We start from the raw sequence: 72,089 nt of genomic DNA on the forward strand, positions 1-72,089 counted from the left end.
GTAGCACCTAAGAAGGTATCAACTCCTGGTCTACCCAAGAAAAAAAGAAGGATGTCGACAAGTGAAGTGGATGAGATTGTTGCAAGTGGTAAACTTGGTTCAGAATGTATGATTACAATTTAGTTACTTTGAATATCTTAAGCTTTATAGTTACTATTAAAACATTTATTTTGTTAATTGTAAACAATAGTTAAGCTAAAGAAATGTGGAAAATGTGGTATTTATGGACACAATAAAAGAAGATGCAAGAATGGTGCTTTTACAAGTGGTTGTGAAAGTGAGAAAAAAGGGAAAGAGACAAAAGGAAAATGTTCAAAAGATTTAATAAAAGATCAAACTTCTCCGGTGAAGAAAAGAAAGGCTGGTCGAAAAGGGAAGGAAAAGATTTGAATGATGGTTCTAGAATGTTATGTTTGTAGTTCAATGTATTTTAAGTTAAACTTGTTATGGTACTTTGTGTTTTGGTAACTTTTAAACCTAGTTAAACTTGTTATGCCAATTTGTATGAATGATGACACTATGTATTCCGGTATTTTGCTTCAGACAGTTTGTATGAATGATGGCACTAATGTTTCTTTATGGTAATTTGCTTCAGCTTACTAGTTTTTGTTGAATATGTTGTGAAATCTTGTTCAAATTACAGTCAACATAGTGGGTTAATTTGGGTTCAAAATCAATTGCAAACAAATGGTATGAATGTTATAAAACTTACTAGTAAACAAACAAGTACAAAACAAATTTCATTTTAATAACATTCAACTGTCATGCATTACATCATTCCAAAAAGACTAGTCTTTCAAAAAACAAACCAAGTACAAAACACATTTCAATTACTAAAAAAATACATAGCAAAGATAACATAGCTAACAATCAACATGATCTTTAGGTTCGTCTTTCTTTTTTCGAAATTTCTAAGCTTTTCATCAAAAACATTTTGGCATACATAAGTACAACTATGCCATTTACTGTATTCGGAGGATCATACCAAGAAGAACGGACAACTTGTGGTCTGAACCAAAAGAAAAACATGAATTCGTAATTAAATCGATCAATAATGCACGAATCTGAGTCGGATTTGTTACCTTTTTTGCAAGTATAGAAACGACGTCCAGGGTTGGATTCAGTTGTTGAAATTCGAATTACACAAGCTCGACCACACCAGCAATCCATTGCTAACAATTAGGGCTACAATTTTAGATTTTAAGATTTGGGGATAATTCTAGGGTTCATAAGATACAACTTGCGTTTTTTTTTTTTTTGCTTCAGTTTTTGAGTTTTTTTAAAGCAGAAATTTTATTAATATTATTTTAGAATGTACATACACGAGATATACAATATTTTTATAGGCATCGAATACCATGAGAATCACCACACCCTCAATTCTTACTTGCGAAAACAAGCTGGGGAGTTAAAATGGAAACAGTGCTGGAAATTCACAGCGACAAAGTTTTCTTTAACCACCCATTTAAATTCGAAAGCATGGGGTTAACAGGCATTCAGATAGCAGCTCGAAAAAATAAACAGATATGACAACGACATAAATCTACATATTGGTAGTCCTAAACTCGATATATGTTGACTTAAACATGAGTTGATTTAGACGATACCACTCATGCTTGCACTTGGACCGTCCAAAGAGAGTGGATCATTTAGCCAACGAAACCAAGCCATATTCGGTTTACTTGTGCGGTTCGAGATCTAATCGTAGCTTTTCAGTTGTATCTCGTTAGTCAAAACAGCTGCACCCTTATTATTTTTAGAAAACGCAGTGTAGTTTCTGTTTTGCCATAAGTAATAGCAAGTCACCCAAATAGTAGATTGCCATGCATATGAGAAGATTGTAGAGCAGAAAGGACGCATTGCACCCGAAAGGATAAGTTCGAGGGTTAAATTAGAGGGTGGATCGAACTTCCACCATTTGAGTAAATGGATGAACATAAGCACGTGAGGGTTTTAAAGGCTGGAAAATGAGTAAACGAACGAAAATACCCATCATGTGTTAGTCACGCGATGGTACTTACCAGAACTTTTGGACGGCAGGTTGACGGAGGGATGCAGATTGCCAAATTTTGATAAAAATTTGATATTAAATGCAAAAAAATAACCCAATGGACGCTGTTAGCAATATGGGGTACAATAGAGGGACCAACAGAGCAAAAGAGTCCTATTTTTAAAAAGAAATCAAATGTTTTGAATACAATGCTTTAAAGGGTTATATGCATAAATGTTTCCATTGTTTTCCAACTGTTATGTTACATAGATAAGGCAAAACAATATGAGGTGATTATTCGAATGAGTAGTGAGGGAAATGGTGAGTGAAAAAAATTTACTATAGTTAGTTGTACCATTGCATTTTGATGATAAATAGAGATAAATACAGAGTGGTAAAGAGTGGTAAATTCTTGTCGCGAGTAGGGATTGAATCTGCGCCTATTTTAAATCCAAAGCTTTCATATGGCGGGTCTTAGCTTCAAAGGTACTGGGTACCACTGAGCTACTGCTACATTGGTCAGGTTTGAATATTCTAACCAAAACAATATGTCTAACTCTCAACATTAATCTTAATTGACCGAAACGAACTTTCTGGATTGAATCCTAGACTCATGAATAATTTAAAGTGACATATCGAAGAATAGATTTTGGTTGTTCTTAAACCTAGATAGCCGAACTCTTAATGGGATTACCACTAAGTACTTAATTAGAATTAAACATTAACAATCATGCAATCTTAGATTTTCTAAGGTAGCGATAATTAAACTAGAAGTCTCTCCTTTACCGTACAACTACACAACCCCGTATCATTCACAACATGTCAAAGGGTCCTGCTTGTGACGCGGACCATGTTTTTAGGTAAGTTAAATTGTGGATTACTATGAAATCGTAGACACCGTGATTCTTACGTCGACCATAATCTTGAGGAGGAAAATTTACTAAGAGAAATAGATAACTATTATACAATTTACAAAAATGTTATCCACTCATAGCTTTCTAAACCATTTCGGTGTTTAACACATATAACTACTTACCCCTATCAGAAGTGGTTAAGTTTTAATGCTAGGTTATAGCCACATGAGTAATTGGAAAGAGTTATACATAAACTAGACTTCTAATTCGAACAAGGTTTAAGCATAATAAAGTATGAAGTTTTCAGATAATTTTTCAAAATAAGAACAATCATAACAGGCAATTATGGATAAGATGAAAACACTTCAAATAACATAACCAATAAATAAAGGAAAGTGTTCAGCGTATAGAACTGAAGTTGACTATTACAAATGTTTGACATTCCCAAGTCGCACTCCTGCTCAATTACAATCTTCAACGCTAACCTCTAATTGTGTATCTAGCCTAGAGGTGAGAAACATTCGAGAGTAACTAGCTTACTTTTTAGTGACAGGAAGTTTCTAGAGTGAGAAAGAGTGAAATTTGAAGTGTGGGAGTGTGTTTGAAATGATAACAAGGGCATCAATTTTAAGCAAAAAAAGAAAAAGAAAAAAACTTACCAAGAACGTTAACGCAGGCCATTTTTGGGTCCTGATTTGGGCCAAGCCGTTTATATAGTCTGGTTCATAATGGGCCAAGACTTGGTCACGGCCTACGCCATTTTCTAGGTCATGGCTAAGGTTGTGGCCTAGTCGTAACTTCGTGAAGGGGATCGTAACTTGAATTTTACCGTATTCGCTTTAATTTGTTTGTTTTAAGCTTGTTTTCTTCGATTCTTTTTGCATCATCTTTGTATCACTTGATCTAAAATAAAAGGCAAAAAATGCTTAAATCTTCAACAAAGTTTAATCATTGATTATGTTGGGGGAGAATGTGGGTTAACATGAGATTATGCTTAATGACTATACTAATCTTAACTCATAACAATAAGTGTTTTGATGATGACATATGCACATAGCTAAAGATGATGATAGACATCTTGACATAAATAAACAAGTTCACTAATCCACACTTACTCTAGAAAAAGACCAAAACCAAAGAAAGCTTAAAATGAAAACTGAGGTACACGGCTAGAACCACGATCGACTGCAGGTCAGACCGTGCAGACTTGCACCCAGATTTATGAAATCAGGGTTGCACGGTCGACTCCACGGTTGACCGTGGATCGACCGCAGAATCCTACTGTCCGGATTTTGATCGAAAAATGTTTGACCACTTCCGGGCATCTATAATTTATAAAACCTGTTTAAACATGCGTAGGATAGTTAACTCCTTAATTCCCAAAGGAGTTTTGGTCACTAGAACACTAATCTTGGTTAATGACACTTAATGACGATTAAGGCTTGATTAAGGATAACACATAAGTGTTATAGGAAAACATTTACATTTAAAATATATCTAGACATACCTAGGATGGTCACCAAGTCCCAACCAAGAGTTGCTCTTTCCTTTTACATGTGTTGGATATTAATGTATGCTTATACATTGATCTTGCAAATGCCACTTTGCAAGTAAAACTTACATAGCCTTAGTTTAATGCTATGTTATCACTATATGTTTAATTCGAAATAATTTAGTGATCTCTTGCTAGTCATTACATGAATATTACTTGACTACTTGCTATTAGTACATGTGTATTATTGACTATGTGTTAAGTGCTAAATGTTAAGTAGTTAGTTAATATGTATATGTATCAAACTTGTCTTGCTATTTGTTACAAGTTGGAACTAGTATTTGGACTACTTCGATATATGCTTGTGTTACTTGTATAATATTTAGAATGTCATAATCTAGTAAACTTAAAAACAATGAAACATTAACACACATAGGGTTGCTTAAGTCTAAAATTAAGTTTATGAATAAGTTTAAACGTGATTTAACTTGATGTCTTGCAACATGCTTAATTGTTATTACTTGCTTAATTTGTCAAGACATTATTAACACACTTAATTAATTACATGTTTTTTGATTAAAGTGGCTTTGTGTCATCAATGATATGTTGACCAACCAATAGTGATTTAGCAATTGTGTTAATTACAAATAAAGGATTATGACAAAACTGAGTTGCCTCAAATGATTATCATGATTTGTATCCAAGAATGTTAGACTTTCTACTTTGAACATGATAAGTCACTATCAAGGTAACACATCTAAGGTAAAGTGGCTTTAATGCATATAGTACTTGTATAGGATGTTGGGTATTTTTTGCAGGTGTTAAATGAAGTAAAGTGTCTAAAGAGTGATGTCCAAAACTGATTCAAAAGACTATACAACGGATAGGTTTTTTGGACTGGATCACGTGCGGTCGACCCACGATCGACCGTGGTCCAAGCCGCAGAAGTGGCTGACTTTTTTTATCTCTCCATATAAATAACAAGTCTTGGAGAACTTTGAAGGCTTGGACCTCTTGCATGCTACAACTCAAAATCATCAGAGAATCACAAGAACATAACACTTCTACATATGTTTCTGATTAGCAAGAGAAGTTTTATAATCTCATAGATAATAAAAGGGGTCTTTATAAACTTACTTTTAAATTCTTATCTTTGTAAGTTTACATAGTATTGTATTAATCCTTAGAATTGTCTTAGGATTGTCATCACTGAAAAAGGGAGAGTCTTTGTACTTTGTAAATAGAAGCATATGCTAGCTTAACTATCATCTTCCTTAAAGGGAAATAGGGAGTTGATTAATCTCATTGGGGATTAATACTTGTCCAAGGTGAAGACAAGTTGATCTAAGTTGGAGGTAATCCTTTAAAGGGATAGAAGGATTAGGTTTGTTGTCTAAAGAGAAGTACAAGGCTTGTAAATCGGATCTCTACCGGATTTGGAGAAAAGTGCTTAGCGAAGCAAAAATCCCGATTAGTGAATTGGGGACTGAATTAAGGTGGATTAGTTAATATCCACCCGAACCACTATAAATCCTTGTGTTTATGTTCTTTACTTTACATTTCGCATTATTACAAACATAAACACACCACACATTAGTTTAAGTTGATTAAGGTGATCAAGTATTGTTCAAATCTTATTGATCATCGAAGAAGTAACTATTCACCCCCTCTAGTTACTTACATATTATAAATGAGATTGAATCTTCAATCGGTGGTTAGTTCGTTTGTTTTGATTACATTTTTTTATTAAATACTCTATAAGTAGATGTACATGAAATTGTCACTGATAATGGAAATCAATTTACAAACAATCTGTTTCACGACTGGTGCACAGAGCTCAATATGAAGCAAAATTTCACTTCAGTGTATCACCCTCAAGAAAATGGCCAAGTGGATGTAACAAACAGAGACATTGTTGCTGGTTTCAAAGCAAGATTGGGAACAAGCAGAATGGGTTGGGCAGAAGAGGTGGCAAATGTGTTGTGGGCGTTCAGAACAACACCCAAGGGAAGTAACAGGGAGACGCCATTCAGCTTGGTCTATGGTTCAGAAGTCGTCATCCCTGCATAAATAGTCGTTCCAACACAGCGTATAGCGTCTTTCAATGAGGATTCTAACCTGGTCTTACTTCAAGAGAACATCAGTTTTTCTGTAAGAAATAAGAACAATCGCCGCCATTAAGGAAACGTCAAATAAACAAAAATTGCCAAATTACTATAATCAACGTGTTCGCACCCGTTCCTTTCGCCCAGGTGATCTTGTTTGGCGTAACAATAATGTAAGCTGGGTAGAGGACGTTGGCAAGCTCGGACCAAATTGGGAGGGTCCTTATGAAGTGGCTGAGGTACTTGCCGGCGGTTCGTACAACTTGAAGACGCATGACGGAAAGTTTGTGCCATGACTGTGGCACTCAACCAATTTGAAATTTTTTTTATGTTTAAATGTTACAATATGATTGATCACCACAACTTTGTAAGCGATGTGCGCCTTGAAGTTATTTGGTTGCTTTAAGTTTCTAATAAAATTTTAAATTTTATAAATCAATATGTTATGTAACTATGTAAGGCCACACTCAGGTGAATAATTTAGTAAGTCCACATGTGTTACACCTTTCCCAAACGAAGTGCGTTCTAGCCTTCAGACGGCAGAAGCGACGTTTTGCTTTTTTGAGATACGCATACGACACCGAAACAAATCTTGCCTCCGGGTTTCATACGCGTCGCATAAGATTCGGCATGGTCTAGAACACTTGCATGTCATGACAAATACAAGCGTAGCCTTGATTATGGTGCACGCCGTGATGATGGTAGCGCTTAGCGTTTATAACTTCAACACATGGAAAAATTACAAATGAAAATTGAAACGCAGAACAAACTTTATTTATATATATATATATATACATATATATATATATATATATATATATATATATATAATATATATATATATATATATATATATATATATATATATATATATATATATATATATATATATATGTGTGTGTGTGTGTGTGTGTGTGTAAAATAAATTACACGGACACACGGTGGAACCATGAACCCTTACATCGATACTACCTATGGGTTCATGCTCAAAATCTTGTCAGCATCTAAGCCTGGATGACTACCTATAGCGTCTATAAACGGCACCCTCACCGCTCTCACCTCTGCCATGACGGACTCGTACTTTTTGAACGCGTCCGGGTCAACATAGTCCTCAATAGCCTGAGGGAGTGGTTCTGGGAGCGCTAAGTTGGCGTTAAACACGTTATATGCCTCGATACGCTCAACGCCACGGGCGGCGTCGAGAAGCTTGGTAAAAGGCCCTATAACCTGAGGTGAGGCAAGGGCCTTATGGAAAATGGCAGGGATAGCGAATCGTAGCTTTTCAAACTCGTCTACTGCCTTTTTGTTGGCAGCTTCGAGCTCTTGATTCTTTGTAGCTAGAAGCTTCTTAGCAGCTTGCTGCTCCGCCACCTCTTTTTGAGCAACAACTAAGTCACTCAGGGCTTTTTTCTCTTTTTCAGCAATAACGCCCATGTTCTTTATTGCCCTCTGCGCCTCTCGTCGGGCTTGCTTCTCATTTTCTTCAGCAACAGCATCCTATTTTTTGGCTTCTTCCAACACAGCACGGACAGACACAATCTCAGCTGTCTAATCCTTCTTCATGGACTCCGCTCTGCGACACCTTTGGTCCATGGAGTTGGACCGCACAATCTCATCATAGGTCAAGGCGATGCCTTGATTGATGTGAAGGGTCCTGGTGCGACGGGCAGCGCCGTCGGGCATTTTCTTGATCTCCCCAAGCAGGGCAGGGGCACACCTTGGGAGAAATTAAAGTTGCGACATGGCGTCGCTGTGAGGAATGTCCCATATATTATCAAGGTGGTTGAATGTGGGGGGTTTCCCAAAGCTAGGAGAATAAGAAATTTCTTGGGACCTGCTGCTTTCTTCTAACGGACGATGGTCCGAACCGGCTCGCTTGTCAAATGACGAGACCGTCGTGCTGTGAGATTTTTGAAGTGTAGGGCGCGGTTCGTCACTCAAGTTAATCACCGGAGGAACAGTCTGGCCTGAAATAAAAACTTTAATTAATTTTCAGCATTGAGAATCGGGTGACATAGCTTAATTGTTATCAGTTAAAACCCACCCGAACTCGGCACCTTCTCAAAAGTATGGAGGTTACTTTCAACAATCTCCTTCGCGGTCTTTTGTTTTTTACGCCCCGTTAGCGTCACCAAGAAAGTGGCAGGGACGTAGGTAGTCTCCCGTTGTAAAATGGGGGGAGCTGTTGATATATGATCTGGATTCGTCGTTGGAGTGGACATTCCAGTTTGAGTGGCGGTAGTTGGCCCGCCAACAGCTGTAGTAGAGGATGAAAGGCCATGCTCCTCCCCTTTGTGCGGGTCGCCTTCAGGCATAGCGAATGTCTTGATCTGCTTGAACTCCAAGCCTTGGAGGGTAGGACGCTTCAAGGCGTGTGAAAAATCCATCTCTGCAAAACAATATAGCTTAAGTGAGGAAAAAATGGGACGAGGTATCACTTACATAATAAACGCTACGGCACCAAGAGCATACACTCTCCCTTAAACAAAATTAAAAGAACTCTCTTCTCCCATGACAAATAACACTAAACCTTGTCAAGTTTCAGCATAACTTCTCCGTATTGACGCATCTTCAACTCTGCGTCCAGGTCAATAACTGCTAGTTGTCTGCATCCAAAGCTGGCATCTTCGACAGATCGGCAGATCGTGTGAATTGCCATGGAAGTAGGTGGGCATGTCCTTCACCAATAGCGGAACGGTGTACAAAAAAAATAAAGATCTCTCCAATCATGAAGGGAAGGAGATTTCTTTGTGATGAAGTTTCATTTCCTCTCAAAAGTGTACCAACCCTTGCCGGAGGCCGTTAGCATAAAGACGGCACAGAAAACGCTAAGGCGTACCAGCAGGTTAGAAAAACATCTCAAAAATTCTTGCCAACAAGTCCGTGGTAATGGAGCTCGTCTCTTGTTCTACGTTAGCCCATGACATTATGGAATACCAACCTTCAACGAACGTAAACGTAGCGTGATAGCGTATACAGAAGCAGAAGGAAGAAATCTTTTGAAGACGAGAGTAAGCAGAAGTAAAAAATGAAGAGTAAAACCCACATATTTATAGGGGGCGGTCAAATGGGCTTTCACCTTTTGGGCTTGAATCTCGAGCGTATACGTGTAAGGCACTCAGTCGATTCTGACCATCAGATTTCCATCCTAGGAAAAGTTACCGTTGTAATGATTTAAACGGCGCATGAAGGGACGTTTGAAAAGAGTTATGATCAAGATGGGCCCAATTGTCAGCATCATTTAATGCGGGACCTTTTGGATTTCAGAGAAGACAACTTAATAGTTTGGCCACGTACAATGTTAATATTGTACGTAACCAAACTGGGAGACTTAATGATGTACGTCACGCCACCAGGACTCCAGGAGCGTGTGGCGCGTGACGCAAAACATCCCCAAATAGTTGTGAAAATATGGAGAACAAGGAGTAAGTAGTGGATATGAATAGAAGATTTCTAGAAGATTCCAGACAAGGAGGTTCTTGAAGGTTCTTGAATAAGTGGCATTTAATGATGTGGACTCAATTCCCTATAATTGATCAAAGCCCAATAAGAAATGACGCCTTAGCATGTGAGACCCATAAGTAACAAAAATCCTAGTATTTGCCCAACCACCGGCCCCTATTTTCTTAACCGAGGATTACTCAATCTGAGGTTGGGGGACAATTTAGGTCAAGACGACTTTTTGCCTGATCAGTGCCCTCCCAACTCGAGAATGCACGTAACATATATTATATTATATTATTTTCTCCTTTCTATTCCTACACATTCCTTTCCACTAAAAAAAAAAAAAAAAAAAAAAAAAAAAAAAAAAAACCTTGTGAACACAGCGTACAAGTTAAAACTGTGGACTTCAAGTCTTTAAGTGGGCATAATGATAAGTTAATGCCAAACTAATTTGTGGATTTGCAGTTTCTATGTGATATTACACAATGAAATACTTTTTTTATCTTCTTTTTTTTTTTTTTTTTTTTGATATTTTATATATACTTGCCATTAATTTTGTCCATCCTCCGAAATGCAAGGAAAAGTCAGGACACAACAACCAGCTGATAACAGCTAAATCAACTAACAGTTGCATCAGTTAATTATTACCTGTTCATTTTTAGCATCTTATTAATAAGCTTTCATTTTACTATGTCCAAATTATGTACCTCTACGATATCGTTCAACTAACAGCTACGTCAAAAGTTGACATGTTAATACTTAACAAAACGATATCCTATCACGTAGTATATTCTTCTGATACTTTACTGCCTGTTTTATCAAATTATGGATTAATATTCTTAATCACTATTTTAAAACATGCCAGTACCAGTAGCCGGTTATAAGGCCCGAGTAATGCAGAAAAGGGTAGTGGTGGTAATTTTTAAGAAAGTAACAAAAACAGACGATGAAGGAAACAAGGATATCCTTTTCATTATCATCAATGGATACAAAAATATATGTTAGAAACGGATAAAACAAAGCAACTTTGTGTCTAACTCCATGTATTCTATGCACATAACCAACTGTAAAAAACGTCTTTTTAATTCCTTCTTATACCTGATCCTCCCAAAATTTTCAACAATTTAAAAAAGGATTTGTGCAAAAGATCTTGAAGATTTTGTTAAAAATGAATCATAATTATAATAAAGACATCGCTATTGATATACAAAAGTCGATGAATTTTACGGGTGGGTTAGAGTTTGTTAATCTAACATATACAGTCATGAAGAAGAAGAAGAAAAGTGATGAAGGAAAATGGGTTAATCAAGAAGCTGATTTATTGAATAGGATCACAGGTTACGCACCGAAAGGGTGCGTGACTGCAGTTATGGGTCCCAGTGGCGCAGGGAAATCGACTTTTTTGGATGGGTTAGCGGGCCGCATAGCTAGTGGAAGCCTTAAGGGGAAGGTGTCGTTGGACGGGACTGAGATGAGCCCGAGCTTGATCAAGAGAACGTCAGCTTACATCATGCAGGATGATCGATTGTTCCCGATGCTAACGGTTTATGAAACTTTGATGTTTGCTGCTGATTTTCGTTTGGGCTCGATCTCAAGGGCCGATAAGAGGCAACGGGTCGAAACTATGATTGAGCAACTCGGGTTATTGGTAAGGAAGCTAAACTTTATTTCAATTTTTTTTTTTCAAACCAAATCTACTGGACCATTCAGCATCCTCGCGTTTTATTTTTTTTTTATTTTTTTTTTGAAAACTGAATAACATATGATGCTGAATGGTGCAACATTCAGTGCTGAACCGTTCAGAGTTGAAACAATCTCTTAATCATTAATCACCTAAATTAATTTTATGTAATATCTTTTTAAAGTTATATGAAGAACATTTATCAAACAATGGTAATGAATTCTTAATTCATGTAAAAAGTTAATAACGTAATTTTACATATTCATATTGTTCATTCAGAATAACTATTAAACATGTTATTATCATTCAGAACCAAGTTTATTCAGAACCTTTTCATTCAGTGTTTAACCATTATGTTTTATTAAACGAAGCCTTAGTGGATGATTTATTGAATTGTAGACAGCGAGAAACACATACATCGGAGACGAAGGGTCTCGAGGAGTGTCAGGGGGTGAACGACGTAGAGTATCAATTGGTGTAGACATCATCCATGGACCATCACTGCTTTTTCTCGATGAACCCACTTCGGGTTTAGACTCAACAAGTGCTCAAAGCGTGATCGAGAAGGTTCACGATATTGCTCGAGCGGGATCCACAGTGGTTCTAACCATCCATCAGCCTTCACACAGAATACAACTTCTACTTGACCACCTCATTATATTGGCCCGCGGTCAACTCATGTACCAAGGATCCCCAAAAGACGTCGGGCTCCATTTGACCCGTTTGGGCCGAAAGCTTCCTCAAGGAGAAAACGCTATCGAGTTTCTAATTGATGTGATACAACAATATGATCAATCCGAATACGGAGTTGATGCCTTGGCTGAATTCGTTCTTACGGGTACGAAACCACCACAACTTTCTGAAATCGAGATGTCATTTTCAACAATCATTCCTACTCCGAACCCAACCGCCCGCCCGAATAGAACGGGCCATGACAAAAATTACTTAGCCAAACGGTTTCACTTGCAAACTGCGGGCCGGGCTAATCAAGAAACGGATTTCGATCATAGTGTACGAAGCCCATGGAATAATTCAAAAACATGGAGTCCGAGCGTAATCATGCAATCGATTAACCTCACACCTACTCGTAAGCGTAGTGATCAGAGAACACCACATCATGCAAGGTAAACCACAGTAACAATGAGTGAGTAGATATAATATGAGGTAGGGGTGTTCAATATTTGATTTCAAACTGATTAAACCAAAAACCGAACTGAATGTAAATTGGAAAAAACCAAATCGAATCTGAATTTTTTTTTCCGGTTAAGTTTCAGTTCGTTTTCAAATTTGAATTCGATTAATGAGTTGGTTTTCGATTTTATTTTTCGAATTCAGTTTAATCGAAAATCGAATTCAATATATAATATATCAAATTATTAATATATAGACAAGAAATCGCTTTTAAAATCAAAAGTTGAATTTAAATTCGATTGGATATGATTATTTTGATTCAATTATGATCTTTTGGGTTTTTCAGTATTAACCGAAACTGAACCGAATTCGAATATGATTTTTTGTTCGGTTTAGGTTTTGAAACCAAAACCAAAACAGTAAACACCATGTGAGGAAAAGTGCATAAGCAACTTTGCTCTCATTTATGTTTGGGTAACCATCTTTATTTATACTCATATAAACCACCTTTCATATATATTTGATAAGTTCATATATATTTCATAAAATAACTTTTCTAATGTTTAAACATCTTTCTAATTCAAAATAGGAGTAAATGGTTAACCAAAACAGAACTTTGATAACATCTCATTTAACACTTTATGCAGTTTCTGTTGATTTATGATCTAACCTTCATCCTATCTTTTACAGTAGTGACTACACGCACTCGAGTGAAGCTCCTTATTACACGTACTCGAGCGATATTATAGCAGGCACCCCGACCCCACATAGTAGTGACTACACGGTCAACGAAGATGACTATCGAACCCCCAAAAACGCACCAAATGGTTCAAAATACAACCATACAGGTCCTAAATTCTCAAACTCGTTTTTTGAAGAAACGTGGGTTCTGATGCGTAGAAACTTCATAAACATAAGACGAACACCCGAGCTGTTTATGTCGCGGCTCATGGTGTTAACCATAATGGGGATCATGATGGCTACATTGTTCGCTAACCCCGATCGAACCATGCAAGGAGTAACGAACCGGCTCAGCTTCTTTATATTCACAGTATGTCTCTTTTTCTTCTCTTCAAACGATGCGGTCCCCGCTTTCATTCAAGAACGGTTCATATTTGTTCGCGAGACTTCACATAACGCGTATCGGGCTTCTTCTTACACCATTGCCGGTGTAATTACCTATCTACCCTTTCTCCTATTACAAGCTTTAGTGTATGCTGTAATCACCTGGTTCGCGTTAAAGCTCGAAGGCCCGTTCGTTTACTTTTTGATCATGTTATACGTGTCGCTTCTCACTACAAACTCGTTTGTTGTGTTTGTGAGCTCGGTTGTTCCAAATTATATACTCGGGTATGCGGCTGTCATCGCGTTTACGGCTCTATTTTTCTTGTTTTGCGGGTATTTTTTGAACAATCATGATATTCCGGGTTATTGGTGTTGGATGAATAAGGTATCAACGATGACGTATCCATATGAAGGGCTTTTGATAAATGAGTATCAGAGGACTGAAATTTTCGGTTCGACTCTTGGTGGGACCAACGTGACGGGAATCGATATCTTACAATCGCTTAACATTTATCATGCGAAAGATCCGAAATGGTCCAAGATTTATGTAATGTTGGGATGGGCAGCTTTATATAGGATCTTGTTTTATGTTGTTCTTCGTTTTGCTTCCAAGAACCAGAGAAGTTAAGGCTTAAAGGAAAGGAGATTGTGAATTATCATGTACGAACCTTTAATGTTGCAGGTTCTGTTTTATTGATTGATATTTGTGACCTTGTATGACTATAAAATTGAATAGAGTGACTGAAGTGGTTTTAAATAGTGCGCTAAAATCAGAAAAGCTACTAGTGTCCTGAGGCTTTTTTTTCTTTCTAAAATACATAGTATAATACATTAATAAAGATCCGAACATCATATGAGTTACAAACGACAAACTAAAGAGCCAGTGTGAAAGATCTAACGATCTAGAACCAATAATACATGACGAAAACCACTCAACTATTACTATTGGTTGAGTGGTAAAAGCCTTAGATGGTTACGGGCTCATATCCTTGAAAAAATATATGCAAGTTCAAATTCCCAGTTTTCTCTAAGGTTGTGCCTCTGGTATCATTCACTCTGTGCGGGCCAAGCGGTTAACCTAACGCATTTCATGCGCGATGAATGCGAGGAATTTCTTCCTAATGAGAGTGTGAGTGACAAATGAGAGGATTTGATCCCAAAATTGTCGTTCTAAACAAAAATTAGAAAAAAATACATTAGGATAACAAGTGACAACCAACGATATATTACACTGACCAATGACATGAGTCCTAACGACCACCTAGATCCGTGAACACCAACCTATTGAACCAAAATACACATCATCGAATCTAAATACCTAACTCCACGAACAACGAAACGAACCGTATAAAATACAGGAGCCTAAACACCGCTAAACACCGCAAAATGAAAACAAGTCAAACCCGCCACTAAAAACCCAAATGAAACTCCATCTCCACCCGAGAACCTACCGTAACCTGTGGCTAACTAGCCGCAAAACCCTAAAGCATTACGAACCAGTTATACACATCAACCGCACTATCCAAGAACCGCAATAAAGAAACCCGTAGAAATCACCCTAAATCCGTCACATATAAGCACAATATCTAAACTCTAGTAACTGAACAACAAGCTCAATCACCGGACACCTACAAAGGTCTAGTCCAGTGGAGACAAAGGAAGATAATGTAAAGTTTTAGACAAGAGCAAGACACCCAGTGATCAGTGACGATTCTAGGATAAAAACTCAATGGGGTCCTATACAAGATGCTTTGTACTCCGTGATCTTTTTCCATAAAACATGATCTTTTACTTCCTTAACACCTATAATTTTCAAAATATATGGGATTTAGTGAAGTCCCGTACAACTCAAGTAGTATTTTTGCACCAATGGTGTCCTAGGACCCCACTCACTACAAGGTGGATTCGCCAGTGCCAGTGATACGGAAGTGATCAACTGACCCAAAACAACCCGACAAGAAGAAAAAACCGGCAACCACCTTAGAATATTCCGGCAACAAACCGACTAGACAGAAAAGAGCAGTCTCGACGGCCCTCCCACTCACCACAAACAACCAACAACCATCAAGAAGGTGGCTGCCGGCAACAATGATGAAAGTTCGGTCACCAGAAACCAGAAACACGAGAAAAAGAAAGAAAAAAAGCAAACAAAATTAAATCCGGGCAACACAACCCAATCAAGCCGGAAAACTGAGAAAAGGAGCCAAAAATTCCAACCACCATAACAAAATACACCGCCGCCTTAGCACCCATCACCACCACCACATAGCATTGTGGTCACCCACAGAGCTCGTAGTCTGTAGCGAGGTGGTGGAAAAATGAAACAACGGCCAAGAGTAAAAGCGTCGACCAAAGCAACCAAAACCCCAAACAAAACCAGAAAATGCGGAGAAAGAAAAAAAAAAAAAAACCGGCATCAACGAACGAAAACCATTAAGACTATTAACAATTGAAGAGGAAAATTATTTTCTTATTCATTCAAGAATTACAAGATGTGTATTTATACACCGAACATACAAACTTTCCTAATCTAAAATATACAGGAAATCATAATCCCATTATACAAAGGATTCTCTAATTAAATCAAATCAATTACAATCCCAAAATATATGGAGGATATCCCTATCCAAAGGGTGATATTTACTTGCTGTTTTTAACAAAGACCACCACACCTAAACCTACGACAACCTCCAGTACCTAAACTTGAACTTGCCGCCTGAGTTTACCGAACGATGGCCCGGGATGATGACGGAAAACCCAAAATTAACGCCAAATCGGACGGAGGGAAGGAAAAGAAGACCAAGAAGGACGGAAAAAAGGGGAAGATGGAGGAGAGTCGACCACCGGCAAGATGCCGATGCCGTAAGCCGTGGCAGCACAAAAGGAAGGAGGCGGGGTTTCAACGTTAGGAGAATAATTGTTATTTTCCCGATAACAGATGAAAACATATTCCAAAGGAATTTAGAGGGCTAAATCAGAAAACTAAGAGGAATAATGCACAAATAATATAAAAGAATCTTCAATTTCAAATAGTCATGATTTATGTCAGAAAAACAAAGTGCTAATAATCATCATTCACAAGTTACAACAAAAGTTTTTGTTCTATATCTAGGTGTTCAAAATTGCATAATCGCCTGTTACCTAAACATGTCAAACTGACGTTCAGCTCGGTTTTCCAACTTTAACATTAAGCAGAACAGACGAAAACTAAACTAGAGGAGACAAGTAAAAAAAATACAGTTATCACACTAATTGAGCACATTCAGTTCAAATAGTCAACAATGGGTTGTATATTTGTACCTTATGGAGGCTTTGGCAGTAGTGTTGACTGGAGAAGGCAAAAGAGGTAGACTCGGAGAGTTACATTCGTGTCTAACTTGTGGTTTAACTACATTGTTTGTACATGTAGTTCATATTCATATTAAAACAAATTTTATATCGGAAACCAACAGTGACACGTATGTCAAATCCAATAACTGTTGTATTATTAACAACTAAATCATTGAACATTTGAGTCGTGAGGTCTTTGTAGAAGAACATGGTATCGGATTATAAATTTATATACATTCCTTTTTATAAGTACATATACATAACTGATCCACAAGTCCTTCGACCAAATTTAGTTATCTATCGTACCCGAAAGTTCATACCTCCCAACTACTTTGTCGGATGCTTATTTAGCCACCAGTAACAGCCCATTGTGCCTGAGTAGAGGCTCTGGAGAGGGTTCACGACCTCGAAAGTCGATGAAAACCTGCATTTGGAACAATTTGGATCTTAATTATATTTTCATATGTGCCCCAAAGCTTCTAAACATAAAAAGGGAAATAAAAAACACATAACCTCTAATGGATCTTTTCCACCTCCAAGAGCAAGTACAGTATCTCGAAATCTGTATCCCGTATCTCTTAACGCCTGTTCATTAGTAAGATGATTTTTAATACATAATTACTTATACGGTCATTAAGAATGATATTGAAAACACATTTACAAACACATTCATACCCTTTCATCATGTAAACCTGCATCTTCGAATGCTGAGAAAGCATCTGCAGATAACACCTCAGCCCACTGCAAAAATTAATAAGTAATTAACCATCACAACTGGTTGGCAGAAGAGAGACGCTTCAAACAATTAAAGAAAGACTAAAAAGAAAAAAAGACGAATAATACCTTGTAACTGTAATATCCAGCAGCATATCCACCTGTAATCAACCGTCAAAACAAATAAACAAAGATAACAAATGAATAAGTATGATGCATACACTAACAACACGAAACCAATGATTATGAAGAACTAACCTGCAAAAATATGGCTAAAACCACAAAGGAACCGGTCCTCTGGAAGTGGAGGAAGCAACTGAGTTTTTCTACCAACCCTTTGGTCAACATCATAGATAGATTCAGGTCCACCAGGAACATACTTACTATGCAACTCCAAATCAAGACTTGCAAACTTGATCTACAAAACATCATTATATTATATATTATATATTATATTACTATTACTATTAATTCAAAAGGTATACAAATCCTCATTGCAACTAATGAATGTTATGCTGACCTGGCGAAGACTGATAGTACCAGCACGAAAAGTTCTGGCAGCTAGAAGCTTTTGATATATGTCTTCAGGGAGACACTCTCCGGTTTCATAATGTCTGGCAATACTCATCAGCGTATCCCTGTGGAATTCATTTGAAGAATTATATTATATTATTTCTCATACATTTTGGATAGCTGACACGTGTATCAATTAATTTTCCAATCAACGATACCTATGGTAGCACCAGTTTTCCATAAATTGTGAAGGTAACTCTACTGCATCCCACTCTATGCCACGTATACCAGCAACAAGTCCCTCGTCTTGTTTTGTTAGCATATGCTGAAGTGCGTGACCAAACTCATGGAAAACAGTCTCCACCTGAAAATATGAGTGACGTAATCTTAGTAAATAGAAATATTTTGTATATTGTGAGATGTAAAATAGACTCTTCGTCACTGGGTCTGTAAGATATATTTGATGGTACCTCACGGAAAGTCATAAGGCTTGGCTTGTCACCAACAGGTGGCATTTGATTGCAGACCATGTGTGCGACAGGTAACCTAACAGACGTCTTGTCATGAGAAAATACACTAGTTCGTGCAAAAACTTCACCCATCCATGCACCACCACGCTTTTCAGATGGGCGAGAATATGGATCAAAGTAAAAGTAGGAAATAGGTGTGCCTGATGAATCCTTGATGCAGTAAAATTTCACATCTTTGTTCCAAACCTACAGAATAATTTAGCAGTATCTATGAAGCAAGTGACGAGGCAAATACGATTACTAGGAAAATTAAAAAGTTTGGTTATCTTACTGGAGCTAAACCGTCGGCTGGTACCACATCAATGTCAAATAGCATTTTCACGAGGTTGAAAAGGCCGTCCATAACTTTAGGTAAAGAAAAGTAAGGTCGCAATTCTTCCTGTAGAATCCAATATAGAACCTCTTAAGAATACATATACGCAACACATAAATAAATAAACTATCTACATCCACAAAAATTATAATAAAACAGTCACTTTTGGCATCATTAGATATACGAGAATAGACAGAGAACCTCATTTATTTCGTATTTTGATTCTCTTAGCCTCTCACTCCAGAAGGTAATATCCCAGTAGGCCAGCTCATCAGCTTCAGGAGCACCTTGACTTCTGGAAAATTGCTTGAGCTCTTCCATATCTAGAATATGTAAGAGCAGGGAACAAAATTTCAAATTTAATCTAAAAAGACATCGACATTTAACCAATGAAAGTCGATTGATAGATCAATTGAAAATTCCAAGAAAATCTAATAATTGACCATGACCTTGAACTGCAGCATCCCAAGAAGCAGTCCTCAACTTTTCGAGAAGCTCTTCGGCTTTAGCAACAGTAGCCATTTTTGAAGCCATGCTTAACTAAAGATTATCAGAAGCAAAAAATTTTAGAAACAAACAGAAGGCGGATCAGATACGAAGTAAAATACCGTAACATACAAACTTATACCTCAGCATAGTTATTATAGCCGAGAAGCTTAGCTTTTGCCAACCTAAGCTTTAGAATCTGGTCGATAATTGGAGTGTTATCTAGCTCTCCGCTAGAAGCACGGGTTACATAAGCACGGTAAATTTCCTCTCGCAAAGTTCGGTTTCTAGCATGTTGCATAACAGACATAAAACTTGGCCCATCCAATGTAATCATCCATGGCCCATTTTCTGCAGTGGCATTTTCATGACCCTGGATACGCATAATATGATCAACTTGTACTAACTTAAAAAGGATTCTGTAATTAACGCGTGAACACAAGTGATAAATCTTCTTTATGAACCTTAGATGAGGCTATTTGTGCAGCCAATCCAAGAGCGGTAGCTGGCAATCCTTCAATTTCTTTTTTATCTGTTATTAATATTTCAAACTTCTTTGTTGCATCCAGAACATTTTCCCCAAATTTTTTAGAAAGTTTTGCTAACTCCTGTAATCAAGTTATAGTAAATGCTAAACAATTAGTAATTAGTAATCTTAATTACAATAAAATATGAAGTATTCACTTATGATTAACGGTAACTGCAAGGTTCAGAAATTTAGTCAAAAATACAATGCTTGCATTAACTAATCCAGATACAGTTATATGATTAAATAATAGGGCAATGCCCTTAAGAAATTCGTAATGTCTACAATGTGATCAACATGGATAGCTACATCAGGTAAATGGCAATCACCAAAAGCTTAAAAAAAGAAAACACAAAGTTTATACTTAACAGTAAAATCAAATCTGTTTACCCTACATATAATATGAACACACCTGTTGAATATTATTAAACTCTTCCCTTTCATTATCTTCAAGTGAGATACCACTGAGAACAGCATCCTTTATTGATGCTGCAGGTGTACACAATTAGCAGATAGATGTCAAAGCAACCCTACACATTACATATCTAATTATCTACGATATCCCATGTACGGTGATTGCAATTTGCAGAATCAGATATTGTAATTTAGCTGTAGCAGGATCAGATAACATGAATTTTTATATAAGAAGTGAAAACGATTCAACTAACTCATAATGCTTACATTCAACTATACGTTTACGAGAATCACTTAGTGTTTCCCAGTCTGGTGATTCCTTTATAGCCTTGAAAGCATTATAAATCGGTTTACTTTGATCCAACTTTAAGCCAAATGTGATTCTCTCAGGCTGCACATGGATTTGAGTCAGTGGCGAGTTTACATGGTGTTCCGTGGGGTCACGGGACACCGCTAGTTCGAAAACTTTTAGTAGAAAATACCCTGTAAATTGTACAGGACACCACTAAATTTAACTGGAGGACCCTATATCTTTTCCGAATTTATAGTTTTTTCTTTAAAATGTATATATTTAACCACTCGGACCCAATATATTTTCCAAACTTGTAGTTTTTTGAAAGTAAACAATCAATAAAATAGCATACAAATATAATTAGTTTTAAAAACAATTTCAGGACTCCATTGAATTTGCATTATGAAATCGCCACTGATTTAAGTAAGCATCATTCACAGTATAAAAACCTCAATGTTAATGTCATTGTAGTAAATAAACCATCAAACACAAGCGATTACATTATGCACCGGTATTCAAATTCAAACACAATTACCATATAGAGTACTTACAAGTTACAACAACAATTAATTAATAACCATATCATATTCTTTCAAATTCAACTACACATAGATAATTATTTCATATACGTAGAAATTAATTGACACCTGAATATCTTCGATGGCTGAACGAAGCTCAGGCGTATCTCTAACTGCTTTAAGATGATTAATTGCTCCCCAAACAACACTTAACCTATCAACTATCCTCTCTAACGGCTCCACTAACTTCGGCCACGTAGGATCAACTGTCTTCTCTAATTCCGTTAATTCATCATCCTGTAACAACATTCATCTTTCATCAAATAACTAAAATCAACTAATCAGATTAATTTTTAATAAGGCGACACACTTACTAGCTTGTTAAGCAAGGCACGCATTCCAGGGCGTACATGTGAAGCATCAATTACATCAAACGGAGGGAAATCAAAGTCCTGTAATAGAGGATTGTCTGAAATTGACGACGGAGATTGGTCGGAAAAGAACGCGGTGGTGGAGGAACGGCGGCGGCGGAGTGTGGTGTGAGGAGGAGAAGGTTTGAGGCGGAAGTAGACGGAGTGTGATCGTAGGGGAGAGAATGGAGATTTATTAAGGAGGAGTTTAGGGATTGAAGAACGTAGAGGATGATGGTGATGATGAACAATGGACATGAAAGATGCCATGGCTGTGGTCATGAATTCAGTTCGTGTTCAATATTTCATTTCTACACTTCATCACATTTTAATGTGGGAAAAAAAATTGGTTAAACGTGTTACGGAGTAAAATTTAAATTAGAATTGATGGACCAGATTTTTTTGGCCTACCATAACATACATTTTGCTACATCAAGATGCCGCCGTTTCAAGATGCCATTTGAACTAAAGAACACTGGTGCAATGTATCTGAGAGCAATTAAGGACCAGATTGGTCGCAACGTCGAGGCTTACGTCGATGACATCGTGATCACAAGTCACACAGAAGTTGATCTTCTCAAGGATATCCAAGAAACGTTTAATTCTTTAAGAAAAATTAACATGAAGCCTAATCCAGAAAAAATGCAGCTTTGGTTTTGAAGAAGGCAATTTCCTTGGCCATGTTGTCACACCACGCGGAATAAGGGCCAACTCAAAAAAGATTCAGGCGGCAGACAAGATGGCAGCGCCAAAAACAAAAAAGGAGGTCCAGAGCTTAAACAGAAAGTTAGCGGCGTTATCCAGGTTCTTGTCAAAGGCAGCAGAACGCTCGCTACCATTCTTTCAAGTCTTGAAGGCTAGTGTTGGGAAGAACTTTAACTAGACACCAGAAGCAGAAAACGCCTTCCAGGAGATGGAAGCCTTGATCAGGACCCTACCTACGCTAACCGCTCCGGTACCGGGTAAAGTATTCGTTCCGGTTGACGGCGCTATCATTTTATGCATATTCGCTAGCATTTTCAAAATTTCAGGCGAAACTTTGACTGCATACCTAGCTGCGGGTGCTGATGCCATTAGCTCGGTACTCATAGCGGAACGTGAAGGGACTCAGATGCCGGTGTACTTTATTAGCAAGGTTTTGCAGCATGGCGAAGTTAACTATAATCCTGTTGAAAAGCTTGTTGTCACACCCTCAAATAGGGCCTGAGGTATTTGTGACTAATTATATCAAATCACAGTTGTATAAACGAAAACGACTCTATATGAGACGTTTTATTGAGTTTTGCAGCGGAAGATAAATAGATTACATTGTATTTAATAAACAACGCATTAAATGTCTTTAATTGATATGATATGTAATGAAGACTCCAAGCATAGCAAGCAATCATCATTGAATTAGCAAATGCAAGTCCTTCAAATTATCCATGAATGACTCCTTGAAATGTTGCTTTCAATTAGCAAATACACAGCGGAAGCATTATGTAGGACCTGAGAATAAACATGCTAAATAGTGTCAACCAAAAGGTTGGTGAGTTCATAGGTTTATCATAAATAATGATTTCAATAATAGTGTTAGACCACAAGATTTAATAAGAGTTTATTGATATAGAAATATCAATCGAAAGAGTTGCTGTTTGTAATATCGCGACTAAACAAAGTTACCCCGTGACACTTGTTATTCGTGTCGTTGAATCATTATTATGTAACCTGTAATGACCCGGAATTTTCCGACCAAATTATACTTATGAGATTAATATTTACATAAATTAAACCATACCAACATGATAAGCAATCCAAATTGTTGAGACTTGTGTTTTTGAAAAGAGTTTTACACAACGTTTGACCGTCCAATATGACCGATGATATCACGAACTATATAACATACGATAATTATACGTTTGTGTATATATATATGTATTTATATATATTTAACATGATCTAAGGATGGTTTAACATCTCATTGTGTACTAATGACAATGAGTTATAAGTATATTTTGAAACTACTAACTTAAGTTTTCAAAACGATAACTATACGTAACATTATTTGATATATATACTTATAATCTATAATTCTTATACATGTATCGTATATATAATGTATTTAATCACTTTTTAAGGACTTAAATACATAAAACAATATAAGTATATTCACAAAAGATAGCTATATTTGAATTCTCGTTCCGTTTCCTCAAGATTTCTAAACGTATATCTAGGGTATATGTACCCGTATCATACCCAGCTTCTATACGTATTTACTATTGGTATATACACATCAAATCAACATCCTAATCAACATTATTACTGCCCTAGATATGAGGTAACTAGGATTTGTCAAGTAGTATGAATTATTAGTAAGAAAACAAAATTAGGAATCCTTTTCTTTCTTTATAAACTAAAAACGTTTTTATAAATGAACACCATTTCTTCACTCCATTTTCTCATACCTACACCCTCATTTCTCTCTCAAAATACTCCTAACTTCATACTTGATCATCTCCAAGCATTTTCCCCATCATTTAGCTTCAATTACAAGCCTTAAACACTATAAGAAAACTCTTTCAAGAACATATCAAAATAACCACCCATTTGAAGAAGTTTACTTCCAACCTTTTGATCTAACTCCACCACTCTTTGATTCCAAGATTATTTCTTATCTTTTGCATTAACTTTATCCAAGTAACTTGAGGTTCGTGATATCTATCGGAGACCAAGTCGAATTAAATACCTTCAAGGCAAAAGTGAGTTTCATTTGCTCCCTTTTTAATTGCTTTTGCAATATATATTTTTGGGTTGAGAATACATGCGCTGCTTTTATAAATGTTTACGAAATAGACACAAGTACTTAAAAATATATTCTACGTTGATTTGTACCACTGGCATACTTCCCTGTAGCTTGGTAACTACTATTTACATGTGGTATTGTAAACGCGAATCCTGTTGATAGATCTATCAGGCCTGACAACCCCAACCGGACTGGACAATCAGTATTCAACGGTTGCACAGTACTTCATTTCGTTACTACACTTGGTACAGTGTAGGGAGATTTTATAATAAAGGGAATATGCGACGTTGATTAAATGTTAAGTATGGTTACCAAGTGCTCAACCACTTAGAATGCTTTACATACACTTGCGAGTGTATTATGTTTATGATTATGAAATCTTGTGGTCTATTAACATATTGAAATGATTGTTATGATAAACCTATGAACTCACTAACCTTTTTGTTGACACTTTAAAGCATGTTTATTCTCAGGTAAGAATTAAGTCTTCCGCTGTGCATTTGTTCAATATAAGGACATTACTTGGAGCCGATCATCGCAATGGGACCAAATGTTGATGACTTCGTCCAGGTGGATTAGGACGGGTCCTTTCAGTTGGTATCAGAGCGGTGGTTGTAGCGAACCAGGTCTTGCATTAGTGTGTCTAACTAGTAGTTGTTAGGATGCATTAATGAGTCTGGACTTCGACCGTGTCTACATGTCAAAAGTTTTGCTTATCATTTCTAGTCGAAAATCATCTGCTTATCATCCTTAGGAAATTACCTGCTTATCATTCATAAGTCTAGACACGTTTTACTGCATTTACTGCATTGATAGTGTATAGACGAATTCTTATCTTAGCATATCTGTTATTGCGAACTTTGACTGATATCTTTTCAAAGATTCTCCGTAATTTACGGGATTTTGGTATTATATATACATATGTAAATTATGTATTGAAGAGTACCAAATCTAACTCCTATAATCTATTCCATACTAAAAATTCATTTTTCCCATTATACAAGATGGATTCCGCATCTAGTTCGAATTCTTCAGATTCCGACAGTTATGCCGATATGGATTTCCATTCGGGCTCCGAAAGCAGCGTCACCGGAATGGATCAACCAATTTCCTATCATCTATTCTGGATGAATTGGGGATGGGTTCGTAATATACTAAATCACTGGAGACAAGAAGAAGGTGATCCATTCCATCCACCAAATTGCCCTCTTGGCGATGAACCTGAAGCACTTACCGGCGAACCTATTCGAAACACCATTTTCTCTCTCATTTCTAGAGTAGCTCGTCACGATTATATACTATCCCATATTACAAATCTTGTTCATTCGCTCGCTCCAACCGCCAATCATCCCGGTGTACTAGCAGAGTTAACGAACTTCGCGCTCGCGTGACGGCTTTGGAGAACATGGTGCGAAGGTTGCAAACACCAGCAACAGCACCAGCAGCATAATCAGCACCACCATCAATAACATCAACAATGCCATCATCACCACTAACAAACAACATCCGCATCACACGTCTCGACATCATAATCTGTCCCACAAACATCAACATCAACATCATACGCACCATAGATACCAAGGAGTACCAACAATAATGAACGATGAAGTGTTGTCCATAACTTCATTGATATTCTGCGAAGAATATGTGGTTTCAAAAAGTTTTAGAGTTTTGTTATTCTAGCTCAAACCGAAAAGCAAATGAGATTAATATCATATTAACTCATTAAATTCATGATTTCATCTGAAGAAAATATATATGTATATATGTTTTCATAAAGATTGTAATTAAAAGTTCTTTTGTACAAAATATTAATGGTGAATTTTTTTTAACGGGTAGGTAATACCCGAGGAATAATTAGATTTCATCTTAATAAGTTACATTGTACATTCGTTGAAGCTGATTCAACAGTCATTTACTATCCTACTTACAACCACCGATATACGTATCCGTTCACCGCAGAATAACCATTTTCATTCAATTTCATATTTGGATTTTGACTTCTCAGAATCCAACAAGTGGCATATAAAGAAAACATATGACAAAATAAAACCTGTTAGAAACAAACAAATTAACTATGAAAAATTTTGTTAAGAATCCACGCTAACTGTTTCAGCTAACTGTTCCTAGCTAACTAATTACATTTTATTTATCGCAGTTTATTTATCGCAATTTAATTATCGCACTTTTATTTATCGTCATTTAATTTCTGTAATTATTTTATGCACTTTAAATATCGGGATACGTATACAATGTTTTGACATATCATATCGACGCATCTATATATATTATTTGGAATCACCATAGACACTCTATATGCAGTAATGATCGAGTTCTCTATACAGGGTTGAGGTTGATTCTACAATAATATATATAGTTTGAGTTGTGATTGAGTCTGAGACGTATACGGGTCACGACACGTATTAATTAATTCGTATATTATATATTAAACTATATATGAATTATTGGACTGTTACTGTGGACTATCGACTGTGGACTAATGACATTGGACAATTAAAATGAATTAAAATATTGATTATAACATATGAAACTAAACATTTCTTCAAGATTGCCACTTGATTTCATCTTAAACCTCATTGTATCTCGACGATTACAATCAGCGTTCAAATCTATCATGATTCTTAAAAACACCTCAATCGAGAGGATAAACCAACCGCACTTCATCTACGAAAGAAAAGATTGATGCATATAGTTATGCACCTGAAAAACCCTCGGAAACTGAGTAAATGTTTGACACGTATCTGTTCTAGTTCCTTTGACATTGTTATTACCGAAGATCGTTTTGCAATCCCTTTTCAAAGTAGCTAATTTTGTCACAGCTCCAACAAGTCAACTCCGACTTTTCATCCGAAACAACTTTATTATAACCGCGATATATATGCGTACTCTTTATTGTTACTGGGGAACCTTTTATATTTCACAATATTACCATCAGCAATTAATCATTCTAAAAACACAATTCTCCTGAAACTACCTCGGTTTGATAACCGATGACCCAGATCAGTTAACTTTGAAAATGCTGACGAAGCAGCATGTTGTAGATGATCTTAATGGCCAAAAGTTTGATGATAAAGAAAGGAGTGTTAGGAACGCTCGATAGAAAATTTAGTACCGAAAAGTGGATTATGCGAAACTATGAAGAAAGCCGTGGACAAATCACAAAGAATAAGTTTGCCTTCAAAGAATCCAAATGATTCTGTGCCTGCTGAAATCGTTAGCAAACACCTTATTTCTCATTCTAAACCTTCACAGACAAATCTTCTTCATCATCCATTGATATTAGAAATTCTAAGATATTCTCGTATGTTCTATTATAAATATCCTCCATATTTCTGGCGATATTTTCACAACTATTCTTATCTGAGATCATTTATCTCTCCGTAATATCTGCAACATAAAAGAAACTGTGTTAGTTTCTAAATTCTGAAACCTTCGAGTTTAAAATATGAATGTTTTGAAGTAGTGTTGGGAACTGAAGCATGGATTAGTATAATATAATGACACTTGATCAAAGTCATTATATTACAGTAAGTCATGCTGAGTTTCTAATGAAGCATGATGATTCACAGTACCGTCATCATGTGCCATTTACATGACTCTTATATTCTATCTAATCTCTAAACATATCAAGAGAATATTTTTCTGGATGACTCGGTCTTCTCCAGGGTATTCTGGTAATTTAACAAATCAAAATCGTTCTATTACCATTTTCTTCTTAGAGCATTAGCTATGTTCATTCTGAATTTCATATCTACGAATTCCGGACCATTACTAGCTTGACTCGAAGTCGGAAAGAGAAAACGAAAGCATGAAGCTCCGAAAAATAATGAAGAATATAAACTCTGATAATAACCCCGAAATTACAAACCGTGTATATTGATGCAGATAGCAATATAGAGACACGGGAGAATTAGAAACACTATAAACACAAGAGTATAGTAGAAGTAAATAGATTCTTCTGGTGGTAGATGAAAAAGAAGAATGACAGATATAAAAGTTAGGAGTATATCAAGAATCAGGACTGGATGGAGCATATTGATGAATGCTTTAAAGTAAGAATCAAGGGAGAAAGAATATAAGGTGTGAGTCGTGGAAAATAAGGAAACGAAGGGGTGAATTTATAGTGAAATATCCGACAGAGCAATCGAAACAGATTATTGCATATAATCAAAAAAGATCCTGATTTCCTTAATCACCAAAGAACCAAATCTTATTACGTAAGATTCTCTTTAAATCCCTTAAATCCTGAAAATCAATCATAACTCCGTCATCGGTTAGGACGAATATTTTTTACTCATCTCACTCTTTTACGATAGTCTCATTTATATTCTTCGCATAATCGAATCATTTTATCTACATTACTCAATGATGATAAAACTCCATTATCACCTTATATTTTTCATGAAAACCTTCTTATTGTTATCCATAACAATCTCTATCAAATTTCGGGGGCGAAATTTCTTTAACCGGTAGGTACTGTAATGACCCAGAATTTTCCGACCAAATTATACTTATGAGATTAGTATTTACATAAATTAAACCATACCAACATGATAAGCAATCCAAATTGTTGAGACTTGTGTTTTTGAAAAGAGTTTTACACAACGTTTGACCGTCCAATATGACCGATGATATCACGAACTATATAACATACGATAATTATACGTTTGTGTATATATATGTATTTATATATATTTAACATGATCTAAGGATGGTTTAACATCTCATTGTGTACTAATGACAATGAGTTATAAGTATATTTTGAAACTACTAACTTAAGTTTTCAAAACGATAACTATACGTAACATTCTTTGATATATATACTTATAATCTATAATGCTTATACATGTATCGTATATATAATGTATTTAATCACTTTTTAAGGACTTAAATACATAAAACAATATAAGTATATTCACAAAAGATAGCTATATTTAAATTCTCGTTCCGTTTCCTCAAGATTTCTATACGTATATCTAGGGTATATGTACCCGTATCATACCCAGCTTCTATATGTATTTACTATTAGTATATACACATCAAATCAACATCCTAATCAACATTATTACTGCCCTAGATATGAGATAACTAGGATTTGTCAAGTAGTATGAATTATTAGTAAGAAAACAAAATTAAGAATCCTTTTCTTTCTTTATAAACTAAAAACGTTTTTATAAATGAACACCATTTCTTCACTCCATTTTCTCATACCTACACCCTCATTTCTCTCTCAAAATACTCCTAACTTCATACTTGATCATCTCCAAGCATTTTCCCCATCATTTAGCTTCAATTACAAGCCTTAAACACTATAAGAAAACTCTTTCAAGAACATATCAAAATAACCACCCATTTGAAGAAGTTTACTTCCAACCTTTTGATCTAACTCCACCACTCTTTGATTCCAAGATTATTTCTTATCTTTTGCATTAACTTTATCCAAGTAACTTGAGGTTCGTGATATCTATCGGAGACCAAGTCGAATTAAATACCTTCAAGGCAAAAGTGAGTTTCATTTGCTCCCTTTTTAATTGCTTTTGCAATATATATTTTTGGGCTGAGAATACATGCGCTGCTTTTATAAATGTTTACGAAATAGACACAAGTACTTAAAAATATATTCTACGTTGAGTTGTACCACTGGCATACTTCCCTGTAGCTTGGTAACTACTATTTACATGTGGTATTGTAAACGCGAATCCTGTTGATAGATCTATCGGGCCTGACAACCCCAACCGGACTGGACGACCAGTATTCAACGGTTGCACAGTACTTCGTTTCGTTACTACACTTGGTACAGTGTAGGGAGATTTCATAATAAAGGGAATATGCGACGTTGATTAAATGTTAAGTATGGTTACCAAGTGCTCAACCACTTAGAATGCTTTACATACACTTGCGAGTGTATTATGTTTATGATTATGAAATCTTGTGGTCTATTAACATATTGAAATGATTGTTATGATAAACCTATGAACTCACCAACCTTTTGGTTGACACTTTAAAGCATGTTTATTCTCAGGTACGAATTAAGTCTTCGGCTGTGCATTTGCTCAATATAAGGACATTACTTGGAGCTGATCATCGCAATGGGACCAAATGTTGATGACCTCATCCAGGTGGATTAGGATGGGTCCTTTCATAAACAAAGACCATCAGTCAAATAGTTAGAGACGTCACTCTCAGTAGCGCTACTCACAATAACTAAGCTTGCATCTTATACCTCAGCAATTAACGATATTACGACAGGAATTTAGCATGACAAAGCACGTATATAGCATAAAAGTTTGAGTACTTGTGTCTAAATGTAAAACAGTTATAAAAGTTGCGCATGTATTCTCAGCCCAAAAATATATATAAAAAGGGAGCTATGAAAACTCACAATACTGTATGATATTTCGTAGTAATTACGAGTATGATGGCACTGAACAAGTGCAGAGTTGTCCTCGGATTCACGAACCTATATCAAGTATATATATTAACGCATATACTCGTAATCGATTAAGTTTATATATATATTATTTTATTTGTTATATATTTCTATATATATATACTTATATATATACTTATATATATATATATATATAAGTATTTGTTTGATAAAATAATATTAATAATGATAATGATTAATGTGTTGTATTATTTTGTAATAACAATAATAATACTAGTGGTAAAATGATAATAATCATAATAAAGTTTAATAATAATAATAATAATAATAATAATAATAATAATAATAATAATAATAATAATAATAATAATAATAATAATAATAATAATAATAATAGTAATAGTAAAAATGAAAGTTCTTATATTAATTAAAATGTTATATGTTTACAATAGTAATGATATTAATAGTAAAAATAATAATAATAATAATAATAATAATAATAATAATAATAATAATAATAATATAGTATTAATGATAGCAAAAATGATAATTTTTGTAAAAATGATAATAACGATATAAATTTTTAATAATAATAAATACTAATAAAGATAATCATATATTAGTAATAATAATAATGATAACATTAATAATATTTATAAATATAAAATAATACTAGTACTAATAACAATAATGATAACAATAATTTGTATTGTTTTCAAAATAATAATAATAATAATAATTCTAATCATAATAATGATAATAGTATTTAAAATGATAATAATAATGATAGTTTTAATAATAATACTAATAAGTATAATGTTAATACTAATAATTATAATAATAATACTAGTAATGTTAATAATACTTTTAATACTAGTAACAATAATTATTAATAATAATAATAATAACAAGAATAATAATAATAATTAATAATAAATAAAGATGCTACCTTAAAGAGTTTTTCCAAAAAAAATTGCCCAAGACGGGGCTCGAACCCGTGACCTCCCGCTCACCCATAAACACACTAAACCATCCTTCCAAATCTGTTTTTCTGATTTTATTTACCTTCCCAAAATATATAACTCGTACACTGTGTTTATCATCTTCTTCATCATATTAATCAACTGACTTTAATAACCATCACAACTAATTCGATTTTTGGTTTTAGACTTTTAAATTGAAACAGAAAACAACTTATAACTGTGAATTTTAATTTAACAGACCCAAGAATAAAATTAAAAAAAAAGAAAAAAAACAGTATATGTTCGAGAAAAAATAATTATGAATATAAATCGTGATTTTCAAATTTGAAGGGTTTTAGATTATGATTTCTACATGAATTATGTAGGAAATCATCTTCCAAATCTTCTGAGATCATTAATTGGAATAGAAACATCACCTAATTCTTTAATTCGATTGTAGAACACTCGTTTGACTTTTTGATTTCAAAGCTTTGACTCGAAAATTCGAATTTGATTCAATGAATTGGATTCTGATATTTTGTAGGTAGTTTAAGCATGGAAATCCTAACAAGACTGCATTTGTAGATTTTGAAAAGGATTACGAATTCGTGTTTTTGGAAAATATGAACAATACAGTGATGTCGAGCTGTTTTAATGGCTTTTTATTTAATTTTCACGATGAAGTGTTTTTGGTAATTGATATTCATGATGCAATGACTGAATGTTTATATATAATAATTTATGGATTCAAAAGAAAACAACATTGAAGCCAGTAAAGAAGATCACGAAAAAATTAAAGCAGATAACAAAAAATAAAATAAAAATGGAATATAAAAAAAATAAAGCTCGATCACTATACCTAATACCTAATCTGCTTTATATAAAATATGTAGAAAAAATCAGAAAAGGTAGATACTGAATAATCAATTTGGTATTTGTTGTATGACTTAATATTAATAAATAAGTAAAAATATATTAATAATAATAATTCTATTAATATTAATAATAATAAAGATAATAATAATTATTAATATTAATTAATATTAATAATACAAATAATAATAATAACATTAATGATAATAATAATAAAAATAATGATAATAATATTAATATGACAATATTAATAATAAAAATGATAATTTTATTTATAATTAGTAATAATGATAATAATCATTATAAAATGTAATTAATACTATTAATAATAATAATATTATTATTAATAATAAGTTGCATTAATAATAGTGATATAATCTTATCACTTTTAGTAAAAGTGATAATACTTATAATATTAATAATAATAAAATGATAACCTTTGATAATAATAATAATATTGATATCAATATTAATAATGAAAGTAATAATAATATTATTATACATAATTATTTACAAATAATGGTTCGTGAATCGTCGAAATTAGTCGAGGTTAGGTTTAAATTTAGTCAAAATTTCCGGGTTGTTATAGTACCTACCCGTTAAAAGAAATTTCGTCCCAAAATTTAGTTGTTGCCATCAATCGGCGTTGTTCGTAATTAGATGAGGATATTTTCATTTTATTTGGTGTTCACGTTCCTAGGTATACTCGGGGCCTTGTGTGAATTCCAACAGATAGTGTAACGACCCTGGATTCTCCAACATTTATTTATTAATAATTATTATTAATAATACGTGTGATTAAACGAATGTATGTTATTACATTTACATGTTGCCATGACTGCCCGTACTTGATTCTTTAATGCCCGAAATGTCCTTGTGACACGCGTGCATTACACGAATAATATTTTTAGAATATTATTTATATTCATGATTAGTTTTATTAATCATTTTGATTAACTATGGTTATTAGTTAACTACTTGGGCTTTAGTTGGAATAATTTGTGAATTACTTGAACTTGGGCTTGCTAAAAGTTGTGGACTCATGGTCATGGACTTATAAGCCCACCCTCCACCTTAATGGACTTAATTAGCCCAACACCCATGTAAGTACTACCTTAGGATTTAACTAGATGAAAAACTTAGTAAAAATCTATTTACCATTTACTTGCACCTCATCCCAATACAAGCACCCTTAATTACCATCCTTTTAGTCAATAAGCATGCAAGTAGTAGTGGGCATCTCCCACCCTCATTGGTGGTGGAAAATCACGGCCACAAGGCATGGGGAGGGAGGTTTTTGGTTTCCAAGTTTGACTACATAAACTCTTGTTCCACTTCACCCTTTCACACTTCAACCTTGCATCTATTTTCTCTCTTTTTCTCTCTAGTTCTTGTAAGTATTATGAGCAATTCTCTCTTCTTTCTCCTTGCTAAAACCGAACCACAACACCCCTTTAATCACCATCATTTACTTGTTGTTACTTGTTCTTGTTATTGTTACTTACTTGTAGTTGTTTTGATTACTAGTTCCTTATTGTTACGTACAAATTACTAAGAAGCAAACTTTCTAGTTTGATTCTTCATTTATCTTGTGTTAACAAGAACATGCAAGAACAAAACTCCCAAGTTTATGTTCTACCTCTATTGTTTTAAAAGATTGTAAGTTCATGGTTGTAAAAACCATACTTGAAGCTCATGTTGTAAACTTTAAAGTTTACTTCCTTAAAGATCGAGACTTAGGTTTGAATCTTTAAAAGTATGAAACCCATGAACTTACTACTTGTGTAATTAGTTATTTCTCCATTTGTTCATGTATTAAAATCGTGATTTTGGTTGTAGATGGTCAAATGTTACAAGTTAACTTTGATCTCATTTTTCTTGAACTAAAGATAAACTTTAAAAGGTTCAAGAACATAAAAATTTACTTAATAACTTTTGGGTCTTGGATCTTCAAGATCAAACTAACCACTTAAGATCTTGATTAGTTAGTTTATTTTCAAGTTTGTAGTACAATATTACTTTTCTAATTCATGCATGTGTTGAATCTATGATCTTGATGCAGCTTTGGTTCATCAAACTTCATACAACTCTTATGTGAGTTGTGCTTCATATCATAGACTTACACTAGTGTTATGATGGTTAAATCTTGGTTAAGATGATGCAAACACATCAATGAGTTGTACACTTGAAGCTATATGCATCAAGGATGAGAACCATGATGAACATCAAGCACCAAGACCACCGGAACTCACTTTTAACTTCCTGTTTTCTGTTTACAGCCCTCTGTCCTACTGTTTCTGTAACAGAACAGTATACCTGGGCTACTGAGACCTTTATTTTCAAATATATCTTTTCTAGTAGATAACTTTTCATATAATACTCGTCTTAATCCGAGTTACGGTTTAGAATCTATGGCCCTCCGAGCGTCACTATGTCCATTTATTTTTCTGTTTTCTGTTTATAGTTTCTGTTTTTCTGGTTTCTGTAACAGACCAGTACACCTGGGTTACTGTAAACTTTATTTTCAGATAGCTCAGTTCGTGTAGATAACTTTTCATATAGGACTCGTCTTAATCCGAGTTACGGTTTAGGATTTATGGCCTTCCGATCGTCACTATGTCCTTTTAACGTTTTGCAGACATTTCTGACCTACTCGCACTTAGACCGTCGCCACGGTCAAGCGAAGACGAGTTTGATTCTGTACATTTTAACACTCTTAAAGGACTCGTATACGGAGCCATGGCCACTAGTCTCACCTTATTTCAGTAGGTGTAGAGGCCGTGGTGACTGACCGAACTCGGCCCTTGTTTTAAACTACTTTCATGAACGAAACTTACTTTACGCCTTTTGTTTGATGATGAATGATGATGACCCTTAAGACCTTATTTACATGCTTTTAAACCTTTTGGGATGATTTACTGACTTAGTACTATTTGACTTAGGTTGAGGACCTTCGGACCGATTACTTGCACACCTTTTCCGAACCGACTTTACGACTACATTATCATTGTGAGTTATAGCATCCCTTTTTACTTTAACTATTTGGGACTGAGAATACATGCACGTTTTATGTTTTACATACTAGGCACCAGTACTTAAAAACTTATATATGTGTGGGTTATACAACGGCACAAACATTCCCTTTAGCTCGGTAACGTTTAATCATTGGTTTTTGAACCGTGAACGCGAATCTTAGATATGGATCCATAGGGTTTGACATCCCCACTCAGGCTAGTCGCGCTAGCATTTAACGAATGATTAATACTTCGTAATCATACGCACTTTCCAAGTGTACTTTCAGGGGGTATAAACGTTAAGTTAGTTACCAAGTGCCCACGGTTAAGCATATACTTTATCATATCGTTTTGAAACGCTCTTTGTAGCACTGAAATCTCGTGGCCTACCTTACATACTGTTATACTTAAACTATAGCTCACCAACCTTTGTGTTGACATTTTAAGCATGTTTTTCTCAGGTGCTTGAGGTTAGCTTCCGCTGTGTACTAGTCGTGCTGTAGACACCCGCTGCTTAGAGTTGTCATCGCATGAACTACTTTACCTTGCATTCAAACTTTAGTACTTTTGAATTATGACTTGTAACGACCATTGTGGTCACATACACTTATTATTTGCTTCCACTTAGTGAAGCATGCTTTTGGATTGTAAAACATTTGATGTCGGTTATGACATCACTTTTTTATCGTGAATGCAACTTATTTTATTACAGCATATAGTACTTAACCTTGTAATAATCCTGTTGTTGATGATTCGTACACGATGGTTTTGTACGGGGCATCACATTTGGTATCAGAGCATTGGTTGTAGGGAATTAGGTTGCATTAGTGAGTCTAAGACCGACCCAAGTAGGATTCACTAATAGGACTAATCTACAACTTGCTAGTTTACGTGTTTCTGCTGAACTTACTGCATGCTGCTGCTTACTTTTACTGCTATATGCCGTATGCTACTACATGATTTCACTACTGTATGATATTACTTGCTTTCGATTGCATGCTACCTTCGTACGATTTACTGTTATTTCCATGCTACTTATTGTTATACATGATTTAAACTGTTGGCCTAATACGTGCTTGCTTTATGACTTACTGACATGGAAAATTCATTTTTCCTTGTTCAGATGTCGGATGTACCACCTGCTAGCGTTTTGGGCAGTTTAGGCTCTTCAGCTACTCCACCTACCACCGTTGCCGATCCACTGATCCCGATACGCACGAGTGACCCCGACGCTTCATCTTCCGGGACTAGCAGCCAGCCGCCTACACCAGTGACTACTTCTGATGGACACGTGAGCCCTGCGGAGATTCCAGCTCCGTCTGCTCCCGGACCCTTGGAGTCACAGCCCCGCATTGGTGGTGTTGTGATCCCCGCGGAGTTCGGGGAAGGGCCATTCCGTAACCATATGCGCATGCCGTGCCGACGCACTCCAGATGGACGTTTAGTGCCGATTCTGCCAGGCAGACACAGAGAGATGTTGGCCGCCTTCGGACTACCAGTTCAGCCACCCGTGTCACCACCACATGATTCTGATGATGCTTCATCCGATGACTCCTCTACAGATGACTCCAGTGACTCCGACGAGGAGAACCTTGATGACGTACCTATACAGGCACCCTCCACCCCGCCGAAGAAGCGGTACCGTCCTGACGGCACCGTCATTCCAGGGGTGAATGGAGGTCGTGCTTTCACTAACGCTTTCGGTCGACGTCGGAGGGTTACTGCCCGTAAGCGGCTCGTGCCATACCCTGCCGACCCACTCATACGTAAGACACCTCGTTACGTGCTGACTATTTCTGGAGCCGGGACATCTGCACCCCGCTTCGTGCGGTCCGCATCACCTGCTCCACCCGCACCATCGGCAGCACCAGCACCATCCGCTCCACCAGCCCCGCCTGCACCACCGGCACCACCTGCACCGCTGGCACCTCCTGCCCCACCATCTCCCACAGTCGAGGAATTGACAAGGGAGGTGGGAATCCTCCGAGCTCGGGTTACTGAGCTTGAGGAGCAGTTGGCTCAGGTTTTGGACATCCTACACCCACCTCCACCGTAGGACTTTTGTATTAGATTTCATGATGTAATCTAGTTGTAGTTGATTGTATTCCTCATGTATTGTACAGACTTATTCGGATGTATGAAACTTATTATTATTAATGAATGGAACTTTGCGTTATTTAATTCTTGCACGATGTTCTATTTACATTACTGTACCATGATTCTGTGGTATTTGTACCTAGATACATTATTTAATAACATGTGATGTTTTGATTCCATGTTGGTTGTTATATACTATATTATTACATATTGAATGCTGGATTTTGACTTAAGTCAAAATTTTTGTTTAGAATACCATGGCTAACGGTCGATCCACACCTACTGCTGCTCAAATTGAAGAGATGATCCAAGAATGTGTAGCCGCAGCCCTAGCAGAAAGAAACCTCCAAGCTCCATCGCCACCACCACCGGTTATCCCACCCGTTCGAAATGGGTGTACTTACAAGAAATTCCAGAGCTGCAAACCACATAACTTCGGTAGAACCGAGGGACCGGTTGGTCTCATCAGATGGTTCGAGAAACTTGAATCAGTATTCCGAGTTAGCAAATGTTCGGAGGACAACAAGACCAAATTTGCTTCTTGCACGCTATCTGACGGCGCGCTAATGTGGTGGAACACGTTAGCTCAAGCGAAAGGTATCGATGAGGCGTATGCTACGCCATGGGAGGAATTCAAAGCGGCTATGATTGATGAGTATTGTTCGAGGACTGAAATACAAAAGATGGAAATGGAATTCATGCAGTTAAAGGCCGTTGGGAACGACCTTGATAGTTACAACAGGAGATTTTTGGAACTAGCCCTGATGTGTCCGACCATGGTCACCCCGGAATTCAAGCGTATGGAGAGATACTTATGGGGACTCCCTAAGTCCATCAAAGGAAACATCACATCGTCCAAACCACGGAATGTTCCCGAAGCAATGCGCATGGCGCATACCCTCATGAATCAGATTCTCATTGATGAGCCGGAGAAGGCTAAGTTTGAATCTGGAAGTAGTGAAAAGCGAAAGTGGGATAATAACAACAACAACAACAACAACAACAGGGGGAGAACCTATGATCAGACCCCCGCTAAGAGACACAACAATGGTGGAAATCCCAACCCCGGCACAAGCTCCAACCCGAACTACAAAGGTACCCTACCGCAATGCAAGAGGTGTTACAAACACCACACTGGGTATTGTAATGTGGTTTGTGAGAAGTGCCAACGGTCTGGACATATAGGAAAGGATTGCAAGGTCACAACTTTGAATGTAAGGGCGAACCCCACTGGGCCGAAGAAGTGCTACGGATGCGGAAAGATGGGTCACTTCAGGAATGAGTGTCCCGACAAGCGAAAAGACGGTGGACCATCGCGAGGTAGAGCTTTTAATCTATGGGGAGAGATGTACGTTGAAGCTGAACCTCATTAGTTACGTGAAGGCACAAAAGATTATGAAGAAGGGACGTTTTGCTGTCCTAGCACATGTGAAAACGGTAGAAACCGAGGTGAAGAGTGTGAATGACGTACGGATTGTGAACGAGTTTCCTGATGTCTTTCCAGAGGAGTTACCTGGATTACCACCGCCGAGAGCAGTGGAATTTCAGATCTATTTAGTGCCAGGAGCTGCACCTGTAGCTCGCGAACCATACCGACTTGCACCTTCCGAGATGCAAGAGTTACAAAGCCAACTACAGGAACTCCTAGATCGAGGGTTTATTCAACCCAGTTTCTCGCCTTGGGGCGCACCTGTGTTGTTTGTGAAGAAGAAGGATGGATCCTTCCGTATGTGTATCGACTACCGTGAACTCAACAAATTGACAATCAAGAATCGGTATCCTCTTCCCCGCATCGACGACCTCTTTGATCAACTTCAAGGATCGAGTGTTTACTCTAAGATCGATTTGCAATCCGGTTATCACCAGTTGAGGGTGAAGGAAAGTGATGTGATGAAAACTGCTTTTAGAACTCGTTATGGTCATTATGAGTTCCTCGTGATGCCATTCGGATTAACCAATGCACCTGCCGTGTTCATGGACCTCATGAATCGTGTCTGCAAGCCGTACCTGGATAAGTTCGTTATCGTCTTCATAGATGATATCCTCATCTACTCCAAGAGCGAAGAAGAACATGAACAACATCTTCGATTAATGCTTGAACTCTTGAGACAAGAGCAACTCTATGCGAAATTCTCTAAGTGCGAATTTTGGTTGAAAGAAGTACAATTTCCGGGTCATGTTGTGAGCGACCAGGGTATCAAAGTTGATCCCGCCAAGATTGAAGCCATCAGCAAGTGGGAGACCCCCACTACTCTAACTCACATTCGCCAATTCGTAGGTCTCGCCGGTTATTACCGAAGGTTTATCGAAGGTTTCTCTCTGATTGCGTGTCCTTTGACCTCGCTGACTCACAAGGGTAAGAAGTTCATTTGGGAACCCGCACACGAAACAGCATTTCAAACTTTGAAAAAGAAGTTAACCACCGCACCTATCCTATCACTTCCTGAGGGCAGTGACGACTTTGTTGTTTATTGCGATGCATCGAAGAGTGGTTTTGGTTGTGTACTGATGCAACGATCAAAGGTTATTACCTATGCTTCTCGACAATTGAAGATTCACGAGCGGAACTACACAACTCACGATCTCAAACTTGGAGCCGTTGTCTTTGCGCTCAAATTATGGAGACACTATTTGTATGGAACTAAAAGTACTATCTTCACCGATCACAAGAGTCTTCAACACATCTTAGATCAGAAGCAACTGAATATGAGACAGCGTTGATGGATCGAGACACTTAACGACTACGATTGTGAACTCCGTTATCACCCTGGCAAGGCCAATGTTGTAGCTGACGCTTTGAGTCGAAAGGAGAGGACGGTACCTCTTCGCGTTCGGGCTCTGAACATCACCATCCATTCGAAGCTCAACAATCAGATCCGAGTAGCCCAAGATGAGGCTCTCAAGGAGGAGAATATATCTCATGAACATTTGAACATACTTATCTCTCGATTCGAGGTTAGAGATACTGGACTCCGATGTTATGCCGGAAGAATTTGGGTACCTCGTTATGGAGATCTACGGAACCTTATACTTGATGAAGCACACAAATCAAGATATTCGATTCATCCTGGAGCGGGCAAAATGTACCACGACCTTAAGGAACAGTATTGGTGGCCGCATCTTAAGAAGGACGTTGCGACTTATGTTGGTAAGTGTTTGACTTGCTCGAAGGTTAAAGCCGAGCATCAGAGACCTTCTGGGTTACTTCAACAACCGAAAATCTCGCAATGGAAGTGGGAAAGAATAACAATGGATTTCATCACCAAGCTACCAAAGACGGCGGGCGGATACAGTACCATCTGGGTTATCGTTGACCGTCTTACCAAATATGCACACTTCTTAGCCATGAAGGAAACGGATACGATGGAGAGACTTGCTCAACTATACATCAAAGAGGTTGTATCTCGTCATGGTGTACCTTTATCGATTATCTCAGATCGCGATCCCCGATTTGCCTCTAGATTTTGGCGTTCTTTACAAGAATCCATGGGAACTCATCTCGACATGAGCACGGATTATCACCCACAGACAGACGGGCAAAGTGAACGGACGATTCAGACCTTGGAAGACATGTTGCGTGCATGTGTCATTGATTTTGGAAAGGCCTGGGAAAGGCATTTGCCGTTAGCCGAATTCTCGTACAACAACAGTTATCACTCGAGCATTAATGCTGCACCTTTTGAAGCGTTGTATGGCCGTAAGTGCCGATCTCCTATTTGTTGGGCCGACGTAGGCGAGAATCAAATCACCGGACCCGAGGTAGTCTACGAAACGACGGAGAAGATTGCTCAGATACAAGCGAGACTTAAGACTGCCCGCGATCGCCAAAAGAGTTATGCCGATCTTAAATGTAAAGACTTTGAATTCAACGTTGGTGATCATGTAATATTGAAGGTTGCACCTTGGAAGGGTGTGATCCGTTTTGGAAAACGTGGAAAGTTAAACCCACGATACATTGGTCCTTTTGAAATCTTGGAACGTGTTGGACCCGTTGCTTACTGTTTGGATCTACCAGCACAATTGAGCTCAGTTCATCCTACCTTCCACGTGTCAAACTTGAAGAAGTGTCTTGCTGCACCCGAACTTATCATACCACTGGAAGAACTTACAATTGATGACAAATTCCACTTTGTGGAAGAACCTGTTGAAATTATGGATCGTGAGATCAAAACTTTGAAAAGCAACAAGATTCCGATCGTCCGAGTACGATGGAATGCCAAACGAGGACCTGAGTTTACTTGGGAACGAGAGGATCAAATGATGCAGAAGTATCCTCACCTTTTCCCGACTCCTCCATCTACCTCAGCTTAAAATTTCGGGAAGAAATTTTCTTTAACAGGTGGGTAATGTAACGACCCTGGATTCTCCAACATTTATTTATTAATAATTATTATTATTAATACGTGTGATTAAACGAGTGTATGTTATTACATTTACATGTTGCCATGACTGCCCGTACTTGATTCTTTAATGCCCGAAACGTCCTTGTGACACGCGTGCATTACACGAATAATATTTTTAGAATATTATTTACATTCATGATTAGTTTTATTAATCATTTTGATTAACTATGGTTATTAGTTAACTACTTGGGCTTTAGTTGGAATAATTTGTGAATTACTTGAACTTAGGCTTGCTAAAAGTTGTGGACTCATGGTTATGGACTTATAAGCCCACCCTACACCTTAATGGACTTAATTAGCCCAACACCCATGTAAGTACTACCTTAGGATTTAACTAGATGAAAAACTTAGTAAAAATCTATTTACCATTTACTTGCACCTCATCCCCATACAAGCACCCTTAATTATCATCCTTTTAGTCAATAAGCATGCAAGTAGTAGTGGGCATCTCCCACCCTCATTGGTGGTGGAAAATCACGGCCACAAGGCATGGGGAGGGAGGTTTTTGGTTTCCAAGTTTGACTACATAAACTCTTGTTCCACTTCACCCTTTCACACTTCAACCTTGCATCTATTTTCTCTCTTTTTCTCTCTAGTTCTTGTAAGTATTATGAGCAATTCTCTCTCCTTTCTCCTTGCTAAAACCGAACCACAACACCCCTTTAATCATCATCATTTACTTATTGTTACTTGTTCTTGTTATTGTTACTTACTTGTAGTTGTTTTGATTACTAGTTCCTTATTGTTACGTACAAATTACTAAGAAGCAAACTTTCTAGTTTGATTCTTCATTTATCTTGTGTTAACAAGAACATGCAAGAACAAAACTCCCAAGTTTATGTTCTACCTCTATTGTTTTAAAAGATTGTAAGTTCATGGTTGTAAAAATCATACTTGAAGCTCATGTTGTAAACTTTAAAGTTTACTTCCTTAAAGATCGAGACTTAGGTTTGAATCTTTAAAAGTATGAAACCCATGAACTTACTACTTGTGTAATTAGTTATTTCTCCATTTGTTCATGTATTAAAATCGTGATTTTGGTTGTAGATGGTCAAATGTTACAAGTTAACTTTGATCTCATTTTTCTTGAACTAAAGATAAACTTTAAAAGGTTCAAGAACATAAAAATTTACTTAATAACTTTTGGGTCTTGGATCTTCAAGATCAAACTAACCACTTAAGATCTTGATTAGTTAGTTTATTTTCAAGTTTGTAGTACAATATTACTTTTCTAATTCATGCATGTGTTGAATCTATGATCTTGATGCAACTTTGGTTCATCAAACTTCATACAACTCTTATGTGAGTTGTGCTTCATATCATAGACTTACACTAGTGTTATGATGGTTAAATCTTGGTTAAGATGATGCAAACACATCAATGAGTTGTACACTTGAAGCTATATGCATCAAGGATGAGAACCATGATGAACATCAAGCACCAAGACCACCGGAACTCACTTTTAACTTCCTGTTTTCTGTTTACAGCCCTCTGTCCTACTGTTTCTGTAACAGACCAGTATACCTGGGCTACTGAGACCTTTATTTTCAAATAGATCTTTTCTAGTAGATAACTTTTCATATAAGACTCGTCTTAATCCGAGTTACGGTTAAGAATCTATGGCCCTCCGAGCGTCACTATGTCCATTTATTTTTCTGTTTTCTGTTTATAGTTTCTATTTTTCTGGTTTCTGTAACAGACCAATATACCTGGGTTACTGTAAACTTGATTTTCAGATAGCTCAGTTCGTGTAGATAACTTTTCATATAGGACTCATCTTAATCCGAGTTACGGTTTAGGATTTATGGCCCTCCGATCGTCACTATGTCCTTTTAACGTTGTGCAGAAATTTCTGACCTACTCGCACTTAGACCGTCGCCACGGTCAAGCGAAGACGAGTTTGATTCTGTACATTTTACCACTCTTAAAGGACTCGTATACGGAGCCATGGCCACTGGTCTCACCTTATTTCAGTAGGTGTAGAGGCCGTGGTGACTGACCGAACTCGGCCCTTGTTTTAAACTACTTTCATGAACGAAACTTACTTTACGCCTTTTGTTTGATGATGAATGATGATGACCCTTAAGAACTTATTTACATGCTTTTAAACCTTTTGGGACAATTTACTGACTTAGTACTATTTGACTTAGGTTGAGGACCTTCGGACAAATTAATTGCACACCTTTTCCGAACCGACTTTACGACTACATTATCATTGTGAGTTATAGCATCCCTTTTTACTTTAACTATTTGGGACTGAGAATACATGCACATTTTATGTTTTACATATTAGGCACAAGTACTTAAAAACTTATATATGTGTGGGTTATACAACGGCACAAACATTCCCTTTAGCTCGGTAATGTTTAATCATTGGTTTTTGAACCGTGAACGCGAATCTTAGATATGGATCCATAGTGTTTGACATCCCCACTCGGGCTAGTCGCGCTAGCATTTAACGAGTGATTAATACTTCGTAATCATACGCACTTGCCAAGTGTACTTTCAGGGGGTATAAACGTTAAGTTAGTTACCAAGTGCCCACGGTTAAGCATATACTTTATCATATCGTTTTGAAACGCTCTTTGTAGCACTGAAATCTCGTGGCCTACCTTACATACTGTTATACTTAAACTATAGCTCACCAACCTTTGTGTTGACGTTTTAAGCATGTTTTTCTCAGGTGCTTGAGGTTAGCTTCCGCTGTGTACTAGTCGTGCTGTAGACACCCGCTGCTTAGAGTTGTCATCACATGAACTACTTTACCTTGCATTCAAACTTTAGTACTTTTGAATTATGACTTGTAACGACCATTGTGGTCACATGCACTTATTATTTGCTTCCACTTAGTGAAGCATGCTTTTGGATTGTAAAACATTTGATGTCGGTTATGACATCACTTTTTTATCGTGAATGCAACTTATTTTATTACAGCATATAGTACTTAACCTTGTAATGATCCTGTTGTTGATGATTCATACACGATGGTTTTGTACGGGGCATCACAGATAGGATATTGTTCTGTTTCAAGAATTAAAATCATACAAACCATAATTTCTACAAGTTCTTCTACGAAGTGCATTTTATTATTAATACGGAGATCATTCAAAATGATGATGTTATACAAGTCATTTCAGTAAATTGGATACATGAAATGTGTTATGAATAATATTGAGCTCATTTAAAATCTTGAGCGTTTATGCCACAATATTAGGGCGGACAAAACAAAGAGGAGTTCATGAAAATCATAGTCATGAAGTTTGATAGAGATCTTCGTTATTTAAGAATATTTTAATGATGGATATAAGTTGAAAAATAAAGTTTTATCACTACTGAATAATATGGATAAAATGATTTGGTTATAGAAAGAGTATAAACGAAGCTATAGTAAAAGAGTGAATGAGAAAATTAAATATTCGCCTTAACTTTTGACATAGCTAAAGTTGATTTTCGGAATTCAGGGGATTTAAAGAAATCTTCGAAATCTTTATAAGATTGAATTCTTCGGTAATTAAAGAAATTAGGATTTTCTTTAATTAAATGCGGTGAATTGCCTCGATTGCTGTGTCTAGAATTTCGCTATAAATTAGCTTCTTCCGTTTCATTATCTTCACCATTTCTATACTTTCTTCCTCAATTCATATTTCCAAAAGAGTTGTTAATATGCTCAATCCCGTATTGATACTTGTTATTATATTTACCATATATGCAGTCATTCTTCTTTTTCATTTACCACCAGAGGAATCTATTTACTTCTACTATGCTCTTGGTTTTATAGTGTTTTTAGTTCTTCCGTGTCTTTATATTGCTATACGCATTGATATACACGGTTTGTAATTTCAGTGTCGTTATCGGGCTTTGTATTTTCCCATATATGTCGGAGCTCTTTGCCTTTTTATTCTCTTCTCGACTCTTAAGTAAAGCGAGTAATGGTCCAGAATTTGTAGGTATCACACCCCCAATTAGGGCCTGGGTGAAATGTGACTTAATATCAAAATATACCAACATATTATAATAACGAGAACAATACTAAATGAGAAAATTAACTTCAATGAGTACGCAGCGGAAAATGAAATATCGTTACAAAGGAATAAAGTAATTGTTTAAATGCAATATTAATTAATGCGATAATCTCTTGATCATATGTCCAAGTAGCATCACATAAGCAGTAGATAAGTAAGCTTGAATCAAACAGCACCTGAGACAAAACATGATAAAGTGTCAACCAAAAAGGTTGAGTGAAGTTCATAGGTTTAACAAAAGTTTGACCGTTGTTTTAGACCACAAGATTTAGTTTGTAAAGTTGATCTCCCGCAGGATCAAAAGTTATGCCAAAGTGAGATATTTAGACTAAACGTTCAAGTTTGCCCCATGACAAGTTGTGTCTGTCCTTGTCGGTTTTAATTTCATTATCAAGTAATACAAAGACTTAGTAAAATGTATCGGGGACGTTACTCCCTATAGGCCTACCCCCAATAATTAAGCATGCCGCAGCAATTAAAAATATCACTGTAGGGACTTAGTCGGACATAGCCGGGTATAGCATAGTTTAACAGTTTGGTACTTGTGTCTAAAGTGTAAAAAGTAAAAGCAACATGTGTCTCACCCCAAGTAAAGTAAGTAAGTTGTGCACAATAGAAAGTGGGGCTATGAAGTTCACCTTAGTAAGTAGAGAGAGAGTTAGTTATTCCTCGGAATAGAAAGTTAGACGAGTGAGCAGGAAAGTCAACCTATTGACATTTAAGAGTAGTTAAGTGTTTTGCCCATGTTTAAGTTTAAGTATGATAGCGTTTTAAGTATAGCTTGTTTTACTAAGTTTCTATAACTAGAAAGTTTCTACAACTAGAAAGTTTCTACTTTAAGAGTGTTTTCCATTTTAGGATACTTTCCGTATTAGATAAGCTTCCAATCACCCCCTTTCTATTCGAATGGCCATTTCAGGTCTAGGGGCTTGAGCTATAGGACCCTTTAAATCGGAAATCCAAACCCTTCCGCCTAGAGTTTCGTAGAAACCATTCGTCTGGAAAGTTCGAAGATCTATACAACTCTAATACATATCCCAAAATGTCTTTACGTGTTATAATATAAGTAATAGGTTTTAGGTGTTAATAATAGTAACAGTGTATACATGTTAATTAATAGTATAAATAGTATTAGGATTTCATTAATTAGAGTTAGTTATTTAAAGTAGTATTTAATAACTAGGGTTTAGTAATTAATGTCCTAGGGTTTCATAAATAAGGGTTTAGTAAATTAGGGTTTCATTTAATGTAGTAATGATTAGGGTTTAATAATTAAAGTGGTATTAATTAATTAGGGTTAGGTTTAATGAATTAGGGTTTAATAATTAATTAGGTTTTTAATAAAACTAGGGTTTTGATTAAAGTAGTATAATTTAATTTAGGGTTTAGGGTTTTAGTGTATATATGTACATGATGTCGTGTATATATATATATGTATACAAAAATTTATTTTCCACATGTTTATATGTATATGTTGAATTGTATGTATATATATGTAGGTTTATTTTATTTCCTTAATTAAACACAAATAAATCTCCTAAGTGTATCTAGGGTTTTAAAGATCAAAGTTTCCTTCCTTCTTTTTCTTTTTTCTAGTCGACATACAAACACACATGTATAGATTTATATTTTTTTTCTTACATGTATAGATCTAGGTTTGTTCTTATGTTTATATGTTTATAAATTTATATGATTATAGATTAAAACAAAGATCAAATAATTAAGGAAATAGTTTAGGGTTTTATGTTATACCTTTGGAGATCCAAGAAGATTAACAAAGATAAGATGAACACTTTGAAGATTGAAGATCAAAGTCTTGAAAATCTTGAAGAACTTCTTGAAGATCCTTGAAGAACATGAAGAACGCGAAGAACAACTCGAAGATTACTTGGAAACCCTCAAGGATTTCGATGGGGTGGTGGTGGTTTTCGGTTTTTGGGGCCGAAATTAAGAGAGAAAGGGAGAGATTTGAGAGTGAGATTTGATTGTGATTTAGTACATGGAATGGTTTAGCCTAGGTCCCTATTTATAGGAGTGTTAGGATTATTCTAGAATTAGGGTTTTATAAGGAATTACTTAGGGAACAAGTCTAACTTGGAGAAGGGGTTAGGAGGGATGCATGGGCCAAAAATTTGAGGGGCAAAAAGGGTATTTCACCCTCCCTAAAATCGGCTAGGCTAATTAGGGTTAGGGTTTAACATTTTCACTTAAGTCCTTGTACTTTAATTTAGCTTAATAACCCTTAATTATCCAAGTTTATTTATTTTAATTACACAAGTCTTTATAGTTATATATTTACTCATAAAAGTTTATTAACTTATTATTTTTATTAACTTGTACAAAGTTAATTATTATATTTTATATTTCTTAACACTTAACCTTTATCGATTAAAGTTTAATTATTAAGTTTAATTATATTGTTGGGCATTTAATAAGGAAAAGTATAGAATGGAAAAATGAGAAATATAGAATGGAAAAATGAGAGTCGTTATAGTACCTCCCCGTTATTGAAAACTTCGTCCCGAAGTTTTTAGGTAGATTCCTCGTTTGCATCAGCAGTTGAGAAGAGATGGGGATATTTCCATTTCATGTGGTCTTTGCATTCCCAGGTATATTCGGGGCCTCTACGCGAATTCCACCGGACTTTAACGATAGGTATGTTGCTTTTACGCATTTGTTTGACCTCTCCTTCCATGATTTCTATAGGTTCTTCAACGAAGTGCATTTGCTCATTAATGCGGACATCATCCAGAGGAATAACGAGTGTGTCGTTAACAAGACACCATTTAAGATTTGAGACATGAAACACATCATGTACTTGACTGAGTTCGATTGGTAGTTCTAATCGATATGCCACAGGACCGACTCTTTCAGTGATTGTGAATGGTCCAACATACAGTGGGCTGAGTTTACTTCGCTTACCGAAGCGAACAACACCTTTCCAAGGGGATACTTTCAACATAACTTTATCTCCAACTTGGTATTCGATGTCTTTTCGTTTCTTATCGGCATAGCTCTTCTGTTGGGTACGGGCAGTTTCTAAACGTTGCTTAATCTGAACGATCTTTTCAGTAGTTTCGTGGATAATTTCAGGACCAGTTAAATGCCTGTCCTCAAGTTCATCCCAACACAGAGGGGATCTACACTTCTGTCCAAACAAAGCTTCAAAAGGTGCAGCTTTAATGCTAGAGTGATAACTGTTGTTGTAAGAAAATTTAACCAAAGGTAGATGTCTATCCCATCCTTTGTCGAAATCAATTGCACAAACACGTAGCATATCTTCCATGGTTTGAATAGTCCGTTCACTTTGACCATCAGTTTGAGGATGATAAGCTGTACTCATGTCAAGTTGAGTTCCAAGAGCAGATTGTAAAGTTTTCCAAAATCTAGAAATGAATCGACTGTCGTGATCAGAAATAATCGAAATAGGAACACCATGACATGAGACGATTTCTTTAATATAAAGCTGTGCTAATCTCTCCATCTTGTCGGTTTCCTTGATCGGTATGAAATGTGTAGATTTAGTAAGACGATCAACTACGACCCAAATAGTATCGTTACCGTTCGCAGTCTTAGGTAACTTAGTAACAAAGTCCATAGTGATACATTCCCACTTCTACTGCGGAATATCGGGTTGTGTCAATAGAACAGAAGGCTTTTGATGTTCGGCCTTGAACTTTAAACAAGTAAGACACTTACTAACATAAGTAGCAATGTCGGCTTTCATGTTAGGCCACCAGTAAAATTGCTTCACATCGTGATACATTTTACCGGAACCGGGATGAATAGAATATCTAGTCTTATGTGCTTCATCCAAGACGAGTTCACGGAGATTACCGAAACGAGAAACCCAAATTCTGTTGCCAAAGTACCGTGTACCATTAGCTTTCACTTGAAGTTGGTTCTCAAAACCAATGGGTCCTTCACCTTCGATAAGTGTCGGTTTAATGGCTTCCAATTGAGCTTTACAGATTCGTGAGATAAGATTTGATTTGATTTTCAGGTTTAGAGCACGAACATATTTAACATCGTCTTTCCGACTAAGAGCATCGGCAACTACATTCGCCTTGCCAGGATGATATTTCAGCTCACAGTGATAATCGTTCAATAACTCGAGCCATCGGCTTTGCCTCATGTTCAGCTATTTTTGATCAAAGATATGTCGAAGACTTTTATGATCAGTGTACACCGTAAAATGGGTACCATACAAATAATGTCTCCATATCTTTAATGCAAATACCACGGCACCTAACTCAAGGTCATGCGTGGTATAGTTCTCTTCATGTTTCTTCAACTGCCTAGATGCGTATGCAATAACCTTTTCTCATTGCATTAGAACACAACCAAAGCCTTGCTTCGAAGCATCGCAGTAAACAACAAAGTCATCAGTACCTTCAGGTAAAGATAGAATCGGGGCTGTGGTCAATTTCTCCTTCAGAATCTTGAAAGCAGATTCCTGTTCTTCAGACCACTCAAATTTCTTCCCTTTTTGAGTTAGCTTCATAAGAGGTTTAGCAATGAGAGAAAAATCTTTTATGAACCTTCGATAGTAACCGACAAGTCCCAAAAATTGGCGAATATGCTTCGCAGTCTTTGGTATCTCCCAGTTCCGAATAGCAGCAATCTTAGCTGGATCGACATGTATTCCGTCTCTATCAACAACATGTCCAAGGAATTGTACGGTTTTGAGCCAAAACTCACACTTAGAAAATTTAGCATAGAGTTGTTCCTTTCTTAAGAGTTCGAGAATCATGCGCAAATGTTGCTCATGTTCTTCCTCACTCTTGGAATAGATCAAGATGTCATCAATGAATACAATGGCGAATTTATCGAGATAGGGTTTGCAAACACGGTTCATAAGATCCATGAACATAGCAGGAGCATTAGTCAAACCAAAAGGCATAACACAAAACTCATAGTGTCCATAGCGAGTGCGAAAAGCGGTCTTAGGAATATCTGATTCCTTGACTCTGAGTTGGTGATAACCTGACCTTAAGTCAATCTTTGAATAGATGCTTGATCCTTGAAGATGACCAAACAGATCATCGATACTCGACAACGGATAACGGTTCTTGATAGTAAGCTTGTTAAGTTCGCGATAATCAATACACATTGTAACGACCCGGAATTTTTCGATCGTTCTATACTTATGAGATTAATATTTACATAAATTAAACCTTACCAACATGATAAGCAATCCAAACTGTTGAGACTTATATTTTTGAAAAAAGTTTTACACAACGTTTGACCGTCCAATTTGACCGATGATATCACAAACTATATAACACACGATAATTATACGATTATGTATATGTACATATCTATACTGGTTTAACATTTCATTGTGAACTAACAACAATGAGTTATAAGTATACTTTGAGACCACTAACTTAAGTTTTCAAAACAATAACTATATGTAACGTTCTTTGACATATATACTTACAATCTATAACGTGTTGTGATTTATGTCACCAATATGATTTAAGTGTAATGGGATTAATTTGTAACCAAAATAATCTTGATAAATATCGAACAAGTTTGGGGAAGTGTGGAGTGCACACTTGTTTGAACTTATCTTGATTATGACGGGGGTTCGGGGGCAGCGCCCCCGATAAGCGGGGTCCAAGGGGTGGCAACCCCTGGTGAAATGTCCCGTTCTTATTGATTAAAAACGTTCCATATTAATTGATTTCGTTGCGAGGTTTTGACCTCTATATGAGACGTTTTTCAAAGACTGCATTCATTTTTAAAACAAACCATAACCTTTATTTCATAGATAAAGGTTTTTAAAAAGCTTTAGGTAGATTATCAAATAATGATAATCTAAAATATCCTGTTTACACACGACCATTACATAATGGTTTACAATACAAATATGTTACAACAAAATAAGTTTCTTGAATGCAGTTTTTACACAATATTATACAAGCATGGACTCCAAATCTCGTCCTTATTTAAGTATGCGACAGCGGAAGCTCTTAATAATCACCTGAGAATAAACATGCTTAAAACGTCAACAAAAATGTTGGTGAGTTATAGGTTTAACCTATATATATCAAATCATAATAATAGACCACAAGATTTCATATTTCAATACACATCCCATACATAGAGATAAAAATCATTCATATGGTGAACACCTGGTAACCGACATTAACAAGATGCATATATAAGAATATCCCCATCACTCCGGGACACCCTTCGGATATGATATAAATTTCGAAGTACTAAAGCATCCGGTACTTTGGATGAGGTTTGTTAGGCCCAATAGATCTATCTTTAGGATTCGTGTCAATTAGGGTGTCTGTTCCCAAATTCTTAGATTACCAGACTTAATAAAAAGGGGCATATTCGATTTCGATAATTCAACCATAGAATGTAGTTTCACATACTTGTGTCTATTTTGTAAATCATTTATAAAACCTGCATGTATTCTCATCCTAAAAATATTAGATTTTAAAAGTGGGACTATAACTCACTTTCACAGATTTTTACTTCGTCGGGAAGTAAGACTTGGCCACTGGTTGATTCACGAACCTATAACAATATATACATATATATCAAAGTATGTTCAAAATATATTTACAACACTTTTAATATATTTTGATGTTTTAAGTTTATTAAGTCAGCTGTCCTCGTTAGTAACCTACAACTAGTTGTCCACAGTTAGATGTACAGAAATAAATCGATAAATATTATCTTGAATCAATCCACGACCCAGTGTATACGTATCTCAGTATTGATCACAACTCAAACTATATATATTTTGGAATCAACCTCAACCCTGTATAGCTAACTCCAACATTCACATATAGAGTGTCTATGGTTGTTCCGAAATATATATAGATGTGTCGACATGATAGGTCGAAACATTGTATACGTGTCTATGGTATCTCAAGATTACATAATATACAATACAAGTTGATTAAGTTATGGTTGAAATAGATTTGTTACCAATTTTCACGTAGCTAAAATGAGAAAAATTATCCAATCTTGTTTTACCCATAACTTCTTCATTTTAAATCCGTTTTGAGTGAATCAAATTGCTATGGTTTCATATTGAACTCTATTTTATGAATCTAAACAGAAAAGTATAGGTTTATAGTCGGAAAAATAAGTTACAAGTCGTTTTTGTAAAGGTAGTCATTTCAGTCGAAAGAACGACGTCTAGATGACCATTTTAGAAAACATACTTCCACTTTGAGTTTAACCATAATTTTTGGATATAGTTTCATGTTCATAATAAAAATCATTTTCTCAGAATAACAACTTTTAAATCAAAGTTTATCATAGTTTTTAATTAACTAACCCAAAACAGCCCGCGGTGTTACTACGACGGCGTAAATCCGGTTTTACGGTGTTTTTCGTGTTTCCAGGATTTAAATCATTAAGTTAGCATATCATATAGATATAGAACATGTGTTTAGTTGATTTTAAAAGTCAAGTTAGAAGGATTAACTTTTTTTGCGAACAAGTTTAGAATTAACTAAACTATGTTCTAGTGATTACAAGTTTAAACCTTCGAATAAGATAGCTTTATATGTATGAATCGAATGATGTTATGAACATCATTACTACCTTAAGTTCCTTGGATAAACCTACTGGAAAAGAGAAAAATGGATCTAGCTTCAATGGATCCTTGGATGGCTCGAAGTTCTTGAAGCAAAATTATGACACGAAAACAAGTTCAAGTAAGATCATCACTTGAAATAAGATTGTTATAGTTATAGAAATTGAACCAAAGTTTGAATATGATTATTACCTTGTATTAGAATGATAACCTACTGTAAGAAACAAGGATTTCTTGAGGTTGGATGATCACCTTACAAGATTGGAAGTGAGCTAGCAAACTTGAAAGTATTCTTGATTTTATGAAACTAGAACTTTTGGAATTTATGAAGAACACTTAGAACTTGAAGATAGAACTTGAGAGAGATCAATTAGATGAAGAAAATTGAAGAATGAAAGTGTTTGTAGGTGTTTTTGGTCGTTGGTGTATGGATTAGATATAAAGGATATGTAATTTTGTTTTCATGTAAATAAGTCATGAATGATTACTCATATTTTTGTAATTTTATGAGATATTTCATGCTAGTTGCCAAATGATGGTTCCCACATGTGTTAGAAGACTCACATGGGCTGCTAAGAGCTGATCATTGGAGTGTATATACCAATAGTACATACATCTAAAAGTTGTGTATTGTACGAGTACGAATACGGGTGCATACGAGTAGAATTGTTGATGAAACTGAACGAGGATGTAATTGTAAGCATTTTTGTTAAGTAGAAGTATTTTGATAAGTGTCTTGAAGTCTTTCAAAAGTGTATGAATACATATTAAAACACTACATGTATATACATTTTAACTGAGTCGTTAAGTCATCGTTAGTCGTTACATGTAAATGTTGTTTTGAAACCTTTAGGTTAACGATCTTGTTGAATGTTGTTAACCCATTGTTTATTATAACAAATGAGATGTTAAATTGTTATATTATCATGATATTATGATATATAATATATATTAGTATGATATATATACATTTAAATGTCGTTACAACGATAATCGTTACATATATGTCTCGTTTCGAAATCATTAAGTTAGTAGTCTTATTTTTACATATGTATTTCATTGTTAATACACTTAATAATATATTTACTTATCATTTAAAATAATTAACCAAGTGTATCAATATCTTAATATGATTCATATGTACCTAGTAAGACGTTGTTATAACGATAATCGTTATATATATCGTTTTCGAGTTTCTTAAATTAATAGTCTCATTTTTATGTATATAACTCATTGTTAAAATACCTAATGAGATACATACTTATAATAAAAACATGTTAACTATATATATAACCATATATATGTCATCTTATAGTTTTTACAAGTTTTAACGTTCGTGAATCACCGGTCAACTTGGGTGGTCAATTGTCTATATGAAACATATTTCAATTAATCAAGTCTTAACAAGTTTGATTGCTTAATATGTTGGAAACATTTAATCATGTAAATATCAATCTCAATTAATATATATAAACATGGAAAAGTTCGGGTCACTACACCTGGCGGGGTCCAAGGGGCAGAGCCCCTGGCTGGGGTCGAGCTGCCAGGTCAGCTTGGAAATTTTTTTTTGGGCTAACATTGCTTTATTAAAAATGTCTTAAAATTTTATTTTTGGCCCGGTTGGACCCAAAATAAAAGCCCGATTTTGAGCTTCTTTTACCGTATCATACCCATCATCTATACGTATTTACTATTGATAAATACACATCAAATCAATATCCTTATCAGGCTTAGATCTGCCCTAGATAAGAGGGAATCTTATTTGTAAGCTAGCATACATTATTACTCAAAAATTCAACACAATAATTTGTCCTTGTTCCCTCAACAACCAGACTGTCCTATAAGTATCACCATCACCTTGGTTTTTCATTTCATTCTTACAACCATCTTTCTCTAACCAAAAACACACTCTTAGGAACTCTAAGTGTTCTTCACAATCTCAGCAAATACTCATGAAGAACTAGCTTCATGAACAACCTATAATCATCATAAGAAAGTTTGATCAAGATTATTTTCTATCTTTTCCAGTAGCTTTATCCAAGTAACTTGAGGTAGTAACCTTATTTATAATCTTATTCGATTCATATTTATATAGCTATCTTATTTTGTGTTATAAAATTTTTAACAACAAGAACATAGTTTGAATGATTTCAAACCTGTTCGCAAACTAAATAGATCCTTCTAATTTGATTTTTAAAATACTTCAAAACCTGTAATATATCATATTATGACAAAATAGGATTAATCATATCTTGGCTAATTAACATAATATTTAATATATATTTACTTATGATTTGATTTTATATATTTCAGGACCACCCGTAAACAACATGAGAAGATTAATCATAAGACATCATGATTGTACGCAACACGTCATCTGACAACACGGTAATTTATGTACGCAACACGTCATTTGACAACATGGTACCATGGGTCGAGATTAATTCTGATCAATACGAATACGATGGGGTCTTTATTTATTTTATTGAGCAACTAATTGTGGACCATTAACAACAGACTGCTAACTACGGACTAAGAAAATATTAAAAGTATTATAAGTATATATATATGTAACGATTAATTGAAAAGAAAATATGTTGATATATTATATATATGGTTAGGTTCGTGATATCTATCGGAGACCAAGTCGAGTTAAATACCTTCAAGGAAAAGGTGAGTATATAGTCCCACTTTTAAACTTTAAATATTTCGGGATGAGAATACATGCATTTTATGATATACGTTATGGACACAAGTGATTAAAATTATATATTCTACGTTGAGTTGTACCACTGGCATATCTCCCTGTAACTTGGTAACTACTATTTACATGCAGTATTGTAAACGCGAATCCTGTTGATAGATCTATCGGGCCTGACAACCCCAACCGGACTGGACGACCAGTATTCAACGGTTGCACAGTACTTCGTTTCGGTGACTACACTTAGTACGGTGTAGTAAGATTTCATAATAAAGGGAATATGCGACGTTGATTAAATGTTAAGTATGGTTATCAAGTGCTCAACAACTTAGAATATTTTTATTAAAACGTTTATATATGAAATCTTGTGGTCTATATTCATAACGCTGCCGGCATTAAACCTATATCTCACCAACTTTATGTTGACATTTTAAGCATGTTTATTCTCAGGTGATAACTAAAAGCTTCCGCTGCAACATGTTGAATTTAAGCAAGATCTTGAGTATGCATATTTGTGTCAAAAATAAAACTGCATATCGGAGGATTTGTAATGTAAAATATGTTGGAAGTCGTATTGTTATTATCACATGTAAAGTTTGTAAGTCTAAGATTATCGCTAAACGATAATCATTATTATCTTGTTTAAACCTTGTATTTGTAATAAAAGTTATGGTTTGTATTGTAAAAACGAATGCAGTTTTTGAAAAACGTCGCATATAGAGGTCAATACCTCGCGATGAAATCATATGTTATTGTATTCGTCCTTATGGTTAAGGTCGGGTTATGACACACATCCTTAACGTACCATCTTTCTTCTTAACAAACAGAATAGGAGCTCCCCATGGGGACGAGCTTGGATGAATAAAACCTTTATCCAATAGTTCTTGGAGCTGGTTGAATAATTCCTTCATCTTAGAGGGTGCTAAACGATACGGTGCTTTAGCAATAGGAGCAGCATCGGGAGTCAAATCAATTTGAAATTCAACTTGTCGAGGAGGTGGAAGACCAGGAAGATCTTCGGGAAACACATCGGGAAAGTCTTTAACCACTGGTACATCTTCAATACGCTTCTCTTTCGATTCAATCATCTTAACGTGGGCTAGAATAGCTGGATAACCTTTCATAAGGTATTTGCGAGTTTTAATACAGGAGATGATGTTGAGATTGGAACCACTCTTTTCACCTTGGATGATGAGAGTCTCTCCATTTCCCAATGGAACATGAACAGTTTTATCGTAACACATGATAGCAGCATGTGATGGATGTAACCAATCCATTCCAACTACAACGTCAAAACTTCCGAGCTCGACCGACAAAAGATCTATCTTAAATTCCTTATCGGCTAAGATTAAGTTGCAGTTTTTATAGATTTTATCGACTTGCATGATCTTTCCATTGGCTACTTCTACTAATCGTTTAGTTTCTAAGGGTTGAGGCTTTTCAGTAAATAGGGTGCAAAAATCACTAGATACGTAACTTCGGTCGGCACCAGTATTGAATAAAATAGTTGCATGACAATTATTGACAAGATACGTACCCGTGATGACCTCATCCTCATCTCGAGCTTCGACAGCAGTAATAACAAATGCACGACCCTTCGCAGCAGTAGTATTAGCTCCAGTAGCGGGATTATCCTTCTTCTTAGGACAATTAGGACTAATGTGTCCCTTTTCTCCACAAGTATAGCAGGTTGGAGGAGCTTTGGCTGGAACAATAGCCTTATCCTTTGGAGGAGTCTTACACGTCTTAGCAACGTGTCTCACTTTCTTACACAAACCGCAGTACACTTCCCCAGGTGATGCCTCTCACAACGAATACAGAAGGGATAAATACCCTTATAATTCGACCTTGTGTTATCCGCAGGCTTCTTATTATCATTCTGAGCCAAACCTTGAGATGGCTCAAACTTCCTCTTACCATCATTACCCTTGGTTTCAACCTGCTTACTAGCCGACGCTCTTCTTCTCTTAACCAACATCAGATTTTGTGCCATAAGAATCACAGTATCCAAAGTAACCTTCTCAGCAGCTATAACATTCCCTTGAACATCCTCGGGAAGACCTTCAATATACCGCTCAATTCTTCTAGCTTCGGTAGGAAACATCTCAGGACATAGAGTAGAAAGTTCCAAATAACGATTGGTGTAGTTCTCAATATCAGTACCCTTGACCTTGAGTTCCCAGAACTCAGCTTCAAGTTTCTGAACTTGACTCCTCGGGCAAAATTTGTTGACCATCATGCTTTTGAGTTCGTCCCATGGAATTGCATTAACATTGTCAATTCCTACGGACTTGGCTTGAGCAGACCACCAAGTTAAAGCATTACCACCCAGTGAGCTAGTGGCATACTTTACTCGATTGTCATCACCACAGTTGCAAATACGAAAAATAGATTCCATCTTCTCGAACCAGCGAACTAGCTCGACAGCTTCTTCATTTCCTTTGAACGCAGGAGGGTGATAGTTTGAAAAATCCTTGTAGGAACAAGGTTTCGGTTGAGGATTAACATTGTTAGCTTGATTGTTGCCTTGTGCGGCAGTGAGTAGTTGTTGGAATTGCTCGGTAGTCAAAACAATATTGTTAACAGTAGGTGCAGTTGGACGAACCATGATGTCGCTACATAAGTGAACATAAGTTGAATAAGTTAATAAATTATAGGGTTGAGCAATTACAAGTAGGAATAAGATAAAGTATTGATATCACATGATATATATAAAACACTTTATATTATTAAGGAACGAGGCATTAAATAAGCCTTTTTATTACACAATTTGGAAATAGAAATAGTTTTAAGGCATAGCCTTTACATAGATGGAAAATAGAAAGATATCTAAAGAATATTAAGATTGAAGTAGTCATCATCTTTCTTCTTCTCGTCCTCAAACTGCTTCATAACTTTCTCCATGTTATCCTTCACAAGTTTCTCCAGCTTTTCAGTTTGAGATTCGAGGGATTCTTTGATAAACTTATCATATCGCTCGTTCTTCCCATTTTGCTTTTTGTAGAGATATTCGAGATTTGTCATAAAGGTTGGTAACACGACTGTTAATGGCATTGGTGTCGTATTCCCTTAAGGTAAGTTGTTTGTCGATTCGGCTTCTCTCCATTTTCATTCGGAAGTTAACATCCTCCTGGAGATGAGCAAGTGATTGATTCCCCCAACGAGTGTTGCGTTCTTCCTCGTACTTTAGGAGCCTTAATTCTTTTCTTAGTTCAACATTTTCCTCCACCAACTTCTTAATTTCACGGTCCTTCTCATCCATACGGACCTCCACTCTCGCCATGTGGCAAAGCAAACCCTCATACTTAGCAGCATCATTATAAGAAGGAGTCCGGGCTCTCTTCCTTGATGGACCGACTTCTTCATGACGTTTTCCTTTATCTTCGATTCTCGTAGTTGGATAATATTGAGGAGACCTTTGTGAATTTCGCAGAGTATTTGGACTATAGTTTGGTGAAGCAGGACTGTAAGAAGGACTTCGAACAGGTCTTGATGTTTCAGAGTGTCCAACACCTACTTCGGTAGTAGGGTTGTGAGTTGCCTTGTTGGGCTTGTTAACGCTTGAGCTTGACATCCTATCATTAGGAAAGAGACTTTGATTAGAATCTTTTAGTCAAGTTTAGGAAAGCATAAATGTTAAGATTATAGGGCAATCCTAAGTGCTTTAAAGTCTAAGGCAGGAAAGGTTATAGTTTCCTAGATTACTAAGGCACCCTAGCTAGCAAATAATGAAGGTATTTCGTATGTCCGAGAGACATATTAAATTAATGTGGCTAATATGTTATGATCCAAGTCGGGTCATACCCAATAACAAGCTTACCAACACCGTATATGTATTTAAGCTTAACGAATGGATCGTTAAATGAATACACGATACTTGGATTTTAGAAAATCGGTTTTCTAAAATATAATCACTTGAGATAAATTATTTGGATAATTTATATATAATTATTTATGGGTTTAAATAATTATGTTGTGTTATATTTTATAAAAGGTTTATAAAATACATAAGTATCTTAATAAAATCATGGGATTTTATACAAAATAGCAAGTTTTATAAAATTTAAAGTCTTGTTATATGGAATTGGTGATGGAGCCGTTTTTAAGGGTGGTCTCCAAGACACCCCATGTTTATTCCATTGTTACTTGTGTTGGCACATTCCAATAAAAGCATGCTAGGCTCCATTCACCACATGCATGACTCAAGTAAGAATCTAAGAACCAAGAAAAACACTCTCTTTCTCCTCTCCTTGCTGCTGCAAAACCGTGGCCTTCTAGGCTGCAAAAGGGTGTGTTTCAAGCTTGTTTTCTAGTGATTAAGTGTCTCTAAAACCTAACCAATTCAAAGGTGTGTTGGTGCATCAAGCTTGGGGTATTATCTCTTGAGGTTCCATAGTTTTGGAACTAGTATTCATCATCATCTTTCTTGGTACTTGCTGTCCAGATTTTAAGGTTCTAGTAAAGTGGTTTTCTAGCTTAGTTAGTAAGGTTATAAGGTACCAAAGTCTAGCCAAGGTTAAGGGTGATATTGGAGAAGCATAAGCTTGGTGTTTTCATCTTCAAATTCATCATTCTTGGAAGTAAATAACCTCCTAACTTGGAGAAGGTATAACCTCTAAATTACTATCTTGTAGTTTGTAAGCATATTATTTCACAACTTGATCCATGGGATTTAACTTTAAAATGGTTTAAAGATTAACAAGTTAAAATGTAACTAACATGCTTCCGCTTTGATAAGTTTCTTAAAAGGTTTTAAGTATCATAAAACTTGTTAAATCCCAACAATGGTATCTAGAGCCGAAGTTGTTGAAATATGCTTCGAGATGGTTATTAAACTCACTATATTTTTGCATTTTATGTACATGCATGATTGTAAAATGCAAAAATTTATGATTTTGGGTGGGTTTGCTAATATGGCCGAATTCTTGGACACCCAAAATGGGTTTTGGGTTGTTCCATTTTGGTCATTTTGTTGTATATTGTTGTTCACAATCATGGCCTTGACCTCATGTTTGAATGCATGCTTGTTTGGTTGATTTATGATTCATTTGGTATGTATTATTATTCATTCAAAAGGCATGTAATAATTATTCATTTGGTTTGTAATAATATTAATTTTGGTTATGTAATTTATTTTATATTTGGTATGTAAAATAGATTAGGTTGTATTTTCATTTTCTAGACAAAATGTATTAGGATATATTTTGTAAAATGATGAAGATGATGAAGACTTGAAGAACACATGAAGAAGCATTTGGATGCAAGATTAAGTGGGAGGTTAAAACCTCCTACTTTGTGTTATAACCCCTTAACCGGTGGCATTTGTTTTCGGCTAAACAAATGCCTACCAAAATGGCTAGATTGTGAACATCTTTGTTTTGCATGCGTGGTTGTTTTTAATTCTTGTATGATTGTGGATTGTATGTTTGTATGCTACAAGTTAATCACACAAGTTAACAACAAATAAAACTAAAATTTAATTGGTTAAATTAGACGTTATTAAACACATGCAAAACAACAATTTAAAATGGTTAAATTGAAATGGCTAAAAGGACATTAATAAACGGTTATTAAGATCATGATAAGGATCATATATATAAAATGGTTTATATCATGTAATTGGTTTAATTACAAGACATGAGAATGGTTTTTCATAAGTACCATACACTAAATGCATGTTGGTGTATGGTATAAATGTTTTCTAAAACTAGAATTAACGAAAACTCAAAATCCCTTTCACTAACAAGGTAAACAAGTTAAACGCCATCCTTTTGTGGAAACACTTAGACGTATTAGGAAACTCTTGATGGGATAAAGGTCACCTAACCGTCATGAGCGAACTAATATGAATAAGGTACACTTCGCATACATGTGGGATAAAGGTCACCTAACCACTTGTATGTTAAGTCTACATGTTTACACAAGTAGGACGACTTGATTTGGGAATCATAAACTTAGGGTCACCGAAGCATGATGAACAAATAGGCGTTGATGGGATAAATATGCCATGCAAAAGGATTGCATGATCCCATAACTTAGAAGTTGCAAAAGGATTGCAATTGTCATATAATGACTACCTAGCTAAATCAAATAACGGGATAAAGGTCACCTAACCGAAATTTGATTTACCGTTGGATTCTAATATTTAATAAGTCAATTAAAATTTAAAAGGGTATTGAATGTTAAATTAAAAATCGATACTTAAACGAACTTTGTTAATTTTGTAGATGGCCGCCAATAACAACAATAACATTCCAAACGCACCACTTAACCTGAACCACCTATCATTAAGGTCTCTCTTAGAGAAAGACAAACTCAACCATACAAACTTTATGGATTGGTTCCGCAATCTTCGGATTGTCCTCAAACAAGAGGATAAAATGTATGTGCTTGAGGACCCCATTCCCGATCAACCGGATGAGAATGATGTGGAGGCAATGGCCTCTTACGATAAGTATTGCCACGACTCCCTTCAAGTCTCATGCTTAATGCTTGGGACTATGATACCTGAACTCCAAAAGGATTTCGAGCACCATAGTGCATACGACATGATAACGCAATTGAAGGAGATGTTCCTCCAACAAGCGCGTGTCGAGCGCTTCGAAACGGTTCGGGCGCTACATGCTTGTCGTATGGACGATACCCAATCGGTTTCATCTTATGTACTTAAGATGAAAAGCCTTATCGATTGTGCTAACCGTCTTAACCTAAACATATCTAATGAGTTAGCCACCGATCTTATCCTTAACTCCCTATCAAAAAGGTTTGATCAATTTGTAATTAATTACAATATGAATGGGATGGATAAGAGCATAGGTGAGCTTCACGGTATGCTTAGAACGGCGGAAACTAGCATGGGTAAAAGGGCTTTACCCGTGTTAGCAATCGATCAAGGTGGGTCCAAAGGTAAGACCTCTAAGCCAAAGGTGGCTAAGAGAAAAGGACCCGCCTATCAAGGCAAAGGGAAGGGGAAGATGGTTACCCCAACCATCAACAAGGCTAAGAAGCAAAAGGTAGCCGAGAAGGCAAACCCCAAGGAAGACCCATGTTTCGGTTGCGGTGAGATGGGTCATTGGAAACGAAACTGTCCGGTCTACCTTAAGGAGTTGAAGGAGAAGAGGGATGCGGGGCAAACCTCAGGTAATATATATATGGTATATATAGAGCTTAGTATTGCTTCTTCTAATACATGGGTATTAGACACGGGATGTGGAACTCATATTTGCAATTCTTTGCAGGGGTTCAAAAGAAGTAACAAGCAAACGGGAACATCAAGTCTCTTCATGGGGAATGGAGCTAAAGTGCAAGTGAAAGCTCAAGGAGACTTTGTGTTAAAACTTCCAAGTGGCTTGGAACTTATTTTGAATGATGTTTTGTATGCACCCGACTTATGTCAAAACATTATTTCTATTTCCCGTTTGAAACAATGTGGTTTTAATCCTAATTTTGTTAATGATGATATCCACATTTATTTAGATAATATATTCTATTTCAAGGCTTCACCTTCAAATGGAATTTATGAATTGGTTCATGATGACACATTATCTAGTAGCTCAATATACCATGCAAGCACCAAGAAACTCAAAAGGGATTTGAGTGATTCCTACTTATGGCATTGTCGCCTTGGTCACATAAACAAGAACCGAATGCATACACTTCAAAAGAATGGACTTTTAAAATCAAATGAAATGTATTCGTTTGATGTATGTGAATCTTGTTTACAAGGCAAGATGACTAAATCACCTTTCAAAGGGACCTATGAAAGGGCTAAAGACTTATTGGGATTAATACATTCGGATGTATGTGGACCTTTTAAGCCCATGACTAGGAATGGTGAAAGATACTTCGTTACTTTCATTGATGACTTTAGTCGTTTCGGATATGTCTACTTATTAAGACACAAGGACGAAACGTTTGAAGCATTCAAAGAATATCAAAACGAAGTACAAAATCAACTCAATAAGACAATTAAGGTACTTCGTACCGATAGAGGAGGTGAATACCTAAGCGATGCTTTCCAAGATCATCTTAGGAGTTGTGGGATTATCTCACAACTTACTCCACCCGGAACACCCCAACTTAATGGAGTTTCCGAAAGGAGGAACCGAACCCTAATGGATATGGTTCGATCTATGATGGCAAGAAGCTCGTTACCTCTATCATTTTGGGGTTATTGTCTAAGCTCCGCGGCTCGTATTTTAAATATGGCCCCAACCAAGAAAGTGGAACGAACTCCTCACGAGATGTGGTTTGGAAAACCTCCTTCTCTATCATACTTAAAGGTATGGGGATGTGAAGCTTATCCTAAGCGTTACGTCCCTAATAAGTTGAATGCTCGATCCACGAAGTGTATCTTCATAGGATATCCCAAGGATGATATGGGATACTATTTCTATGATCCATCTGAACAAAATGTATTTGTTGCTCGGAAGGCGGAATTCCTTGAAACTAAGTTCCTAATGGAAGGAAATAGTGAAAGGAAGATAGATCTTGAAGAGGTTCAAGATCAAATAGATGATACACAATTGGTTGACACTAGCACTCAACATGAAAATGTTGATAATGATCAAATGGATGATCAAGGTACACAAGACGTTCGAAGATCTAGTAGGATTAGTAATCCTCCCGAGAGATATGGGTTTCTCGTGGATGGTTGCTATACGGTTGATTTGGATGAACCGACAAACTACGAAGATGCTTTATCAAGGATTGATAAAGATAAATGGCAGGATGCCATGAACGCCGAGATGCAATCCATGTATGAAAACCAAGTATGGGAACTTGTTGAGCAACCTCCTAGCTCTAAGCTAGTTGATTGCAAATGGCTTTTCAAGAAGAAAACCGACATACATGGAAACTTGGATACATATAAAGCTAGACTTGTAGCAAAAGGTTTCACTCAAACTCAAGGGGTTGATTATGATGAAACTTTCTCGCCAGTGGCAATGCTAAAGTCTATTAGGATATTATTTGCCATTGCTGCTCACTACGACTATGAAATATGGCAAATGGATGTCAAAACCGCTTTCCTAAATGGATATCTTATGGAAGATGTCTATATGGTTCAGCCTGAAGGTTTTGTTGATCCAAAATATCCTAAAAGGGTATGCAAGTTAAAGAAGTCAACCTACGGATTGAAACAAGCATCTAGAATGTGGAATCATCGTTTTAATGAGGAAGCCAAGAAATTTGGCTTCATTAAAAATGGTGATGAAGCTTGTGTATATAAGAAAGCTAGTGGGAGCACTATCATGTTCCTTGTGCTATATGTGGATGATATATTATTATTTGGGAATGATATTACCACAATGCAAGGAGTCAAAACTTGGCTAAAGAGTTGCTTCTCCATTAAGGATCTTGGAGATGCACAATACATATTGGGGATAGGGATCTATAGGAATAGATCCAAGAGATTGATAGGTTTAAGTCAAAGTACATACATTGATAAAATCTTGAAAAGGTTCAAGATGGAAAACTCTAAGAGAGGTTTGGTACCTATTCAAAAGGGAACCGTTCTCAGTTCATCTCAGTGTCCTGCCACGAAAGATGAACAAGAAAGAATGAAGAAAGTCCCATACGCATCTGCTATTGGGTCTATCATGTATGCAATGATATGTACTAGACCGGATGTGTCATGCGCTCTAAGCTTGACAAGTAGATACCAGAACAACCCAGGAAACAGTCATTGGATTGCTGTTAAAAGTATATTGAAATACCTTAAAAGGACTAAGGATATGTTTCTAATATACGGATCTGGTGAGGAGGAACTCGCTGTAAAAGGTTACGTGGACGCGAGCTTCCAAACTGATCGAGATGATTCTCGATCACAATCCGGTTATGTATTTACATTAAATGGAGGTGCGGTCTCTTGGAAGAGTTCGAAACAGGAGGTTGTTGCGTTATCCACTACAGAGTCGGAGTACATTGCCGCCTCATTGGCAGCACAGGAAGCTGCATGGATGAAGAAATTCATCGACGACTTAGGAGTGGTCCCTTCCATTCAGGACCCTCTTGAGATCTTTTGTGACAACGAGGGTGCGATTTCTCAAATCAAGGAACCTCGTGCCCATCAAAAGACTCGTCACATTGAGCGGAGATTCAACTACATAAGAGATGAAGTTGAAAAAGGAAAGATATGTATTCGTAAAGTTCATACAGATCATAATGTTGCGGATCCACTCACGAAGCTTTTACATGGGCCAAAACATGAATGACATGTTTGTGCATTAGGGCTTCGATATTCTAGTGATTGGATATGATCTATTTTATGTATTGTACCGGAACGAAATTATTCAAACTCATTAATATAACTATGGTGTTAATTTATTTGAGTTATGTTCCTATTTTGCATATTTCATCCATGAATAAGCAATTATTCTAAATTTCCGTAGTCGATCACATTTGTGGGAACAAGTGTGAGGTTTAGACTATTATGAACTCGGATTGGTATACATTCATAGGTTGAATGTGGGGCAAGGTTGCAACCAAGGTTCATAGATATTTGTGGGAAACAAACATTGGAAGACCCGCTCTCAAGAATTACTGTATAGAGCCTTCGTGGTTGATCACATGTAATCTTGAGTAAAGGCGAATATCATTGTATCCTCTGACCTAAGATACATATTGGGTTCGGATATTCACCAAGTACTGTGCCTTGATTCTTTCCTTCGCTATTCTGAAACATGGTAGTACATAAGGAAGAACTCAAGTATATTACAAAGTGTATATCTAGGACGTATGTAGTCAAGATGGAATTTGTCCCTCTTATTCGTTGAGAGTCAGATGTCTAAGGCCTGAAAAGTTAAATCTATAAGAGAGTGATCACTCTGTATCTCTTGGATTTAACATGACATCTAGGACGAAAGGAAATAATGAAAGATTCACCTAATCATATTCGAGATGGGAACTCGAAAGGGATGATGTTATTGAATGGCACAAAGTCATAACATATTAGGGGTGATGGACGGTGTGTTAGGCTGTATCCATCACTTGCATTAATTTCTTATGTTTCTCGTACAAGTGGGAGATTGAAGGTATTTCGTATGCCCGAGAGACATATTAAATTAATGTGGCTAATATGTTATGATCCAAGTCGGGTCATACCTAATAACAAGCTTACCAACACCGTATATGTATTTAAGCTTAACGAATGGATCGTTAAATGAATACACAACACTTGGATTTTAGAAAATCGGTTTTCTAAAATATAATCACTTGAGATAAATTATTTGGATAATTTATATATAATTATTTATGGGTTTAAATAATTATGTTGTGTTATATTTTATAAAAGGTTTATAAAATACATAAGTATCTTAATAAAATCATGGGATTTTATACAAAATAGCAAGTTTTATAAAATTTAAAGTCTTGTTATATGGAATTGGTGATGGAGCCATTTTTGAGGGTGGTCTCCAAGACACCCCATGTTTATTCCATTGTTACTTGTGTTGGCACATTCCAATAAAAGCATGCTAGGCTCCATTCACCACATGCATGACTCAAGTAAGAATCTAAGAACCAAGAAAAACACTCTCTTTCTCCTCTCCTTGCTGCTGCAAAACCGTGGCCTTCTAGGCTGCAAAAGGGTGTGTTTCAAGCTTGTTTTCTAGTGATTAAGTGTCTCTAAAACCTAACCAATTCAAAGGTGTGTTGGTGCATCAAGCTTGGGGTATTATCTCTTGAGGTTCCATAGTTTTGGAACTAGTATTCATCATCATCTTTCTTGGTACTTGCTGTCCAGATTTTAAGGTTCTAGTAAAGTGGTTTTCTAGCTTGGTTAGTAAGGTTATAAGGTACCAAAGTCTAGCCAAGGTTAAGGGTGATATTGGAGAAGCATAAGCTTGGTGTTTTCATCTTCAAATTCATCATTCTTGGAAGTAAATAACCTCCTAACTTGGAGAAGGTATAACCTCTAAATTACTATCTTGTAGTTTGTAAGCATATTATTTCACAACTTGATCCATGGGATTTAACTTTAAAATGGTTTAAAGATTAACAAGTTAAAATGTAACTAACATGCTTCCGCTTTGATAAGTTTCTTAAAAGGTTTTAAGTATCATAAAACTTGTTAAATCCCAACAAATAAGGCACACATAAAGATGCAATCCTGGTTCTCTATAACAGCCTGGTTATGCTCTGATACCAATCTATCACACCCCCAGTTAGGGCCTGGGCGAAATGTGACTTAATATCAAAATATACCAACATATTATAATAACGAGAACAATACTAAATGAGAAAATTAACTTCAATGAGTACGCAGCGGAAAATGAAATGTCGTTACAAAGGAATAAAGTAATTGTTTAAATGCAATAGTAATTAATGTGATAATCTCTTGATCCTATGTCCAAGTAGCATCACATAAGCAGTAGATAAGTAAGCTTGAATCAAACAGCACCTGAGACAAAACATGCTAAAGTGTCAACCAAAAAGGTTGAGTGAAGTTCATAGGTTTAACAAAAGTTTGACCGTTGTTTTAGACCACAAGATTTAGTTTGTAAAGTTGATCTCCCGCAGGATCAAAAGTTATGCCAAAGCGTGATATTTAGACTAAACGTTCAAGTTTGCCCCATGACAAGTTGTGTCTGTCCTTGTCGGTTTTAATTTCATTATCAAGTAATACAAAGACTTAGTCAAATGTATCGGGGACGTTACTCCCGATAGGCCTACCCCCAATAATTAAGCATGTCGCAGCAATTAAAAATATCACTGTAGGGACTTAGTCGGACATAGCCGGGTATAACATAGTTTAACAGTTTGGTACTTGTGTCTAAAGTGTAAAAAGTAAAAATAGCATGTGTCTCACCCCAAGTAAAGTAAGTAAGTTGTGCACAATAGAAAGTGGGGCTATGAAGTTCACCTTAGTAAGTAGAGAGAGAGTTAGTTATTCCTCGGAATAGAAAGCTGGACGAGTGAGCAGGAAAGTCAACCTATTGACATTTAAGAGTAGTTAAGTGTTTTGCCCATGTTTAAGTTTAAGTATGATAGCGTTTTAAGTATAGCTTGTTTTACTAAGTTTCTATAACTAGAAAGTTTCTACTTTAAGAGTGTTTTCCATTTTAGGATACTTGCCGTATTAGATAAGCTTCCAATCACCCTTTTCTCTTCGAATGGCCATTTCAGGTCTAGGGCTTGAGCTATAGGACCCTTTAAATCAGAAATCCAAACCCTTCCTCCTAGAGTTTTGTAGAAACCATTCGTCCAGAAAGTTCGAAGATCTATACATCTTTAATACATATCCCAAAATGTCTTTACGTGCTATAATATAAGTAATAGGTTTTAGGTGTTAATAATAGTAACAGTGTATACATGTTAATTGATAGTATAAGTAGTATTAGGATTTCATTAATTAGAGTTAGTTATTTAAAGTAGTATTTAATAACTAGGGTTTAGTAATTAATGTCCTAGGGTTTCATAAATTAGGGTTTAGTAAATTAGGGTTTCATTTAATGTAGTAATGATTAGGGTTTAATAATTAAAGTGGTATTAATTAATTAGGGTTAGGTTTAATGAATTAGGGTTTAATAATTAATTAGGTTTTTAATAAAACTAGGGTTTTGATTAAAGTAGTATAATTTAATTTAGGTTTTAGGGTTTTAGTTGTTTATATGTACATGATGTCGTGTGTGTGTATATATATATATATATATATATATATATATATATATATATATATATATATATATACAAAAATTTATTTTCCACATGTATATATGTATATGTCGAATTATATGTATATATATGTAGGTTTATTTTGTTTCCTTAATTAAACACAAACAAATCTCCTAAGTGTATCTAGGGTTTTAAAGATCAAAGTTTCCTTCCTTCTTTTTCTTTTTTCTAGTCGACACACACACACACATGTATAGATTTATATTTTTTCTTTCTTACATGTATAGATCTAGGTTTGTTCTTATGTTTATATGTTTATAAATTTATATGATTATAGATTAAAACAAAGATCAAAGAATTAAGGAAATAGTTTAGGGTTTTATGTTATACCTTTGAAGATCCAAGAAGATTAACAAAGATAAGATGAACACTTTGAAGATTGAAGATCAAAGTCTTGAAAATCTTGAAGAACTTCTTGAATATCCTTGAAGAACACGAAGAACGCGAAGAACAACTCGAAGATTACTTGGAAACCCTCAAGGATTTTGATGGGGTGGTGGTGGTTTTCGGTTTTTGGGGCCGAAATCAAGAGAGAAAGGGAGAGATTTGAGAGTGAGATTTGATTGTGATTTAGTACATGGAATGGTTTAGCCTAGGTCCCTATTTATAGGAGTGTTAGGATTATTCTAGAATTGGGGTTTTATAAGAAATTACTTAGGGAACAAGTCTAACTTGGAGAAGGGGTTAGGAGGGATGCATGGGCCGAAAATTTGAGGGGCAAAAAGCGTATTTCACCCTCCCTAAAATCGGCTAGGCTAATTAGGGTTAGGGTTTAACATTTTCACTTAAGTCCTTATACTTTAATTTAGCTTAATAACCCTTAATTATCCAAGTTTATTTATTTTAATTACACAAGTCTTTATAGTTATATATTTACTCATAAAAGTTTATTAACTTATTATTTTTATTAACTTGTACAAAGTTAATTATCGTATTTTATAATTCTTAAAACTTAACCTTTATCGATTAAAGTTTAATTATTAAGTTTAATTATATTGTTGGGCATTTAATAAGGAAAAGTATAGAATGGAAAAATGAGAAATATAGAATGAAAAAATGAGAGTCGTTATAGTAGGTATGAAGTTTCGAATGGTCCTACTGTTCTAAGCGTAATATCACGATTTGATTTGGTAAATTACCAGAATTACTGAGGATAGAACTATCAAGAATATATTTTCTTGATATGTTCAGAGATTAAGTAGAATGTAAGAGTCGTGTAACATGGAAAATGATGATTATAAAGTCTATGAATCATCATCTTTCATTAAAAATTTAGCATAACTTACTGTAATATAATCACATTGGCCTGACGTCATTATATTATACTAACTCATGCTTCAATTCCCAACACTACCTCAAAACATTTATAATTTAAACTCGAATTTTACAGAATATAGAAACTAAAACAGTTTCCTTTATAAAGATATCGCAAAGAGATACTTAATTACGGACAAGAATCATTATGAATATATCTTTAGAAATATAGAGGATATTTATGATGATATTTTGGAATTTCTAAGTTCGAAAGTTGATGAAGAAAAATTTTCCGCAAGCTTTTAACATGACTTCGGAGCAAGATATTCTCTAAAGATTTCATCGGATCCAGAATTACCTGGATTCTTTGAATATAGGGTTTGGTCCTTGTATTTATCCTTGGTCTCCTCCATAGTTAGCTCAATCCGTTTTTCAGTTCCAAATTTTCTTTTGAGCTTTTCCAACGTACCATTCTTTATTATCAAACTTTTGGCCATTAAGACCATCTACAATTTTG

At 35.9% G+C, this 72,089-nt stretch overlaps 2 protein-coding genes across 2 annotated transcripts; one reads left to right on the top strand and one right to left on the bottom strand.

The window, feature by feature from the left end:
* The first annotated feature begins 11,053 nt into the window (after positions 1 to 11,053).
* LOC139859428 (ABC transporter G family member STR2-like) lies at positions 11,054 to 14,390 on the top strand. Its single transcript, XM_071848221.1, has 3 exons — positions 11,054 to 11,533; positions 11,966 to 12,690; positions 13,409 to 14,390. Exons 1-3 carry the CDS (start codon positions 11,054 to 11,056, stop codon positions 14,388 to 14,390), a joined length of 2,187 nt encoding a protein of 728 aa, XP_071704322.1.
* Positions 14,391 to 17,225: 2,835 nt separating this feature from the next.
* LOC139856869 (probable cytosolic oligopeptidase A) lies at positions 17,226 to 22,122 on the bottom strand. Its single transcript, XM_071845578.1, has 17 exons — positions 21,773 to 22,122; positions 21,528 to 21,695; positions 20,856 to 20,979; positions 20,587 to 20,663; positions 20,113 to 20,256; positions 19,791 to 20,021; positions 19,612 to 19,702; positions 19,364 to 19,485; positions 19,121 to 19,228; positions 18,790 to 19,035; positions 18,538 to 18,683; positions 18,327 to 18,444; positions 18,065 to 18,224; positions 17,936 to 17,967; positions 17,768 to 17,833; positions 17,606 to 17,677; positions 17,226 to 17,516 (listed from the first exon to the last, which is right to left on the bottom strand). The coding sequence occupies exons 1-17, from the start codon at positions 22,088 to 22,090 to the stop codon at positions 17,436 to 17,438; spliced, it is 2,304 nt and encodes a 767-aa protein (XP_071701679.1). The 5' UTR covers positions 22,091 to 22,122; the 3' UTR covers positions 17,226 to 17,435.
* Between the last annotated feature and the right edge of the window lie 49,967 nt (positions 22,123 to 72,089).

Source organism: Rutidosis leptorrhynchoides, chromosome 7 (assembly GCF_046630445.1).
Source record: "Rutidosis leptorrhynchoides isolate AG116_Rl617_1_P2 chromosome 7, CSIRO_AGI_Rlap_v1, whole genome shotgun sequence".
In the NCBI taxonomy this organism is placed as follows: domain Eukaryota; kingdom Viridiplantae; phylum Streptophyta; class Magnoliopsida; order Asterales; family Asteraceae; genus Rutidosis; species Rutidosis leptorrhynchoides.

What these genes read in the sequence shown, in the direction of transcription:
- LOC139856869 (XM_071845578.1), bottom strand. Translation starts at nt 22,090, where the DNA reads ATGACCACAGCCATGGCATCTTTCATGTCCATTGTTCATCATCACCAT. An exon ending in TTTTAGCCATATTTTTGCAG is followed by an intron (nt 17,968 to 18,064) that starts GTTAGTTCTTCA and finishes GGTTGATTACAG; the next exon opens with GTGGATATGCTGCTGGATAT. An exon ending in GTGGAAAAGATCCATTAGAG is followed by an intron (nt 17,517 to 17,605) that starts GTTATGTGTTTT and finishes TTCCAAATGCAG; the next exon opens with GTTTTCATCGACTTTCGAGG.
- LOC139859428 (XM_071848221.1), top strand. Translation starts at nt 11,054, where the DNA reads ATGAATCATAATTATAATAAAGACATCGCTATTGATATACAAAAGTCG. An exon ending in TTGAGCAACTCGGGTTATTG is followed by an intron (nt 11,534 to 11,965) that starts GTAAGGAAGCTA and finishes ATTGAATTGTAG; the next exon opens with ACAGCGAGAAACACATACAT. An exon ending in AGAACACCACATCATGCAAG is followed by an intron (nt 12,691 to 13,408) that starts GTAAACCACAGT and finishes CACGCACTCGAG; the next exon opens with TGAAGCTCCTTATTACACGT.